Source organism: Ipomoea nil, unplaced genomic scaffold (assembly GCF_001879475.1).
Source record: "Ipomoea nil cultivar Tokyo-kokei standard unplaced genomic scaffold, Asagao_1.1 scaffold0298, whole genome shotgun sequence".
Classification (NCBI taxonomy): domain Eukaryota; kingdom Viridiplantae; phylum Streptophyta; class Magnoliopsida; order Solanales; family Convolvulaceae; genus Ipomoea; species Ipomoea nil.
Window position 1 is genome coordinate 283,522 of NW_017616726.1, and position 72,089 is coordinate 355,610.

The 72,089-nt window shown below is 40.2% G+C and overlaps 3 protein-coding genes across 3 annotated transcripts; 1 reads left to right on the plus strand and 2 right to left on the minus strand.

Moving 5' to 3' along the window:
- Positions 1–20,934: 20,934 nt before the first annotated feature.
- On the minus strand, positions 20,935–23,043 carry LOC109157220. The gene is made up of 3 exons (XM_019305126.1): positions 22,573–23,043; positions 21,831–22,442; positions 20,935–21,681 (listed from the first exon to the last, which is right to left on the minus strand). Exons 1-3 carry the CDS (start codon positions 23,041–23,043, stop codon positions 20,935–20,937), a joined length of 1,830 nt encoding a protein of 609 aa, XP_019160671.1.
- An 8,837-nt stretch (positions 23,044–31,880) lies between these two features.
- LOC109157615 (ALG-2 interacting protein X-like) lies at positions 31,881–39,701 on the plus strand. The gene is made up of 9 exons (XM_019305469.1): positions 31,881–32,345; positions 32,465–32,772; positions 32,967–33,920; positions 34,909–34,998; positions 35,305–35,373; positions 36,161–36,301; positions 36,381–36,429; positions 37,955–38,058; positions 38,895–39,701. The coding sequence occupies exons 1-9, from the start codon at positions 31,979–31,981 to the stop codon at positions 39,441–39,443; spliced, it is 2,631 nt and encodes an 876-aa protein (XP_019161014.1). The 5' UTR covers positions 31,881–31,978; the 3' UTR covers positions 39,444–39,701.
- Positions 39,702–52,855: 13,154 nt separating this feature from the next.
- Positions 52,856–61,005, minus strand: LOC109157621 (tetratricopeptide repeat protein 5-like). The gene is made up of 13 exons (XM_019305476.1): positions 60,769–61,005; positions 60,349–60,458; positions 60,129–60,239; positions 59,954–60,011; positions 57,848–57,937; positions 57,235–57,329; positions 56,977–57,030; positions 56,586–56,723; positions 54,905–54,962; positions 54,680–54,794; positions 54,390–54,459; positions 53,359–53,430; positions 52,856–53,250 (listed from the first exon to the last, which is right to left on the minus strand). The coding sequence occupies exons 1-13, from the start codon at positions 60,944–60,946 to the stop codon at positions 53,131–53,133; spliced, it is 1,269 nt and encodes a 422-aa protein (XP_019161021.1). The 5' UTR covers positions 60,947–61,005; the 3' UTR covers positions 52,856–53,130.
- Positions 61,006–72,089: the final 11,084 nt, after the last annotated feature.

Genomic DNA, 72,089 nt, shown 5'->3' on the forward strand with positions numbered 1-72,089 from the left:
CGAGATGGAGAACCCCGAGCCAGTGAACCCCGAGCCGGTCTTTTCATTATCACCCCTCGATCATGCCGACGAGCCTGTGGAGCTGATGTCCTCCTCAAGGGCTATTTCACCCACTTTGTTGAGCGTCCATGTCCCCGACTTGGAGGAGGAGGCCGAGGGAGTGACCATCGCCGTCGCGCCATCGGCTGAGCTGCTACCTGCTACCGCAGCGGGTTCGGAGGAGCAGTCTTGATCATGCTCGCTTTAGTTTATTTTCATGTTTTGTGTATCCGGGCATAGACTTTGGATGTGGATTCTTGCCCCCTTTTTCTACTTATGTTGCTTGACGACTCTTCATGTTTTATCTTGCTAAGTTTCGAATGTTAGACCTTATTTAGTATATGCTTGGAACTTGTGCTTGATTATGTACATCTGTTGTTGAGACCTCATCGAGGTGGCGAGGCGGGCTGCGACGTCCCGAGTTGGGGCCCCTGGTTGGCCCCGGCCAACCTCTCCGTTTTTTCTTTTTTGAGCCTAGGCACTCGGGGTGCGATAGCCGCTCCGTCCTGGCTCGTTTGAACCTAGGCACTCGGGCTCCTCCGTCGGGGTTTGTACGCGAGGTCCGGCCTCGTGCCCCCTTAGGGTGCGATAGCCGCTCCGTCCTGGCTCGTTCGAGCCTAGGCACTTGGGCTCCTCCGTCAGGGTTGGTACGCGAGGTCCGGCCTCGTGCCCCCTTAGGGTGCTATAGCCGCTCCGTCCTGGCTCGTTCGAGCCTAGGCACTCGGGCTCCTCCGTCGGGGTTGGTACGCAAGGCCCGGCCTCGTGCCCCCTTAGGGTATGACCGGGGGTATGGTTTGACACCCCCTCCCAAATATGTCGAAAACACCATGGAAGGGAAATTATTCATACTTTATTGCAAAAAGAAACACGGGTGTAGCACATCTCCTGAAAGGTAAAGAAACTGGAAACGGAATCACTGGTAATACCGTACTAAATGTTTCGCGTTCCACACCCTGGGGATCATCTTGCCTTTAAGGTTATTGAGCTTGTAGCTGCCCGGGCGGACCACTGCCGCGACGATGTATGGTCCTTCCCATTTGGGTGCGAATTTGCCCCCCGCCTGGGGTTGACTTGCCTCCCTATCCCTTAACACATAGTCCCCTGCCTGGAAATGACGGGGCCTAACGCGCTTGTGATAATACGTCTTGGTTTGTCGTTGGTAGTTTTCAGCTCGTGCGGCTGCCTCCTCCCTCCTCTCATCCACCAGGTTGAGCTCGGCGCGGTGGGGTGCGTCGTTGGTCTTGGGGTCGTACTCTTCTGCCCTGCGTGAAGGTATGACTGCCTCGGCCGGGGCTCAGGCCTCGAAGCCGTACGCCAAAGAGAAAGGGGTCTCGCCCGTAGCTCTTCGGGTGGTGGTGCGGTAGGCCCAGAGGATGGAGTCCAACTCCTCCACCCACGCCCCTCCTGCAGATTCAACTCTCTTCTTAAGGCCGTCCACGATGGTGCGGTTGGCGTTCTCCACTTGCCCGTTCGCCTGAGGGTAACACACGGCCACCCAACTGTGGGTTATGCGCCATTCGGCACAGAATCTCTCGAACTCCTGCCCCCAAACTGACGTCCGTTGTCGGTGATGAGCTGTATCGGGACCCCGAAGCGACACAAAATATTTTTGTACACGAAGAGTTTGCAGCGGGCGCTTGTGATGCTTGCTAGGGGTTCCGCCTACACCCATTTGGTGAAATAGTCCACCACCACTATTAGGTACTTTCGCTTTCCCGACCCCATAAGCAGGGCCCCCACAATGTCCACACCCTACCTGGAGAAAGGTATGACCGAGCTGATGGGGGTGTTGTTCGTGGCAGGTCGGCCGGGACGTTTTGGAAGTGTTGACACGCGTCGCAGCTCCTGACGTAGTCGGCGCACTCCTTGGCCATTTTTTGCCAGAAGTACCCCTGTAAGATGGCCCTGCTGGCCATGGCAAAGGCCCCTTGGTGGGCAGAGCAGGTCCCTTCGTGGATTTCCTCCATGACTGACCTGGCTTCGTTTGGGTATAGGCAGTGCAACAGGGCGCCGTTATATGAGCTCTTGTAAAGTGTATCTCCCAGGACTTGGTAGGTGGGGGCACGTAGCTTGACGAGCCTGTCATCGACCTCGTTTGTATTCCCGAAGGTGGTCCAGCCAGCAAGGTGGTAGGACCGGGTAGGTCTCCAAACTCGACCTCTTGAAATCTTTGACCCGGACTATTTTTGAGATATGCTCCGGGGCCCTTTGGCCGAGTTTGGATAGCATGTCGGCGTCTGCGTTCTGGTCTTGGGGTACCTGCAGGACCTCATAATTGATAAGCTGCCCCAACAGTTGGAGCGCCACGTCCCTATAGCGCCTCATTCTCTCGTCGCTTGCCTCAAACTCGCCTGTGACTTGGCCCACCACAAGCCTGGAGTCACACCTGATTTTGAGCTTTTCAGCCCTCATGTTCAGCGTGAGTCGTAGCTCCCCAGGGAGCGCCTCGTATTCGGCCTCATTGTTGGACAGCCTGAATGCGAAACGAAGGGCGTAGTAGGCCCGAAATCCTTCCGGGGTTATGAGGACGACCCCTCCCCCACAACCCTTGGTGCTGGAGGACCCGTCCATCGAGAGGATCCACCACTCCTCGTATTCATCTCAGACCCGCTCTGTGGCCTCCCAGGCAGTGCACTCGACTATAAAGTCTGCGAGCGCTTGCCCCTTGATGGCGGGTCGGGGCTTGAACTGGATGTCGAACTGGCTCAGCCGCATGGCCCACCTGACCAACCTGTTAGCCGACCCCGAGGCCCTCAAAACTGCGTCCAGGGGCTGGTTGGTGAAGACCTGCACGGGGTGGGCCTAGAAGTAGTGGCCGAACTTCTTGGCTGTGACATCCACCGCGAAGATGGCCTTCTCGATTGGGGTGTACCTGATCTCCACCCCCCGCAGGGCGCGGCTCGCGTAGTACACGGGGCGCTGCACACCCTCGTCGTCCCGGACCAACACGGAGCTGACCGCAGCGTGCGCAATGCCCAGGTACAGGTATAGGACCTCCCCCTTGATGGGTTTGGCTAAGGGGGGAGTGACATCAGGTACGTTTTGAGGTCCTCAAAGGCCTTCTGGCACTCGTTGGACCATTCGAAGCCCCTGGTATTCTTAAGCACTCCAAAAAATGACAGAGATTTCTCGGCCGACCTCGAAAGGAAGCGCCCAGGGCTGCCAATCGCCCGTTAAGGCGCTGGACCTCTCGGAGAGACCTCGGCGGCTCCATATCTAGGATGGCCTTGACCTTGTCGGGATTGGCTCTATGCCCCTCTTTGAGACCATGTAACCCAAAAACTTCCCCCCGTGCACCCCAAAGGTGCACTTCTTGGGGTTCAGCCGCAAATTGAAACGCTGCACCCCGAAGGTGACAGATTCTTGTCGCAGTGGCCGGCGGGAGCATGATTCCGCCGCGGGTGGCCCGTTGGCTAGCCTCGGATCCAGCCTGTCCCGGGCCGACACACGATCGCCCAACCTCTCCAGGGTGGGCCTGGTTTGGGTTGGTGCCCTTCCATCGCCGCCGTTCTGGCGGTCTCTGCGGGAGTCCCCTCCTCCCTGCCTCTCTGTTGGTCGAGGCGAGTTGACCTCCCCCTGTGTGGCGTGTGCCGGGGTTGGCAGGGCGCTCAGCCCGCTGCGCCCCTGGAGAGAGGTGGAGGTGGAGGTGGCGCCGACGCCCCTCGGGTGGCGCCTAGGTCGGCTTGTTCCTCCACCCGAAGGCCCGCCGCAACACGCGCCAGCGCCGTGGAGGCTTGTTCGAAGACCGCCACCCCATCCTGGATGAGTGCGCGAGCCAGAGTGGGGGCGGTGGGGGGTGGTGGTGCACCACTGCTACGGTGGTTAGTGAGTTGGGCCCTTAGATCTCCCCCCAACCTGGTGGAGGCGGCCGGTTGGATGCTGGGGGCGGGGGCCCCGTTGGGGCCGTTCCCGTTTGCGACGAGCTGGGTGCCGCGGGGACCGTTGGTGTAGCGAGAGTTGGATCTCGACCTTGCCATGATAGCTAATCGCGGTGGATCGAAAGATAAAGAACACGCTTGAGCTGGTACAACAGCTCTCAACAAGAGCACCAATGATGGATTTAATTAACCTGGGGTGGCCCGAATTATTAAACTCGGATAAGAACGTAATATGGGAAATATATAAACGGGACAAAATCATGTCGTAAGGCCGCAGGGACCGTAGGTCATGAGGACCGTATACTGTATTTAATGCCGTAAATTGGCTATTACAATGGTTTGCTATTACAAAGTATGTAAGTAAGATAGAATGTGTCTTGTTAGGACCAAATGAGGGGTTTTTATATAAGTTAAACCCCCCAACCACCTCCCCCTAAAACGGGGGGGTGGTTGGATCTTATGTTGACCGCACCCGGTCTCGCGACCGGTGCCGTGCTACGGGGGCTGGTCCGACCTCGTGTAGAGGCCGGTCCGACCCCGTGTAGAGGCCGGTCCGACCTCGTGTAGAGGCCGTTCCGACCTCGAGTAGAGGCCGGTCCGACCTCGAGCCGGCCTCCCACATAGGCCGTGGTTGAGGCTTCGCGTCAGGGCGGGTACGTGGCACCGCCCCGGGACCCGTTGTTCCGTGCTCGCGGGTCGGTTCGGGTCGATTCCTAATATCTCCATCACCCTTCTTTCTTTTTATATGATGGTTCAGAATTTCATCTATAAGAATAAGAGTAGAAGAAACTTTTGGATGAAATGGCTGCTATCAGTCAAGGGATTGGAGTCGTAGCTACTGTTTCTTCAACCAATTCTTTTGACTCAAAGAAACACCGCATCTCTACTCGCATATCTCCCTCAGGTTTGAGACTTTTCCGGTAAACTTCTTTTGCTGGGGTGATTCATGTAGCCAAGAAATATGATGATTATGATTTGGTTTTCTTAAATCTTGTATTTTAGGGCAGATGATGGATGGGCTAAGAAGTGGCAGGGTCTTCGTTCTTCCCTTCTAAACATATACAGTGTGTTGCTTGGCTTGAGCTCTCTTGTGGCAGGGAAATGGTCTTTCCGGCAATCTCACAATTGAAGGATGTTCTGGATTGGTTTAGGAAACGGGGGTATTTTCTGGTGAATGGGAATCATCCGGTGGGAGTTTCACCTTGTTTGTTGACCCTATATTGGGATTTTGCTGTACTAAAATGGCGACTTGGAGTCTTGTGTTCTCCGGTCATTTTGGTTGGGCACTCTCTATCCGTGTTTTATGGGAGAAAGCAAATTAGAAAATCTCTTGTTGGGTTCTTGTTTTGGTGGTGACCATACGCTCTTTGCTATTCAAGAGCTGGACATTGGCTGTTGGTCGGAAGTTTGACGGCGACCGGTGTGGTTGTTCTTTATCTCAGCTTCGCCGGCGGCTTCGGTCAATTAGGATGCCGACAAAAAAAAGATGGGAGAACATGTAATAGTCTTTGGGTACAGACAAACACAGAGCTCAAGGAATGAATTAGGCTTGGACTTTGTGACAATGTTGGAAGATGGATCCCCACGTCAGACATTGTGAGATGACAACACGACAATGAGGTTGTTGGTTTTAGGGTTTTGGGGCCCAGGGAGGTCCAACACAACCTTGGTCGGTGGATTCACCTTTCAATAAAAAGCTTCTAGAAATGGAAAGTAAGGAAGGTAGGAAAATGGTGTCTCTCTTTCTCTTTTCCCGACTTGAATCCCCTTTTTACATTCATGGAGGGGCCTTTATATAGTAGGCCCTCCATTATACAACCGTTTGTACAATTGTCCATCGATAATCTCGAACGACGGAGCCTTGCGGCGGACCCGGGCGGTGACTCCAGGGTCCTCTGGCAGTTCTCCTTACTCTTTATAACGTCGGATATCTTCTATCCAGAACATCTCAGGGTTCTTCACTCGGTCCCATTCTTTGGCTGTCACTTACCGGATCTCTAGGGTTGCTTCCTCTATGGTAGGTCGGACCAGCTCTTCCTTCTGACAAGATGATTTGGCACGACTTCTAGAGCAATTTTCGACAGTATGTCTGCTTCTGTGTTGTCGGCTCGCGAGATATGCTCTATCTCGTAGGTGCCGAATTCCTTCAATAGCTCTACTGTCTTCTCCTTATATTGAGTCATCCGGGCGTTCTTAGCTTCGCAGGTTCCGGACACTTGTCCCACCACCAGACGAGAGTCGCTCTTGATTCGTAGGCATCCTGCCCCTAATGTCTTGGCCTGTCGTAGACCTCCCAATACAGCTTCATATTCAGCCTCATTGTTGGATGTCTGGAATAGATAGCTCAGAGCGTAATAAAGCCTGAATCCTTCTGGGGTAATCAACATGATTCCGCCGCCACAATATTGGCGACTCGCCGCTCCATCCATGTGCATCTCCCACCATTCGCCGGGGCTATCCTCCAAGGTGGCGTCCTTGTCATCTTCTCCTGTAGTGCACTCGACCAAAAAATCAGCCAAGGCCTGTCCTTTGATTGACGGGCAAGGCTGGTACTCGATACCGTATTGGGTCAGCTTTATTGCCCACTTCACGAGCCGACCGGACGACGTGGGATTCCGTAACACGCCACACAGGGGTTGATCTGTCAAGACTCGAACGGTGTGGGCCTGGAAGTAGGGTGCCAGTTTACGCACGGTGATCACCAAAGCGTAGACGATTTTTTCTAAGGTTGTGTACCGTGTTTCGGCTGCTTTCAAAGAACGACTTACATAGTATACCGGGTGTTGAGTACGTTGCTCCTCTCGGACCAGCACTGAACTTACCGCCCTGAGGGATGTTGCTAAATACAAAAACAATGGCTCGCCGACTTGAGGGGTGGACAATACCGGATGTGTAGAAAGGTATTTTTTCAGCTCTTCGAATAACTGCTGGCATTCGACGGTCCACACGAAACCCTCTTTCCTTTTCATAGCCTCAAAAAAGGGCATGGTTTTGTCCGCCGACTTGCTTAGGAAGCGACTCAGGGCAGGCAGTCGACCAGTCAACCGCTGTAGGTTTTTAACGGTGCTGGGAGGCTGCATATCCATAATGGCCTGTACCTTCTCAGGGTTGGGCTCGATGCCCCTCTTGGTAACCATATACCCTAAGAACTTCCCACCTTGCACGGTGAAAGCGCATTTTTTTGTATTAAGCCGTAAATTGTACTTAAGCATTAGCTGAAAACAATCAGCCAAGTCCCCGGCATGATTGATTTCCTCCCGACTCTTTACTAACATGTCGTCTACGTAGGCCGCTATAGATTTCCCCAATAGGTCCTGGAACAACCGAGCGACCATTCGTGTATACGTGGCTCCCGCGTTTTTGAGTCCGAATGGCATGGCTTGGTAACAATATACTCCATCCGGGGCCAGGAACGCTGTCTTCTCCTCGTCGGCCTTGTGCATGAAGATCTGGTGATATCTTCTAAAGGCGTCCATGAAACTTAGCAATGCCGACCCTGCCGTCTCGTCGACTAGCTGATCGATCCAAGGTAACAAAAACGGGTCCTTCGGACAGGCTTTGTTGAGGTCGGTGTAGTCTACACACATTCGCCAAGCTGGGGGCTTCGGCACGAGTACCACGTTAGCCTGTCATTCTAGATTCTTAACCTCCCGGATGTGGCCTGCGGCCAACAGCGTGTTTACCTATTTTTTCACAAATTCCCTTCGATCGTTGGCTAGATATCGCTTCTTCTGGATCACCGGTCGATGATCGGGGTCGACGGCGAGCCGATGCGAAATGATAGACCTGTCCACTCCCGACATATCCTCTGGCCCCCACGCGAAGACCAAGCGGTTCTCTCGCAGTACCCTTATGACTTCCTCTTGCACCTCTTCTCGGAGGCCGATTCTAATTCTGACTCGTCTCTCTGGTCGCTCGGGGTCAATTTCGACCTCTTCTAACTCTACGGCCGGTTCTGGGCGGGGTATCATAGTATTCTTTAGGGGTCGCTCTGTGATCTCATGGACCTGCATTTCACGCTTGCCCATGCCTCTACAAGCTTGCAGGTAACAGTCGCGAGCGACTCTCCTGTCGCAACGGGCCGTACCCACCCCAATCGGCGTGCGGAACTTCAAGCAGAGATGCTCGATGGAGATCAGTGCTCCTAAATCTTCTAAACCCGGTCGGCCGAGTATCGCGTTGTGATAACACGCCAAGTTTACCACAATGAACTTCATGACCAGCTTCTGTACGTCGGGTTAGCTGCCGATCTCCACTGGCAGGGTGATGGATCCCTCAGCCTCTACGGAGTCACCCGTAAAGCCGGCGAGTGGCGTTTTGACCGGGATCAGTTGCTCACGTGACAGTCCCATCTTGACGAAGGTTTCGAGGTACAAGACGTTGACGCTGCTCCCGGTGTCTACCAGGATCCGCCGGACGACTACCCCATTCACGTCCATCGCAATGACTAGGGCATCGCGATGTGGTATCTCGCATGTGGGTAGATCCTTGTCTGTGAAAAGAATAGGCTCTCGGCAAGCTTTCTTCGAGCCACCCTCTCGCCCGTACACTGTTCCTACGTACAATTGTCGAACCCAGGCCTTTCTGGTGTTTGCGAAGTCTCCCCCTTCAGGTCCGCCGACTATCATATTGATGACAGGCTTCTGTCTCCACTGAGTCTTGCCTTCATCGGTCGCCGGCTGTTTCCGCGACTGTCTTCGACCGCCCCTGGGGGGTCGCTGTCTTCCCTGGTTGCCGGCCTTCTCCGCCACTAGTTGGGAGGCGGTGTTCTTTGCTGGATGATCCCCTCCATAATCTTTTTCAGGTAATAACATTCTTCCGTGTTGTGGGTGTACGACTTGTGGTAGCGACAGTACTTAGATTTCTTACCCGAGTCCTCGTTCACTGCGCGCTCCTCACTAGGAGGAGGCGCGATCGCTTGCACCTCATGCACCAGATGCTGGGGAATCGGCCGATAAGGCTGGATGCTAGGTCTGTCATACGGGCATCGCGCCTCGGGTCGCCTAGTTGGTTCCGGGCGCCTCTCCTTTGTTTCTCCGCGGGTTCGCTTTCCACTAACGGATCCTCCTACCTCTCGCTGTCGCTTGTGTTTCATGGCTTGCTCCGTGTTGGCCCGTTTGTTGGCCATATGTATGGCTTCTGCGTAGGTGGCTGGCCGGTTGTCCCATAGGTCTCGATATAGCTATCCAGATCGTAAAGATTCTATGAAGAAGGTGAGGGCGGTCTGGTCCTCGACCTCCTCGATGGATTGAATCTCCTTCTGCCATCGAGTCAGGTACGTTTTGAGAGATTCACCCTCCTCCTGACGGATATCTCCCAGATGCGTTAAATCTTTTTGAGGTTTGATGTTAATCGCGTAATGACTCATGAAGCGATCGGCCAACTCCTCAAAGCTGCGAATTGAGCCAGAGGGCAAGGCCACGAGCCATCTCTGCACCGAGCTTTTCAGTGTTGGCAGGAAGGCGCGACACATGACGGGATCTCGAACCCCCAGCACTTGCATTTTGGCTTGGTAGCTCAAGAGATACTCGCGCGGGTCGCCGGATCCATCGAAGGTGGCCTGTTCCGGGAACTTAAAGTCGCCGAGTATCTTGTATGTCATAATCTCGGCCGAGAAGGGCAAGGCGGTGAGCAACGTCCGACCTGGGGACTTGGTTCTACCTTCTACTTGCTCCTTCAGATTCTGCAGTTCTTGGGCCAAGTGGGCCACATCTCCAACATTGCGGGCGTGATTTCCCGTGGACTCTGTATTTTTGCCGACCTGTGACTCAGCCTACCGTTCCTTGTTGCGAATCAGCTGCTCAGCCTGCTGCGCTCGAGTTCGTGTTCTTCGAGTATGAGTTCCTTCTCGATTAACTTCCTGATTTTGTCGACCCGTTCTGGGGCGACTGGGTTCTTCTCCGCCAATTCGTTCTCTCGCCGAGCGCCGCGTCACATTCGGACCCAGCCTCGAATGCACTGATCGCACGGGTGGTTCTTCCATGCGTCTTTCCTCTCGCCTTCCTCTATCCGACCTCTGGGATACTTGTGGGTTATGCGGTTGTATATTTGGTGATCGCGAGATTGTCGATCCCTCCTGTCACGAGTCTCTACGGAGACAGCATGAGCAATGGCCTGAATTTGCTCAGGAGTGAGAGGTATGATCGTCTGAGGTCGGTTTCGAGGCGCTGAGTTGTCTCCTTGACTCTGTGAGTTCCGCTGATTCAGCTGGTCCCTTAAGTCGGCTTCCGGCTCACGGTTGCGATTGGAGGCGCGACTTCGTCCCTCAGACATTCTCTTGTTCACTCGTCTCTCTTTTCCTACGAATTTTGATGCTCAAGAATGAATCGTAGTTCTTTGTTTCGATCCCAACAAACGGCGCCAGTGTTGGTTTTAGGGTTTTTGGGCCTAGGGAGGTCCAACACAACCTTGGTCGGTGGATCCACCTTTCAATAAAAAGCTTCTAGAAATGGAAAGTAAGGAAGGTAGGAAAATGGTGTCTCTCTTTCTCTTTTCCCGACTTGAATCCCCCTTTTACATTCACGGATGGACCTTTATATAGTAGGCCCTCCATTAAACGGAGTTAAGAATACATTAAAGAGTCTTTAAGGGCTAATTATGCCTTTAAGGCCGTTGGGTGCCGTTACCGGGCCGGCCAACGGCTCTTTTGGGTCCCAAAACAGCTCTCTGGTCGAGTCATTTAAATTCTGCTATAATGCCACGCAACGGCTCTCGCCGAGTCCTCGCTCTGCCCTGGGCCTAGGCCGCCTCCTGGACTCGGCCTAGGCCTCTATTGGGCCCTGCTACTTGGTCCAAACTTTTCACTCACTGGGCCATGCCTTACTCGTTTTGGACTCTTCCACCCCTCTTGGGCTTCACTCTCTGGGCTTGTTTTCTTGGCTCGGGGTCCATACCCCATCAGAGGTAGTGGAGCCTTTGTCTCATTAGAATATTTAAAGTTGTTGTTGATTATTCATTGCATTTTATTTCTTGTAATTTCAGGGGATGTCCTATTGAGTTTGTACATATTTTGTTTGGTTCTAATTTATTTACACTTATCAAGAAAAAAAAAACATACCTGATGGTTGATGCAATGTAAAAGATTTAGATAAGATTACATACCTGATCTTTAGTTCTTGGGTTAGCATAAGATTATAAATTGGGTACTTGGGTTAAAGACCGACAACTGACAATAGGTATGAGGGAGTTAGAATGTTGTACTGAACGAATACACTGAAGATTTCGAGAGTTGAAGATTTCAAAATTTTGTATGATAGGATCATAGGAATTCAATTGTAATAGATAAGATTCTATTGTGTTTTTGGTATGATGGAAACTCAATTAAGATAATTATTTTAGACTACTCAGTCGCACCGAGATAATCAATATTTGTGTAGTACTTGAGTTTACTTATGGATACAAGATATATTCTCAGAAATATGCCTTCTTTACTTTAGAAATTAATTTAAAAAATATATATGTAATAAATCAACTCACAAGATATTCTCACAAATATGCATTCTTTAATTAATATATTTGACATTGCTATACTTTATTATCTTATTCATATGATTTTCAACACATTCATTCAAAAATAATTGATTGTTGTATAAGGGCAATGTATACAATATTTTTTTTATATTAATAATGTACTATTAATGTTTAATTTGTCATTATTATGTTTGGAATGATAATTGTATCATGTTGATTATTAAAATTTATATATATTATACCGAGTTAATACCATTAGAGGTCCTCTGAGTATAGTGGTTTTGCCACGTTTAGTCCTAAACTTTCAAATTGACCATCTGTGGTCCTTTGACTTTCAAACTTAACCATTCGTGGTCCAAGTTAACCACTCATGATCCTTGAAATTTCGAAATTTAACCAGTCGTGGTCCTTTTGAATGGACCATGGGTTGTTAAAATTTAACAGTTGAAGGACCATATGTGGTTCACTTGGACCATGAATGGTTAAATTTGAAAGTCGAAGGACCACAGATGGTCAATTTGAAAATTTAGGACTAAACGTGGAAAAACCACTATACTCAGATGACCTCTAATGGTATTAACCATTTAAAAGCCAAGCACCTTGTGCTCAGATGGCACTTGGGTTGGACTCTCATATGGGAGGTTGTGAGTTCGAGCTTCAGTGGAGGTGTTATTGGTTTTTTGTGTTTCAGTAGTTATGAACAGATACTACTTTGTAATAGAGTCGTATCATTTAAAAATTAGTTGTATAACAGAATACATATAAACTCTGTCGCGTCAACTCCCTACACAACTTAACAAAACGACGTCGTTTTGGGCAGGGCTTTGTAATAGAGTCGTATCATTTAAAAATTAGTTGTATAACAGAATACATATAAACTCTGTCGCGTCAACTCCCTACACAACTTAACAAAACGATGTCGTTTTGGGCAGGGCGGGGCGCACAATGCATTGTGCACCCTGGTGCATGATATAACGATATAATTGATAAACTCGACAATTTGACAACAAGGCTTGTTTGAAACCGAGCGGGCTAGCCTAATTTATATCCCTAGTTGTAAAGGGACTTCCCTGTGTTGCCGTACATTATGTTTGGCAATTGGTTGTTAGCTTATCGCTGAATTGTCGGCACCTTTATTGAGTAGGACATATGGCCTGGATATTTAAAGTTGCTCCATACCCAAAACTAAGGATCGAACCCTTGACGTTTAGTTAAGGATAGATGAATCCCTTCCACACAATCACACCCCCAACCCCCGGGTTCAATTGGTTGTTAGTTGATTGATTTAGCTGATAGCGAACAGCTGATTGTGCTAGCTGGTTTGACTAGTTGGTAGTATTAGCTAGGTATAGAAATGTGTTTGATAAATTATTTGTTTACAATTAACGGATAACATTTAAAATGACGTATAAGGGCATAAATATATTGTGCTATTTACTCAACTCTTAAAACATTTTTATAATTTATTGTTATCATTGTATTATTATTAATTATTTTTAAATATTATTTTTTACTTTTTTATTAATATTGTTATAATTATAAATAACTACTTCGTAGTTAATAATAATTCAATATTGAAAATATACTTTCTCTTTCTCATTTTATATGTCTTACTTATTTGTTCATGGGTCAAACTAACTCTTTCTTCTTTACTTATTTCTATTATCATTTTCTTATAATTTTTAAATTTGATTTTTTTTTTTGTTTTTAATAGTACTTTTAATGTAGTTTCTAAATATATAAATTTTACATACTAATTCTAAACTTAATATTATCAAAAATTAAATTATAAATATTTTTAGTCAAGCCTCATCAACGAAATCCGACAATATTAAAAATGTAAATTTGAATAAAAATTTAATAAATATAAACACCAGCAACCAACAACTATTAAGGATAAATTAGATTTTTAAAATAAAAATGTAATAAGCTGATATCAATAAACTATCAAAAATTTGCATCAATAAATTAAATCAAAAAATTATTTAATAAACGCTCATATTAACTATTTAACCAATCAAATAAACTAAGGGTGTGTTTGGTTCGCACATGAAAATTGGAATCGGAATGTGTATCAAATACTTGGTAATAGTAATGAGTTTTAATGAAAGTATTTTGCATATTTGGTAGTAGGGTGGGTAAATTATTGTGTGGACCATGGTCGACAGAGTGCTCTGTGTACCATAACAAAAAGTACATTTTTAATATACTAAATGTATATTATTTGTGTACTGAGTGTACATTATACAATATAAGGTACATTATATTGTATAATGTACACTTAGTACAGAAATAATGTACATCCATTGAATACAATGTACATTTTTAATATACTAAAAATACATTATTTTTGTACTGAATGTACATTATTTTACACTATACTAAATATGGTCCACACAGCTTGTGTAGACCATGGTCCACACAATAATGATTGAAAAGAACAAATTATTGTGTGGACCATAACATAAAAGTACATTTTTAATATACTAAATGTACATTATCTGTGTACTGAATGTACATTATACAATATAATGTACACTTAGTCAATGTTGAAAAAATCGTTAGGCGCCCTCTAGGTGCCTGGGGACCGCCTAGAGCACCTAGGCGCGATTTTTGCAACACCGCACTCAGTACACAAATAATGCACATCCCCTGAATACAATGTACATTTTTAATATACTAAAAGTATATTATTTTTGTAATGAATGTACATTATTTTACACTATACAAAATATGGTCCGCACAACTTGAATGATTGGAATGAAAGGGGATGATATCCTTATTTTATTTGGGAATAAGGATCAAATAGGCTATCGAACTACACATCAAAATGCAATTAGGCCATTAAACTAAAAAAAAAAAACATGCAATTGGGTCTCTGAACAACACAAAATGATGCAATTGAACCAAAATTAACCTATTTACCTGTTAGTTTGCTGACATAGAGGTTATCCTATTAAAATAATAATTTTTTATTTTATTTTAAAAATTTTAAATAACAATTTTTTTAAAAAAAAAGGAGGGGTGCGAGGGCTTCGTCTCTAGCAACTTGGAGACGAAGGGCCTCTTCGTCTCCTCGAGCATGGAGATGAAGAGGTCCCTTCGTCTCCAAGCTGCCGGTAGTCTTCGTCTCCGACAGCCTGGAGACGAAGCCCCCCCCCCCCCCCCCCCTCCCCCCCTCCTTTTTTTTAAAAAAAAAATTATTAAAATAAAATTAAAAAAATATTATTTTAATATGATAACCTCCATGTCAGCAAACTAACAGATAAACATGTCACTTTTAGTTCAATTGCATCATTTTACGTTGTTCAGGGACCTAATTGCATGTTTTTTAAGTTCAATGACGTAATAGCATTTTGGTGTGTAGTTTGATGGCCTATTTAACCCTTATTCCTTTTATTTGAGTATGAATTTTTCAATTAAGGAGTACTTGAAACCCATAATATGTTCTAAAAACCTATCAATCAAACAATACTAATAACTTTGATACTCATTTCTTAGGGTTAAACCTGTTAACCAAATACACCCTAAAATTAATTAAACAAACTAGACTTTAAAGGGGGCATTTGGTTGGGGTTATATTGGGTAACAAAGGCTATATTGGGTTGATTATTTAACATGCCAATGTTTGGTTGAAGTTATATACTGTAATATTCTCTTGGAATCAAACATTGCCTCCACATAAGATTTTTTCTTTTTTTTTTTTGAGGGAATGTGATTCCCTTACTAAACTTAGGTAATGTTAGATTACCTTGCCATATTACATAACCCAATTTTCTTTCTCCATCCCTTTAGTTTTTCATTTCTCCAATTTTCTAATTTTCATTCTCTATTCCTCCAATTTTTTCATTTCTCTAATTTTCTGATTTTATTGAATACAATCATCCCGTATAGCATTTGTACATTTCTACAACAAAGAAGATAATAATAATGATAATAATAATAATAATAATAATAATAATAATAGTAATAATGATGATAATAATGATAATAATAATAATAATGATAATAATAATGATAATGATAATTATAATGATAATGATAATGATAATGATAATGATAATAATAATGATAATAATAATAATAATAATAATAATAATAATAATAATAATAATAATAACAATAATAATAATAATAATAATAATAAAACCTGTAGTAATGAACGTCTAATTCTTGATATAAAGTGGAAAGGTTGAGTTTGTAAATTGATTTATGGGTTTTGAGTCTTAAAACCTGTAGTAATGAACGTCTAATTCTTTTATAGGTTTTAGAATTTGTTATCATTATTAATATATAGTTAATGAACGATTTGGTCCCTCAATTATTAGTGAATTGTCAATGTAGTCCCTCAATCGCTTATTCATCGATTTGATCCCCGAAAACAATTATTTTTAGTTGATTTAGTCCCTCAGGCTGTCTTCTGTCGACGGCCGGAGGGAGTAAATTGACTAAAAATAATTATTTTCGGGGACCAAATTGACGGTCGGAGGGACTAAATCGACTAAAAATAATTATTTTCGGAGACCAAATCGATGAATAAGTGATTGAGGAACTACATTGACAGTTCGCTAATAATTGAGGGACCAAATTGTTGATTAACTCTTATTAATAATTATTAGATAATTATATATATATATATATATATATATATATATATATATATATATATATATATATATATATATATATATATATATATATATATATATATATATATATATATATATATATATATATATATATATATATATATATATATGAAAGTAGATATATATATACACACACACGACCATATGACTTTATTATAATTAAGATATTACAAATTTTTAAGAATTTAGTAAACTACAATAGTAATTGAATTATAATTTTCAGAGTCACCACGGATCAAAATTTTTAGACCTTTGAGATTTCTAATTCTAGATGTAATAACATACAATTGACCTTTAAAGACCAAACAATTATTTATAAATATAAATTACTATTAATCATCATCACCATTTTCTAAATAATAATATAGAAGATCCAAAAACTTAAAGAATACAATAATAATAAGGATAGATATAATAATTGTAACAATAATTGCTCACTAAACCATATGGCTATATTATAGTTAAGATATATAATATTATGGCACAAAATAAATTATTATTACCTTAATATATAATTAATTTTTAGCCAAGCACCTTGTGCTCAGATGGCACTCGGGTTGGACTCCCATATGGGAGGTTGTGCTGCTTTAGTAGGTTGAGAAAGTAGCTATGATTAGATACTACAATGTAATAGAGCCAGTAGCATTCAAAAAAAATATAATTAATTTTTCATATACTTTCCTAATTTTTATCCTTCTTTCGTATAATTACTATGGTAATGTATTTAAATATTGAAAGAGAACAATTATTATAATTAATGAAATTATTATGGCAATTGTCACAATATTTGGTAATTATAATTAATATAATTAATATAATTAATGAAATTGAGAAATATAAGATTTCTTCCGTGAAAATATTTGTGCCAATTTCGTTAAATTATAATTAATAAAATATGAAATATAATTAAGGAAAGGAAATTATAAAATTAACAAAATATAAACATTTATAAAAAATTTTAAATACATGCATACATACACTTATGCACTATACCAATCATAGAAAATTTAAATGCTACTTTTTTTTTTTTAAATTTCTAAATGTAATTTTTAAAGTATAAATCTATCAATATAAATCTATACTATTATTAAAAACAAAATCATCATTTCTTACTTTTTCGCCCAACTAATAAAAAAGGATAAAAAATTACTAATTAATATTAATAATACTAATAATAATTAGTAAAAACGTTAGTAGTAAAATAGAAAGAAAAAAAAGATCCTTAATTCACGAAAAATAGAAAAGGAAACAGAATTCACTAATTAATTAATACTAACAATAATCAGTAAAAAAAAGTTTATAGTAGAATAGGAAAATAAAAAAAAAAGATCCTTAATTCACTAAAAATAGAAATATAAACGAAATTTACTGATTATTACTAATAATAATAATCAGTAAAATAGGAAAATAAGATAGGAAAATAAAAAACAAAAGATTGTGAAAAAAATAGGTCATAATAAGGATAATAGTAAAAAAATCCTACCAAAGATTAGAAAAAATAAAAAAGATTCTTAATTCACGAAAAATAGAAAAGAAAACGGAATTCACTTATCAATTGATACTAATAATAATCAATAAAAAAGTTAGCAGTAAAATAGAAAAAATAAAAAAGATCCTTAATTCATTAAAAATCTATACTATTATTAAAAAACAAAATCATTATTTCTTACTTTCCCGTCCAAACAATAAAAAAAGGAAAAAAATTATCAATTAATAATACTAATAATAATTAGTAAAAAATTTAGTAGTAAAATAGAAAAAAAAATCGTTAATTCACAAAAAATAGAAAAAGAAACGAAATTCACTAATTAATTAATACTAACAATAATCAGTAAAAAAAGTTTGTAGTAAAATAGGAAAATAAAAAAGGATCCTTAGTTCACTAAAAATGAAAATATAAACGGAATTTACTGATTATTACTAATAATAATAAGTAAAATAAGAAAATAAAAAAAGGAGTCTTAATTCAATGAAAATGGAAAAAAAGAAACGAAAAGTTGTGAAAAAAGGGGTCATAATAAGGATATCAGTAAACAAAAGAAAATCCTATCAAAAATTAGAAAAATAAAAAAAAAATCTTAATTCAGTATAAATAGAAAGGAAACAGAATTCACTTACTAATTAATACTAATAATAATCAGTAAAAAAGTTAGCAGTAAAATAGAAAAATAAAAAACGATCCTTAATTCAATAAAAAATGGAAAAAGAAACGAAATTCATTGATTAATACTAATAATAATCAGTAAAGTTGGAAAATAAAAAAAGATTCTTTTTTTTTTTTGGATAAAAGGAGGGATGAACCCGGAGCAAAACTATCTGATGTCACTGCGAGCGACTCTGGCTCCAACACTGTCTTCCCACATAACGTCTTCCACGATGGTGGGCATACCGACGATGACTCGGCCTCCTAGTTCATGAGATAAGGCGACCGCAGCAAGGCGGTCTGCCACTCTGTTTTGCTCGCGCCTCACGTGCCTAAACTCCAGATTTGGGAACCTGCCACACTCCCGATCACACAATCTCAGGACATTACTCGCCACCCTCATCTCGCGCGTTCTCAACTGGTTGATGACCCCCAAGGCATCGCTTTCGACAACTAAATTTGCAGCTCCCCAGGCAGCCGCCAAGCGGAGACCTTGAAGCACCGCCCAACCCTCTGCCTCCTCGGCCGAGCATGATCCTATATTGCACGTGAACCCGCAAACCCATCGCCCTCTGTGATCGCGAATGACCCCTTCGCACCCTGCTTTCATCGTCGCCCCTTTACTACAACCATCTACGTTAAGCTTGACCCAGCCCACGTCCGGTTTGAGCCACTTTCTCTCTTCAACGCCCGCCCCGACCCTCGCCGGTCTTTTCTTCCGGAACGCTTCCAGAATCGCATCCCTTTGGCCAATTATCACCGCCACTCGTTGCGCCAGGCTGGGCTTGGTGCTCTCGAAGATTCTGCTGTTCCTCCATCGCCAGCACCACCACAGGCCAACACTAAAAGTAATCCTCCAATCCTCATCAAAGCCCAAGGCCCGGTCTGCCCTTAAATTCATGGAAAACCAATCCAACCAGCTCTTCGTACGCAGCACCTGAATTGCCGACTGGGGCATGAGCGCTTCCCAGAGCCCTGTTACCTCCATGCAGTCCTTGAGAATATGGCCGATCGTCTCCGGCGTACCTGCACAGGACGTACACATCATATCAGTCGTGAAATGTCTCTTACATCTCTCAACGTTCGTCATCACCTTCCCTAGTTTCACCAACCACAGAAAGTGATTAATTTTGCTGGGGACACGGAGCTTCCAGATGATATCCCAATCCCCGTCCACCGGAGAAGTGCTTGGCGATTGTAAGGCCCTATACGCTGAGCTGACAGTGAACCTACCTGTCGTCTCGAGACCCCATCCCCACTCATCTCTAGCATCAGCATCTTCTAGCACCGAGAACGCATGGATCTTTGCCTTCCAGTTGTCGTCTAGAATATCGTCAAAACGCTCCCACTTCCATCCCCTTCCATATTCCCAGTAATCTGCAACTGTACTGTAAAGCTCTGGGAGGCTGATCGGTCTCTTCATGTGCTCGTAAAGTCAGCCTCCATGGATCCAGTTGTCCATCCAGAACTGAGTCTCTTGACCGTTGCGAACAACCCTTTTCAACCCCTGCTCCACGAAGCTCGACGTGGCACGAATCCCTTTCCACGCGTTCGATGATGGCCTCTTGAGATCCCTCAGCTCTCGACTATTCACTGCCGGGTACTTCGCCGTCAAGACTCTAACCCAGAGTCTGTCTTGCTCAGTCCTCATACGCCACCCCAACTTGGCCAAGAAGGCTGTGTTGACGTCCTGCATTCGCCGAATTCCCAGTCCACCCTCCTACTTGCATTTCGTGACAACGTCACAGCTTACCAAGCTGGGCTTTCTTGCGTCGCCGACTCCACCCCAAATGAAGAATCTGACCATGGCTTCAATCTTGAGGCAAACTTCCTTGGGCAGAAGCGCAGTCTGCATCGTGTATGCGGGGATCGCACAAAGCACAGCCTTGGCCAGTGTAATTCGCCCAGCAAGAGATAATGTTTTGCTTCTCCATCCGTCAAGCCTACCCCTCACACGGTCTAGCAAACCCGAGAAAGTAACACTCGTTACTCGGCCATGCAAAGAGGGTACACCCAAATACCGTCCAAGGTCCGTGGTGCTCGGTATCCTTAAATCCAGAGAAATGGCCTCTTTAAGCTCAGACGGGGTATTTTTAGAAAAGAACACCTGTGACTTTCCCAAGCTGAGTCGTTGCCCGGATGCCTCACAAAAGTGATCAAAACAGCGCCTGATGACCGCCACCTGCTCCATAGATGCTTCAGTGAAAAGCACCATGTCGTCCGCAAAGCAAAGGTGCGAGAGAGTCGGGCCCGAGGCAGACAGCTGGATGCCCTTCAACGTACCCCGGCTAACTTCTTGCGAAATGCTCTGACTAAGCCGCTCCATGCACAGAACGAACAACGCCGGTGACATGGCATCTCCTTGTCTGATTCCCCGTCCTGGCTTAAAACTTTCCATCCTCGTCCCATTCCATAAGATTTGCATGTTGGCAGATCGGACGCACTCCATGATAATCCGTGTCCAGTCATTATTGAACCCTGCATCACAAAGAGTATCGTTAATAAAATCCCAAGATAATCTATCATAAGCTTTCTCTAGGTCAATCTTAATGGCCATGATCCCAGATTTTCCTTTCTTGATACGCAAAGAGTGCATGACTTCTTGATACACCAAGATGTTATCCGTGATTTGCCGTCCCGGGACAAAGGAGCTCTGGAACGGCCCAATAATCTTCGGAAGGATAAATTTGAGCCTATTCGTTATCGTCTTAGTGATCACTTTATAAGACACATTGCACAAGCTGATAGGCCTGAACTATTTCACGGTTTCCGGTGTCGCGACCTTCGGAATCAGGACTAGCAGAATATCATTTACCCCCTCCGGAATTCTCCCTGTCGTGAACGCATCCCTGACTAGTTCAAATGTAGAGTCCCCCACAACGTCCCACGCATGCTGATAGAATGCTGCCTGTAGGCCATCGGGGCCCGGCGCCTTCCAGGGGCTCATGTCGAAGACAGCTTTACGAACTTCTTCCTTGGTCACACTTCTATTGAAAATCCGCCAGTCCCTCTGCTCTAGCCTAGGAAACCGGCCACGGATCGCCGCCATCATGTCCCCCTCGCCCTCCACTCGAAAGAGATGTGCGTAAAAATCTTGGACGTGCCGCCCCAAAAGTATATCCTCAGTGATCCAGTTGCCGTTGTCGTCCTTTAAACTAAGCACTTTGTTTCTCGCCTTTCGAACCATTGTTGCTGTGTGGTAGTATCTTGTGTTCCTGTCTCCCGACACAATCCACTCCTCTCTAGACCGTTGGAACCACATAAGCTCCTCTTGGTAGAGCACCTCGTCTAGTTCCTGTCTTAGCTTCTTTTCCAACTGCCGGAGCCCGTTGTGATAGGAGAAATCTTGTTGTCTCTGAATGCCCCCTATCCTAGCCAAAAGAATCTTTTTTCGGCCCTCAACACTGCCAAAAGCCTCCCTGCTCCACGACGTTAACCCATCTTGGGCCCTTTGGATGTTGGATTGCCAATCGGTGCCGGAGTTCCACGACCGCCGAATGGCCTCATCAACCGACTCATTGGTTAGCCACGCTGCATGGAAGCGAAACTGCCCCCCCCCCCCCCCCCCCCCCCCGCGCCTCCTACTATCCTCCCCTCTGTCTAAATTAAAATTGGTGCGTGATCCGACGAGACTCGTGGCAAGTGACGGACTGAAGCTTCCGGGAAGCGCTGCCTCCAGTCCACACTACATAAGGCCCTGTCGAGCCTCGCCCCTTTAGCTAGCCCATTCTCCGACCCCCGCATCCATGTCAGTCGGGCTCCGCTATAGCCCATGTCAATAAGACCTTCACTGTGAATCCACTCCACGAAATCGGAACTTCGCTGAGAGGAGTACGCAGAGTAGTTGCAAGTTTCTCCCTCGCTTGTGACAGCATTGAAGTCCCCTACCGCAAGCCAAGGTCCACTGATGCCCCGCTTGTGAGCCCGTAACGCACTCCAGAGCCGTCGCCGTAGGTGGTGAGTCGGGCTGCCATACACAACTGCTAAAAACCACGGTGCCTCTCCGGTCTCCGTAACCTGCAACAAAATAAATTGGGGGTGAGTAAATTCAACCTTAACCTCGAGCGGTTTATTCCAGAACACCCAAATTCCCCCACTAAAGCCCATAGCTTCAACCCGAACCCAATCTTCATATCCAAGCTTAGAGCAAAAGGAATTCGCTTGATCCCCAGAGACTCTCGGTTCAACCAGTCCTAGCAGACTAGGCCGGTGAGACTTGAGCAGAAGTTTGAGGACGCGGTGGAAATCCCTCCTGCCGGTGCCCTGGCAATTCCAAATGAGACTAATCATTAAAACAAAGTAGAAGAGCAAAAACCAAGAAAAACCAGGAAATAACAAAAACTAAAAACAAAAACTGGGAGCACAGTCGGACTCAAGATGCTGCCCCCTTGGCCTTAGGTCCTCCCGGATCGCCTTCATCCGCCATCATTTCATCCCCGTCGTCATCTAGGTGGTAAGGCTTGTCATTGTGGTGCTCCCCCACATCTTCCAGCGCTTGCATGGGGCTTGCGCTAATCATCTGCTCGGAATAGATACGTTCGGTCTGGATAATCGCGCCACCCTGTTCCCCTCTCACCACTACATGCTCATCCTCCTCGGCTGCTCGCCTCGCCCCAACTCGTAACGCACCACGTGATTCCTGCCTTGATTCCACTGCCGCCGTCGTTGGCTGCTTTGCCCCTGGCTGGTTCGTGACCTGCTTCTCATTAGCAATAACATTCGGTCTTCTCTGGTTTCGCACTTTAGCTCCAGACTGCCCTTCCCCATTCTTGCGAAGCTCCGCCGGCATGCGTTTCTCCTTAGCCTGCTGTGGGGCGGCATTTACTCGGAGGTCCTCCGCTTGACGCGCGCTATCCCCGGTCATGTCTGTCTGTTTTTCAGCGTCCCCCTGGATCTCCGCTTCCGGGGCGGCAAGGGGAAGGAAGCGCGATCACGATTGGGCTGTGTGGTCCGCCACCTGAGAGTTGCTGCCGGTAGGCCCTGATCTTCGACCTGGGCGTCTGTCCGTCTTCTTCACTATCATCCACGACCCAAACGGCGCCTTCTCCTCCGCCACTGATGTTCTTTGATTAGCTGTTTCCGCTGTCGTCCCAGGTGGCTTCTCCCCAGGAGCCTTATCGGTTTGTTCTGGATCACCACCGACAACGACCACCTTATTTCCGTCCGGGCATGTTTCAAGACTATGGCCGTACATTCCGCAGTTGAAGCAAACTAGATGAATTCCTTCGTAGGAAATGTAGCGTGTTCTTCTCCTCAGCCTGAACTTGGAAATCAATGGCTTGGAGAGGTCGATCTCGACACACATGCGTGCGAATCTTCCCCTAGACACCTGGCTCGTGGCCTGATCAACGCGGATTGGTCGTCCGATCTTCCTCCCAATTTTCTGCAAAAAAGAAGTCCTGTAGTATTCAATTGGGAGACAAGGGAATCGTATCCATACCAGGACCTTCTCCGTTTTATCTGTAACCGGATCAAAGTCCGGAGTCCACTCCTTCACGATCAAATAGTGATCAAGGATCATCCAGGGGCCTCCGAATTTCGCATATTCCAGATCATCGTTTGAACCAAACCTCACCAGAAAATAGTCGTTATCAATTGCCACGAGGTCCATGCTGCCCTTAGGCCTCCACAGTGTGTTCAACCGCCGGTACAAATATGAATATCCAACCCGTTTGCCCCAAACTTTGAGAATCAACGCATTCCGCCACGGACGCCGGAGCTCCTCTTTCTCTCTGTTGGTAAGCCGGATAATCGGGCACAGAGGGTCCTCGTCCTCCTCCGCATCTTCTCCATCAGAGAACAGGTCATCATCATCCTCATCGGAGGTCAGATGCGACGCCCCTGCCACAAGATCTCTAAACGAGATCGGCGGTGGCTGTCTCCTTGGAGCCTCGACCAGCGCTGTGTACCCTTCGATCATCTCCATCGGTGTCTCCAGTACCATGTCCGGCGTTGCACCGGCCAGGCCTGATCCCGCATCGCGCTTGGTCTTCTTGGTGCTTCGAACCAGGAGGTCGTGATCCTCCTCTGATCGCTGCGCTGAGAGCATCGTCGCCATCGTCGCTATTTCTGAATCATAAAAAAAGATTCTTAATTCAATGAAAATGGAAAAATGAAACGAAAGGTTGTTAAAAAAGGTCATAATAACGATAATAGTATAAAAAATCCTTACCAAAAAAATTGAAAAATAAAAAAAGATCCTTAATTTACGAAAAATAGAAAAAGAAACGGAATTCACTGATTAATTAATACTAATAATAATCAGTAAAATTAAAAGTTAACAGTAAAATAGAAAAATAAAAAAGAATCCTTAATTCACTAAAAATGGAAAAAGAAACGAAATTCACTGATTAATACTAATAATAATAAATTAAATAGGAAAATATAAAAGAATTATCAATCTATACTTCTATACTATTATTAAAAACAAAATCCTCCTTCCTTACTTTCCCGCCCAAACAATAGAAAAAGAAAAAAAATCTATACTATAATTTTTAAAAAAATTCTATTTACTAGATTTCCAGCCCAAACAATAGTAAATAATATAGGTAAATTAAAAAAAGATGGAAATAAAAAAAAAAAAAAAAAAAACAAACAAACAAAAAAGGATCACTAATGACTAATATTCTACCATTATATATTTTCACCCGAGTCACCCATCCTGATCGACTGAAGGTGTTAGCTCCAGACGATGATGGACAAGATTGTGTTGCTACTACTAATGTCGTCTACAAAGAGTTTTCAATAATGTGTAAATAAAATCGTTGATATTATTTTTTTTTAAATGACAAAATTGCTATATATATGTATATATATATATATATATATATATATATATATATATATATATATATATATATATATATATATATATATATATATATATATATATATATATATATATATAGGCTTCGAATCCGGTGCAACCCCTATAGTAGATAAGACCATGAGGCCTCCTGATATCCATTGATTCATTTTCCATGAATGGTTGGGATTGGAAGAGATTGTGGTAGTAATTAAGGACATTTCTCAATGAAAAGGAGATAATAGTAATTATAGTTTATGTTTATTTATGGATATAATATAATTGGAATCTGAAGCATTATATTAGGGAGTTTATGAATGGTAATTAATACTTTCAATTATTTACAAAGGCTGATGAACTGAATGTCGCGTGAACAGGGCTTAAGGAGAAAACGAACGGGTGGCTAGTAGCAGTACATGTATGTGCATTTACGTGCCTTTGTGTGTGCATATGCTGAAGATTGGGATTTTTTTTACAGGAGGGGTGGGGGGAGGGGGTGGGGGTTGTTGGACGAACTGGAAGTTATGTGATGTGCATAGCGTGTGTGTGTTCATGTGGGTGCATACAGGTCTGATTGTGAAACAGATAGGTTGGCGAGAGGATGCATAGACAACAATGAGTATGTGCAGAGCGTGCAACAAGGGTGAAATTATGGTTTGCACATTAATTTTTTAAAAAATATTCGGGAGTTTGGTTGGCCGACATGAAAAGAGATGTGTGTGTGTGTGTGTGAGATAGTGATTGTTGACAGTGTGGAATGGAAAGCATGTTGATTACAACTTAGTATGATGATCGTTACGTTGCATGGTGCGTAGGCCAGAAAAGGCCTGTGCATATCGCCTGCATCTCTATGAGGATATTGATGTTGTTTTTTTTTGGACGGCCTAAATGTATTGAGATGGGTGTGTGTGAACTTCGGAATTTATAAAGTGTGGAACGACAAGAGTATGTCGATCAGTGCATACTATGTGAGTTGTGATGGCGGGTGCGTATACGAAGATTAGTGCGTGCATACCGTGTGATTATATTGAGAAATTTTTATTTATTTATTTTTTATTATTTTTTTTTTTTGTATTTGGTTGTTAAAAACGTAAAACGTCGATAAGTAGATTTTGTGTGGCAGGTGCACCACACATGGAAGATGATGTGGACGCCGAACAGTGTGTTATGGATATATCGCCGAGTGAGACAAAGATTTGGTTGCGGTAGACGAGTTGACTTATTGGTTGGGTTGAAAATTGTTATTAATTTGTAATTATGATGAGAGTGTTGTTGTATGCAGGTAAATGCATTATTCAGTAAAGTATAGTTGTAAGTAAATGTTAATATGGTGCATATGCATCTTCGTGAACTGCTAGTGCGTAGCAGGCCACCGGCCGGTGCATAACGCTGTGGCTAAAAACATGCATGTGTCGCGGTATGCATTAGTGAATAGAAGAAAGTTCATAGCACTTGTTCTGTGTGAGTCTTATGTTTTGGTTTTGGGTTAGTCCTCTGCTGGCACCCAAGTTTGCACGCACTTGACAATTGATTTGTATTTCAAACAAGGATGTGTGCGAAGTTATATAAAGGTGAATGTGTTACACTGTAAACAAGAGTTATTACTTATTACTAATACGGTGTGTGCGTAGTAAGCCGTTAGTCTGTGCATGTCGCTGAGTAGGCCAGCAGTCTGTGCGTAGTAGTAAAAAAGGTGAATGCGTTACTCCTAAAAACAAGAGCAAGTAGTTATTAATAATATGGTGCGTATGCATCGACGTGCACCGCCAGGTGCGTAGTAGGCCATCAAACTGTGCATAACGCTGGCGATGAATGCTTGCATGTTTCCGTGTGTGCATTATACGATTGAGGTTAGTGCGTACTGCTGGAATAAATGACTCATCTATAATACGCAATGTTCATTTGAGTGCACGTACGTAAAGCTTGTGAGAATTCAAATGCATTTAAAAAAAATCCATAAAACGTAAGACGAATATAGGACACAACTGTAATACGAAATGTTCAAGTGAAAACCCAAAACAATGAGAAATAAAATCCCAACAAAACTGACCACAATATTTAAAGTGAGGAAAGAATTGTAAAAGCTGTGTATAAACGAAAGGGTTGACAAGATGCTTTGGAGAGGCGCGAATCTTCAATGGGGGAAAAATTGCCTCATCAACCTCGTCAGGCTCAGCATCCGATCCATCCGTATCCGAATCTTCAAGGGGGGAAAAATTGCTTCCGACTAACAAATACAGACTTCTAACTCCAATTAAATCCAGACACCCCCCTAATTCTCACGAGATTCTTCCATACTACTTACTAGCTCTGTATACCAATAATACATTTTTAGTTGTGGAAGATGGTATAACATGCTTGCCCATATGGTCTTCAACCATGGAGCCACTTTCACTACAGGAAAGACAAGACAATAGTAGAAAAAGGGGATAAAGTAATAGAAACACACATTGAATTAGTATGCACCATCCCACGGTGCAACACGCACATGACTAAACCACCTTCCAAATCCCCACACAGAAATAAAATCAAAATGGGTAGCCAAAAAAAAAACAAAAAAAAAAAAAAAAAAAAAACCACGCAAAGACCTGAATGAGAAGTAGCCTGGTTTACACTATAATGCATCAGATACAACAATATGCACAAACTAATCTCACACTAAGCAAACACAAGAGCATTACTACGCATAAACTTCTGATCCTCTGTCCACAGACCATAACATGCATACCACCACATACAGAATTACGCACAAGCTAACATTCCTCTATGCACATACAAGAAATGACACCAAAATGGGTAGCCGAAAAAATAACAGATAAAAAAAAAACAACACAAACACAACATAATTAAAAATGCAAATAAATAGAGAACATTGTGCAAGCCTCATACTCACTGTAAGTAACAAAAAAAAAAGGCTAAATGAATCCTAATCAAGCTACCATACCGCCCATCACCGGCACGACCACCGCTCCCTACCCCCAGAAAACACCAGCCACACAAACACCACCTTGCCAAAACCCAACAAACGAAGAAAAAAAAAACCAAAAAAACACACATGCACATACTCAGTCGCCCAGAAAAATGCAAAAAAAAAAAAAAAAAAAAAAAAAAAAATCAATGAACAATCCATCTACCATACAGCCCATCCCTGCCACACCCATCGCCCTGCCCCCGAAAAAACATCGACTAAACCCAACCATAGCCAGAACCCCCAACAGTGAAAAAAATCCCAAACAAACACACATGCACAAACTTCGACGCCTGGAAAAATATAAGTAATTCGATGAAAAACCAACACCTTCGAATTAGTAGAAAAATTCTCAAATCAGGAAACCCAAAATACAAAATACACCGTGTGGAAAATACAAAATCATAAACAACCACCCAAACACCCACTGAACACTATCAAACCCACAACCCCTCAGAAAAAATAGAGCCCCGGAAAAAAAAAAAAAAAAAAAAGATACAAATAATCGGTGAAAAATATTACCTGAACTGGAAGCGGAAGAAATGCCCCTAAACCGCTTAGACTGCCTCCTACTGGAACCAGCCATGAAGAATGCTCGGAAAACCTGTATACCAAAGGGGGGGGGGGGGGGAGACGAACTGGAGGAGAGCAGGCGGGAGAACCGAGGAGGCTTCAAAGATGGATTACGAAACGAGATCAAGGGGAGAGAAACAAAAAGAAGTCCCTATAATATCTCTATACACACGCATAATAACCAGCTACAATTAAGAGTTGCCATATTAAAGACAGAGATAAAGGACAAAATCACCCCTGCATACTTATAAAACCCACGCACATACACATACTTAACACAACATCTGAATTGTTAATAAATCCAAATCAACGATCAGGAAGTGTGCTCACGGGCTCGGCTAACTAAGGGGGTGCACCGGATTCAATATATATATATATATATATATATATATATATATATATATATATATATATATATATATATATATCTTCCATACAAATGAATTAAGATAGAAATTCATTCATATAATTGAGTTGCTAGAGAACAAGCGCAATTGTTTAATTTATAAAAAAAAAATCTAAACAATGATAAATAAAATTTTCAAAGTTACAGCATCGCATGCGTACATCTACACATTAGCTATTAATTTGAACAATTATTTGCTTAAATTCAAACAATGATACCATCAAAACACATAAATGATCCAAACCGTATCTTCAATTGCACTATATAATATTTTAATGTTCTAATTTAAATAATTATATATCAATCTAAATATTCTTAATATATTACAACGAATCTATAATAATAATAATAATAATAATAACAACAACAACAACAACAACAACAACAACAACAACAACAACAACAACAACTAAGTTTTCAAAAAAAATGGGAAAATGGTCAAATAGGCCCTCGAACTTTGGCTTAAAAGTCAATTAGACCCCTAAACTTTTTAAAGGTGCAATTACACCCATCAACAATTCATTTAGATGAAGCCCAAAAACAAGTTAATGACCTGCTATCACAGGTCATTAGGGTTCAGGCCACCTTACGGTGAATTTGCTGACAAAAAAAATATTTGACCGGAGAAATTTCCGGCAAAAAAAAGTGATCAGAAATTTTGTCGGTCGCCGGACACTTTTTTGTTGGAAATTTCACCAGTCACATTTTTTTTTTTACCGAAAAATTCGTCAGAAGGTGGCCTGAACCTTAATGACCTGTGATAGCAGGTCATTAACTTGTTTTTGGGCTTCATTGTACCTAAATGAATTGTTGATGTGCGTAATTGCATCTTTAAAAAGTTTAGAGGCCTAATTGACTTTTAAGTCAAAATTTGAGGGCCTATTTGACCATTTTTTCAAAATAATAATAATAATAATACTACGTAATAACTAAAAGGAATAAGGTTCAAATTGACCACTGAACGTAATCTGAAAATGCAATTAGGCCACTGAACGAAAAAAAAAAGTGCAATTAGGCCATTGAACACTCAAAAAATGTGCAATTAGGCCACTGAACTCTCCAAACGTATGCAATTTTACCGGATAGCAGGTTACCATCAATTTTAGCAGGTTACCTGCTTACGTGGCAGCTTAGTTGGCATTTTTAATAATTTTTAAATAATTTTTAATAATTAATTTTAATAATAAATTTTATAAAAAAATTGGAAAAAATTAAATAAAAAATAAAATAAAGTCGTTTTTATTTTTTAAAAATTTTTTTAATAAAAAGTTATTATTAAAATTTATTAAAAATTAATTAAAATTTATTAAAAATGCCAATTCAACTGCCACGTAAGCAGATAACCTGCTAAAATTGAGGGTAACCTGCTATCAGGTGAAATTGCACATTTTTGGAGTGTTCAGTGGCCTAATTGCATTTTTTTTTTCGTTCAGTGGCCTAATTGCATTTTTAGGTTACGTTCAGTGGCCAATTTGAACCTTATTCCTAACTAAAAGAAGGATCCTATCCAAAAAAGAAAAAAACTAAAAGAAGGAGAAAATTTTAATTTTGGTCCACTGACTATTGGGGTTGTGTTAATTGCAACACTTGACTTTCAAAAATGTTTATTTAGTACCTTGACTATGCAATTTCTATCAATTTTGGTCACGGCGGCCAAATTGCCGGCCAAATCTCACCGGAAATTTTTAATAAATCAAATAAGGAGGGCTTTTTTGGTCATTTTACTTTTTACCTTTCTTCCCCGGCGAGACCCCGGTGAGAAACTCCATTTCCGGCGAGTTTCATACATAAAAGACCAAACATTTCCTGGTTGAGCTTCAAATGTTTGTTTGAGCTTGTTTGAACAATTTTTTAATAGGTCAAATCAGACCAAATGTTTGTTTTAGTATTTTTGATCAATCTTCACCTCTATTCTGCAGCATTATATTCATCATCTGAATCTGAGACTTCATTCAAATCGAATCCAAGCCTATTATTAATTCTATTGTCGCCACCACCATTTCTGTCCTCATCTGCGGCCGCGGTTTCCCGGCCATGACCTCCGGCGAGTCCTGCAGCGGCGGCGGCCCTATTTCTGCAATGTTGCTTGTGCCCACCCAGCACATTCCCACTCTGGAAAACCCTTTCGCAATTGTATGGGCACTTGAACGTCATGTTCTTCTCCGCTTCCGATTCTGCCTCTTCTTCGTTAACGTCATAATCTTCATCGTCGTGAACATCATCAGACGAAGAAGAAGAAGGTTCATCGACTTTACTGGGGAGCATTTTCCGAGCTGCTTTAGTGTGATGGCCGCTATGGGAGCCCAGTGAACTATGGCTCTGGAAATAAACGCCGCAAATGCTACAAAAATACCGCTTCGCCGCCGGAAATGGAGTTTTTAAATCAAGGTTGTCGTCGCCGGAGAGGAGTTCATCGAAGAAGAAAGGGATGGTGAGTAAAATTACTAAAATACCCTCATAAATTGACCTATTAAATATTTTCAGTGAGATTTGGCCGGCAATTTGGCCGGCGTGACCAAAATTGATAGAAATTGTATAATCAAGGTACTAAATAAACATTTTTGAAAGTCAAGTGTTGCAATTAACACAACCCCAATAGTCAGTAGACCAAAATTGAAATTTTCTCTAAAAGAATGATGAAGTAAAAAGCGCAACTAATTATTGAAAGAAGGAACGAAGGATGAACTGAGTTCACCCGCATGCGCAGAGTTACTTTTTCACGCGTGTCCCCTTCCATTTCTCCATTTGGAGAAGGTAACAACCAAACGCCCCTGATAAACCATCTTCCAAACACCCCAAATATTGTTTTTTCTCATTAATCTTCCGCGTCTTACTTCCTTTGCAATTAAGGAAAAGCGTCCCATATTATTATTATTATTATTATTATTATTATTATTATTATTATTATTATTATAAAAAATAAAAATAAAAACAGTAAATATAAGGAAAAAAATAACAACAATTTTCCTCAAATTACACGCAGGATTTCTTCGTATCGCCTTCCTTTGCTTGTCACTGATAACTCTCCTGTTCATCACCACCTGATCATGGCGGCACCGTCCTCGTCGGCGTCGGTGAACATCATGCTAGCAGTTTACGAGAAGAAGACGGTGACGGTTGACCTTTACCGCCCCCTTCGCAACTACATCGTGATCAACTACTCCGAGCGCGAGGCTCAGAACCTCGAGGACGACCTCCAAACCCTTAAGCAGCTACGTTCTGAAATCGAGCGTGGCGCCTCCGACTCTCTAACCGCCCGCCGCGATCTGCTTCAGAATTACTTTAAAGCCCTCTGCGCTGTTGAGTCCCGCTTCCCCATCTCCCCCGATAAGGATCATATCAATTCTGTTACCTTTACCTGGTATGATGCCTTCAAGACCAGGCAGAAAGCTGCTCAGCAGAACATCCATTTAGGTAAATTTTCAATTTCATTTTGGTAGTTTATGGTTTTCGAATTTTGTTAAATTAGGCCAATTTGGTTTTTCGTATTACTATAATTTTGTTTTATTGACAAAATCTATCATTTTCAATAGAAAAAGCGGCAGTTCTATTTAATTTGGGGGCCTCTCACAGTCAAATAGCACTGAGTTTTGATCGGTCATCGGTTGATGGGCGGAGGCAGGCCTCACACTCATTCATTGCAGCAGCTGGGGCATTTGCTTTCTTGAGAGATAATGTGGCAATGAAGGCATCTATGGGGAGCTCTACCACGGTGGATGTGTCGGTGGAGTGTGCCGGGATGCTAGAAAGACTGATGCTTGCTCAGGCTCAGGAATGTGTATTTGAGAATACTATTGCCAAAGGAAGCAGTCCTGGCGTTTGTTCGAAAATTTCAAGACAGGTTTGTATTCAGGAGTGCATTTTTCCTTTTGTGGCTGACAGGTCTTGCCAGTAATTCTGAACCATTTTGAATGACATTTTTATAGCGTTCTCTGATTTATACTTTTGATGTGCTTGATTTGCATGACCTCCTGTGCCTTTTGTTTGGATATCTAGAGCTGCAACGGTTTAACCATAACATATACATGATTACAGGTTGGGATCTTTTATGAGGAAGCTTTGGCAGCTTTAAATGTTGCACCTCTTAACCAGCACTTTGAGAGAGCATGGCTGGCTCATGTTCAGCTTAAGGCAGCTTTGTTTTATGCTGAGGCTTGCTATAGGTGTGGTTTAGAGCTCCACGAGAAAGAAGAGATAGCTGAGGAGATTGCCAGGTTGAAGAGTGGGATCAGTGCCTTGTCTGAGGCAAAAAGGACAGCACCAAGAGGGGCAGCACAGCAGTTATTAGATGCAATCAATAAATTAGAAGTCAGCCTAAATCAAAACTTGGAAATAGCTATGAAGGAGAACGATAGAGTCTATCTTATGAGGGTTCCTCCCGCCAGTTCATTATCTCCTCTTTCTGCATTTTCGATGGTCAAGCCTTTGTCCATGAATGAGGTGCTGGATGCAAGCAAGGGGAAGATGTTTGCAAGTCTTGTTCCTGATAACAGTGCAAAATCTCTTTCAAGATATACAGAAATGGTTGATGATGTAATCAGGACTCAAGCTGAGAAACTTCAGCAGGGTAGTGAACTAGCTCGTGTGAGGCTCAAGGAAATGGACTTGCCTGATTCAATTCTTGCCTTGGAGGGAAATATCACTCTGCCTACCGCACTGAAAGAAGAAGTAGAGGCAGTACAAATTTGTGGTGGCCCAGCTGGTTTGGAAGCTGAGCTACAGCAACTCAAAGATCTAAGTAGGGTAAACCAGGAGCTGTTGGTGCAAACTGAGGAGCTTTTGCAAAAAGAGGCAACAGAAGATGCGCAATTTAGGAGCCAATTTGGAACACGATGGACTAGGCCTCAATCTAGTACTCTAACAAAGAACCTGCAGGATAGGTTAAACAGGTATGCGGCAAATTTGAAGCAAGCTGCAGAAAGTGATGCCAGAATTGAGCGATCTGTAAGGGATCATGCAGCACTCATGTCAATCCTTGACCGCCGTCCAGTATGTATATGCACAGCCATTCTATTCTATTTTTCATCTCATTGAATTTGAGATTAAGTTCCTAAATAGCAATACATATTGGTGCTCATTTGTGTTCCTAGATTCAGTTGCTAAGAAGACACATTGAATTAGAAAAAACAGATTAAATTTTGAAACTACATTAAATAGAAGTTTCTGAGAAATCTATGAAAAATCTTTAACATGATATATAGTATTATTGAATTGAGAACAATGTTAATAAACCTTGTGAACACCTTTTACTTGATTTGCACTTATTTATTTACATCTAGTTTGCCTGTCATTTGTATGTGCGTTATAAGTTATTCACTTCTAAATTTTTTATCAATGCATCTGTATTATGTTGCAATTGTCATGAGTATTGTGTTCTGTAGCTAGCTATGGTTTTAACTTGGACCAAATAGTGACCTGCTTGGGGTTGAGTATAGTCTGACCCATCAAACCAGCATGATATATTGATATCATCATGAGGATTATGGCTTGTCCAACCACCATTGACCTCTTCATTTTTAAAAGCAAAACCTGATCCACTTGCTGAGTGGCTTACTTGTGCATTCAGGCTTTGCACACACAAGTTCAACTCAAAAAGGAAGGCAGCAAACACTTTTATATTTTATCACAAACCAAAATAATGACTATTATTTAAAAAAAAAAAAAAAACTACCTTGGTCCAAAAATGTATCCAGATTATGCTCACCAGCTTTGGCTGGATATGACTGGTTTTTTCCAGTTCAAAAAAATTGTGTAGTTTATTAAAACAAAATTTTCAACCCTGGTCCAAAACCATATCTGAATCATGCATTCACCATCTTTGGCTTGGTTTGACTGGTTTTTTCAATTCAAAAACTTCGTAGTTTATTACTAATTCAGAGAAGATCTGGGCCTGTTTCTGGTGAGATCTGCAAGTGTGGTCTCTTTCTCATGGAGCTAGCAAACACAATTCTTACCTGTGCATTTTGCTCTTTGGTAGATTGAATCTGCACTTCCATCCCTGGCAAGACCAATAATGTCTCTGGATGCCAATGAAGATGCTATTGTGGGAGTGCTGAAGCAGAGCTTGGTAATTTACTTTACTACCTCCAGAACTTGCTTTACTGATTGATCTAAATTAGTTGGGTTATAGAATTCTGTTTCTTGTTATAAAGTTTTCTGAGTTTGTCTTGCTATAATGGGCAATGCAAAATTGTACTGTAACTCTGTAAGTTACTTGTCAAAAAAGATATGCTTTCTATACTTTCTAGATGTCATGCTAACTATTACTGTTACTGATAAAATTACTTTTTAAAAATATTTTTTGTTGGGAGGAGTAATTTTGTGTGATGAAGACACTCTAAACTTGCTTTAAAGATTTTGCTTGCATTTGCAGAGGCAATTAGAGAATCTTGGTGCTCAAAGAGCAGGTCTTGAAGACATGCTGAAAGAGATGAAGAGGAAGGTAAGATCAAAATACCGAGTTTTTATCATGGCTAGCTTAGTTATTGCACGGCTTTGGTTAAGAAAATTAAGCAATAACATTAACTTATCTGGCAAGAGGAATGTTTTTTGATTTTTTTTTTCCTGAGGTGATGATTTGTTACTGAATCCAAAACCTCAACTTCGATTTGATTGGTGCAGGCATGGTCTTTTATGCTGTCTACTATAGAATCCCGTAAATAATTCCTAGATTGGAAGCAACTGTTAACCAGTTAATATCACACACATCTTGTTAACTTCACTTATTTCATATATTCTTATGTTGTGCACTCTGATACATAATTTATTAATTTTAGCAGTCAGAAAATATTTATCAATTAAATTAATTATGTTAATTTGGGTGATCTTCATGATCACAAAGAGACATGGAAAACAGTGCTCTATGGGACAAGGGATCTATATCTGGATCCAAAAGAAATTATGTGTAAATGTGGGACTGCTTTTCCTCTACTGGCAACATTGTAGAAATTCTGCTAACATGCTTTTAAACCATTAAAAACTAGAAATTCTGCTAACATGCTTTTTATAGTGTTTTTTTTTTTTTTTGGGTGCAAACATGCTTTTTATAGTGTTTCTAGTTCAAGCATTTATTAAATTAAAGGCTTGTTGGATGTGGGCAATCCTCATTTTCTTAAGCATTTATATGGAGTAATTGATGACTTGTTTGCATGTCTGTTCATTCTCAGGTTCTTGCTTTTTGCTAAGATAGATATTTTTCTAGTCTTGATTCTTTTTAATTTATTTTTCAGGATGATATCTTGCCTAAGTTGATGACATCTACTGGCTCTCATGAGGATCTTTTCAGAAAGGAGATTGGGAAGTATGATAATATTTGTGAAGAAATTGCAAAAAATCTTCAGGCTCAAGAACAACTATTGATGCAAATTCAGGTCTTCTTTTAAACCGTTAAGGTGGCTATTATTTTTTAAAGTTTAATACAGTACATGACTCCTTTCTTTTCCCATTCAGGCTCAAAATGATGATTTTGCTGCAATTTTCAATCTTGAAGATTATAAAGGTATTGAGTTAAGTTGTGCACTTCAACCATGGAAGCTACTTAACTAAATTACAACTTCCATGTTTGTTCTAGTTTAATGCCTTATTGACTAATTAACTTATGCCTTCTAAGGATTCTGACAACACCAGAAGCCTACTTAGAGCATCCACACTAGGGGAGCAAGTGGGGAGAATGCATTACTTTTAATATATTTAATGTTGACATGGATGAGAGAGGGAGTGGAGAGAGAAATTTGGGAAGCATAAATAAGAGTTGGGAGAATGGGAGCATTGTGGGACCCAGTAGGATAAGCAACCAATCATGGCTGACTTTAATTATTATATATATATTTTATTTTAAAATCAGTTTTTACTTTTTTTTTTCCTCTCCCTCCCACATTCTCTTTCCTAATCACTCTTACATTCTCCCCTCTAATATTCCCACGGATAAGGATGCTCTTAGAGTATAAAGAGCTTTCAAACCCTTACTACCAAATGGATTGAGTACTTGGCTACAGTATAAGTGCCTGCCTAATATGAATGCCACGATGTCCTTTTGAGAAAATAAAATATGAGGATGAATTGACAGTTCATTTGTATTAATTATTTACATGTTTTTGAAAATTTTCTTGTGCATTATCATCTGTAATAGTAAAGAGAAGCTAAATCTGATGTTTTCAGAACCTGAGGTGTCGAAGAGTTTTTGTGACTAACTGATCTGTCCATGAAAATTTATGGATTTACCTAGTTGGTGAACAAGTTCATACAGCTGTTTGATTTTTCTTTTAACAGCTATGTACCATAAAATTAGTAAGCAGCTGTGTCACATTTTATTGTTTCATTTTTCATGATTCTGTTACTCATCGGATTAGAGATGTTTGATATCCCATTAATAATTTCATCTATGCCCACATTTTGAACTTAGTGATAACCTAATCAATAAAATTAGGCAGATGAGTCCACATTGCTGAGAGCTTTTTCTATTAGTAGCAATGTACTTTGAGCCATAATGTGCTTGCTACTCTAATGATGAATCTAGTAAGCAGTTCTGTAACATATCCATTGTTTCAGTTTTTAAGTTTCTGTTACTCGTAATGATTGAAGATACCTTTTACCCCATTGTTAATAATTTTGGTTGTGCCCATATTCCATAACCTGGTTAAAGGTGACCTGATTGATAATAGAACTTATTTGCTGGGCGTCGGCCGGGTTGGCCGAGTTCAGCCCCGTCTCGATTCGAGACGTAGCGCTGTGGCTTACCATGGAGGGATGTGGTTAAATGGTTAAAGTCCACCTACTTATCACCAATTGGTTTTAAGTAGATATGACAACCAGATAGCCTACTGCATAATGCAGCGCTGAGATCCATCATTATTTTTCTATCTATCGTTTACATGCCAATTCCTTTCGTTGTTGTTAGCTATAATTAATCTTTGTATCATCATATGCCAATTCCTTTCTTTTTATTCTCCCTTTCCTAATGCAAACCTGTTGTTTCCAACCTCTATAATTCATGAAAATTGCCCCTTTTCCTCTAAATTCTACAGCATCCCGGGAGAAAATGTACAAGCAGATTGAAGCTGCCATAGCTAAATATCGAGAAATCAAGGATAATATCAATGAAGGATTGAAGTTCTACATTACTCTTCAGGTATCAGTTTCTTTTTTTACTGTTCACTTAGACTTGTCTGGCCAAGTGTTGTTTAGGGGATCTTTATTTTTTTGCTCAGAAGTCATCTGCATCCTGTAACACCTGTAAGTCCTATACTACTATGCCTCTAAATGGACAGTATTCATACCCAGTGAAATGGTACACGAGTGGGTTTAAAAGATACGTCAAAGCCAAGCTATTAGATTTGGGATATTGAGATTCAGATATATTCTTAGATATGTGTGATCTAAATGACCTTCAGAATAGAGTGGAATTTAGGGGGTTGGAATGTAGACAAATAATAGGGGCAAGAATGTTCTTGGGCACCAGCTGGATTCAAACCATCTGGTTGCAAATTTTCGAGTCAGTCACTACAGTTCTGTCTTCCGTAGATATGTGAAATTGAAATTGCATTGTTAACTTGAAGTCTTAAACCAACACGATAAAGTTGGTTTGTCCTTTTTCTCTTGGATTTATTATTAACCTTTGAAGTTATTCCCCTTTTATTAAGCTGTCTGCCGAGCTGGTGCTATTGGAACAGCAGTTCAATGAAAATTTTGAAGTACTTTACATGGTTCTTTCCTGACAATCTTAAAAAAACTCTCCAATTACAAACTCCATGGACTTCTCTGTTTCATTTAATTCATGTTATGCTCTCACAACTGTCTTGGACGAACATGTTTCATTATTTATTTATATTCCCAATTGTGTGTGCTTGAGTTTATCTGCCACTCAACTCATTACCCGAAAAAGGGGAAAATCTACATTTATATTTCACGGTTTGTCTTCCTCTTGCAAGGACATACTATATTCTTTTATTCTGCTTTGTTGAACAGGATGCTATCACGAATATAAAGCAGCAGTGCAGTGATTTTGTGATGACCAGAAATATTCAATGCCGGGAAATGGTTGATGATGTTCAAAGGCAAATTTCGGGCCTGAGTTTTAAGGATAATAAAAACTCAGGGAGCTATAATTACCCTCCTGGTGGGCAACATAATACTCCAAGATCAACTTCTCAACCAACCGACCCTGCAAACGCCACCAATGCTGTTCGACTCCAATCTCCTGCTTACCAGCCTCCTCAGCAGCCAACTGTCCCCGGATACGTTCAAAACCCTCCCCCTTACGGTGCTCCTCAACAGCCACCTCCTTATCATCTGCAAGCTTCTGGTCCCCCGTACCCACCTCCCCAACAACACCAACAGCAGCCTCAACCTAGCCACAATTATGGTCAGCCTGCTTATCCCGGGTGGCGGGGCCCATATTATAATGCCCCTCAGCAGCAGCAGCAGCAGCAGCCAGGGTCTATGCCTCCACCTCCATACACCATTCCTTCTCAATACCCACCGCCTAGCCAGAGTGGCTACTATAGACAACAGTGACACTTCCCTTTTCTAGTTTTGCCATAGTGGCTACTATATTTATAGTTCTCGGAATATTGGTTGGGTGAAGATAAGACTTATTTGATATTTGAGAATAGTAGCTGTCCATTGATTTGCATAATGTTGTGTGTAAATGAGTATTACATAGATGATGCTTGAAGTACACCTGTGTACAGGGTTTTATGCATTATTGATTCTTTACGTTCTTTAAAAACCAATATGCATTTCTCAATACAGTTCTAAGTTCCTAACTTGTTACACCTAGAGCGGATTTTGTGGCTTTGTTTGGCAAACCTAGCTGAAAAGCTATAAGTTCGGAGCTGAAAGTTGAAAAGGAACTGAAAGTTGAAAAGTTATAGGCTCTGTTTGGCAGAGCTTATAGCTTATTTTAAGCTATTAATAAGCTATAAGCTCTAAGAGCTTATTTTGGAACGGTACTTTGGCTCTGTTTGGCAAACCTAGTTGAAAAGTTATAACCTAGGAGCTGAAAGCTTAAAAGCTATAAGCTCGGAGCTGAAAACTGAAGAGCTGTTAAGCTAGCTGTTATGATTGAAAGTATTTGGTAAAATTAGCTTTTTGATAAGCTGATAAATGTAAAAATACTAAAAATGACATCTTCATAAAATTTAAATTAGTTTGTTTACATATTAAAATTTAACATTTTGTCTTTAAAAAAAATCAACATTTTGAAATAAAACTATTAGCATAATCATGATCTAGCATGTCATAATGAAGTAGCAATATTGTTGCAAATCTAATAATAATAATAATAATAATAATAATAATATTTGCGGTAAAAGTTGCGGATAAAGAAGAAGAGAAAAGGGTTTTAATTGGGAAGGGTAAATTAAGTCATTTCTTTAAAATAATGAGGATAAAGACGAAAAAAAAAAATTAGGAAGTTAAGAGCTTATTTTGAAACGCTACCTAAAGTAGCGTTCCAAAATAAGCTCATATTTTAAGCTAGGAGCTTATTTTGAGAATATTACCAAACAGAGCTGACAGGATAATAGGGCTGGCACCCGACCCGGATCACAAATGAGCATCTGACTCAGCATCACATGGGAACCCAACGTGCAGAACTCCAACGGTTAGAATTCCAACAGGTGTCACCTTTATTGTCATTGAAGCCACCATTGATGAGAGAGAGTTAAAGCTTCAACGCCACATTCATGACTCTTGATATTCTTGCCGTTAGCTCAGCTCCCCAAGGATGTCTCTTCATGTTGTTACCGTTAGGACCTAGCATAAATAGAACTTCCCTCAGCTGAGCATGGGACACTGTACTTTCTATACTGAGACAAAGGCAATACAACTATTGTTACTCTCCCTTTCACGTAACGTCATTCTAATATTATATTTCCGGTAACATTATTACCGTCATTGGTGCTTTCATTGAGAGCCTGAGTCCAATACTCAAGCAGGCTACGACACACACAACTCATTCCTCTTTCAACAAGAAAGCTTGAAAGAATGGTGTCCCGCAGCTCCCACGGTTCCCGCAACGTGAACAATGGCAATGCCTCAGGTGACCTCCGGGACCAACTCACCAATAATCGCGGAGGGGACCTCCAAGAACTGCTCAACAACGGGAGGCCCGGGGACCTTCGAGACCAACTCAACAATGGAGGAAACCTTCGAAACCAACTCAACAATGGAGGGGACCTCCGAGACCAGCTCCACAATGGAGGGGCGAACCAAGTCGTGAACCTCCAGGCGACCATCCAGCAAGCGGTGGCGGCAGCACTAAACCAAGTGGCGGTGGGACTACAAGGCCAAGTGCCCCCGCCGCGGCCCCAGGAAATAAGGGTGGAGACCCAAAGAAGTGGACCGGCCAGACGACAACCAGGCCCTTCCCAATCTGCACCAGAACGATTGGGACAAAGGGAGCCCGTGCGGCAAAGATTAGGATCACGGGCCGAGGGATCCTCTACCAGAGGTCCTTGCCAACATGAAAACAGAGAAGCCGAGAGATCACCCACAGAGGAGGTGGGCGAGTCTCAGGAGCCGACCCCACGCCAACACGTTGATGAGTCGGCCTTACGTCGACACTTGGAGGAGCGACACGTCGAAGAGCCGGCTCCGCGACAGCACTCGGCGGGGAAGCGACGCGTTGATGAGCGGGTCCCACACCGACACTTGGAGGAGCGGCAGCCGGCCCCGCGCCGACACCCTGATGAGTCAGCCCTGGTCGAGAGGCTGCAGAGAAGAATCGAGGAGTTAGCAAGAAGGATGGAGGCACGGGAGCAGTCGCCGGAACCCGAGTTACGGATGGCAGCACCATTCTCCCCAAGCATCATGGACATACCTTTGCCGAGGGACTTTAGGTTGCCCGCCATCAAGGAGTACACGGGGGTCACTGACCCACGCGTCCACATGACGAGGTACAAGGCTGCTACGGTAATGATCGGGGCAGGGGACACCATCATGTGCTGAGCGTTCTTGTCCACCCTGGATGGAGCGGTCCAAGACTGGTTCAACACCATCCCTGATTGGTCGATCCAAAACTTTGGGGAGTTGTCCAAGCGCTTCCTGACATACTTCTCCGGTAGCATACAGCGTAAGAAATCCTTCTCTCACCTCTGTGTAGTGAAGCAAGATAGAGGCGAGAGCCTCAAAGACTTCCTGATAAAATGGAAAAAGGAAGTCAATAATGTCTACGACTTCGACTCCAAGGCGGCGATCCCGATATTTATTCATGCCTTAAGATCAGGGTATTTCCACAAGCAGTTGAACGCCCACCACCCCCGCTCTTACGAAGATCTGATAAGGACGGCTAGCCGCTATGCCGAAGCAGAGGACGTCGATAGGAAGAAGAAGGACGAAGAGGATGGAAGGAAAGGTGGGAAGCCTGGGAAAGAGGGTCGGCCTAGCCAGGCACCACTCTCGAACCACCTGACCGTAGGGAAAGGCCGAGACCACGAACGACCTCGCCTGGTTCCCTTGCGTAATCTAACTCCTCTTACCCATCCCGTCAGTGTCATTCTAAAGCAAGCTGAGGAGATGAGAATGGTAGAATTCCCCGAGGAGTACATGAAGGTCTCCCCGAAGGCGGACCAAACAAAGTACTGCAGGTTCCATAGGCAAACCGGCCATGATACGGGTGAGTGTCACGTTTTGAAGAGACAAATAGAAGAACTCATCCAGCAGGGCTACTTCCGACATTTCGTCAAGCGATCCAAGCAGCAGCAACAGCCGCAACACAATCCACCAAAAAATGTTTGGAGGAATGAGGATGGCACAGAGCCGTCCACCTCGAACACCTTGAAAAAAAGAGAACACGACCAAATATCTGAGCAGAGTGATAGCGAGAAAGAAACTGAGGTGGCGCCTAAACAACAAAAGAAGCACACCATACACTTTATCTATGGTGGACCTGCAGGGGGCGACACGCCCGCAGAAAGAAAGAAGTGGAGTCGGCGGCTATACGTGGGAGAAGTGGCGAGTCTTCCCAGAGAAAAGAAACAGAGACAGGAGGCCATCACCTTCTCTGGTGATGACCTCCCAGAGGGCCCGTTACCCCATCGTGACGCCCTGGTAATTGAGATGGACGTCAACGATGTCATTGTCCGCCGCATCTTAGTCGACACGGGAAGCTCAGTCAATGTGATGTATTACGATGCCTTCACCAAGTTAGGGATACTTAGGAACCAGCTCAAAGAAGTACGTACCCCACTCTCTGGATTTACGGGTGATTCAGTGGAGATGGAGGGGTCAGTGGTCTTACCAGTGGAGATAGGCACGAGCCCTAACATTCGCAAACTTGACTTGGAATTCATCGTGGTAAGACTCACTTGTGCGCACAACATCATATTAGGGAGACCGGCACTGGAGAACCTCAAGGCCATAGTGTCGGTGGAACACTTGTGTATGAAGTTCCCCACTCCGAGTGGGATAGGGGTCGTCAGAGGAGACCAGCGAGCGGCCCGCAGTTTTTACGTTAAAGCATGCAAAAAGATTGGCAGAAATGATCTATAAGTCCACACCATCTGTAAGGATAATCGATCGGGTATGGAGCTAGGAACATTTGATTAAGTATTTTCCTTAATATTCTAGTAGTCGTTTGGGACTAGTGTTTGGTAATCGCGGTCCGCCCGCTTTGCATTCTGAAATCTTTTGGAATAATATCTCGTACTTGTGGTCCGCCCATGTTGTTTCAAAAAAAATATATATATATTTTCCTTAATATTCTAGTAGTCGTTTGGGACTAGTGTTTGGTAATCGCGGTCCGCCCGCTTTGCATTCTGAAATCTTTTGGAATAATATCTCGTACTTGTGGTCTGCCCATGTTGTTTCAAAAAAAAAAAAAAAAAAAAGGAACGAGTCGCACGCCCAGGCCACAGGTTGGCCGAGACGTGACTCGACTCGGATGGCCGAGGCACACGCCTCGGCCAAGGGTTGGCCGAGGCGCCCGCCTCGGCCAACGCCGAAGTCCGTCTCGGCAAAATAAATAAATAAATAAATAAATAAAAATAAAAAATAAAAAATATAATAGACCGGAGCCTGCCCCAGCCACGATCGGTCGAGGCTACGCCTCGACCGCGATCAGCCGAAGCGCACGCCTCGGCCACGATTGGTCGAGGCGACGCCTCGGCCACGATCGGTCGAGGCGACGCCTCGGCCACGATCAGTCGAGGCGACGCCTCGGCCACGATCGGTCGAGGCGCCGCCTCGGCCACGTTCAGTCGAGGCGCCGGCCTCGGCCACGGTTGGCCAAGGCGCCGGCCTCGGCCACGGTCGGTCGAGGCGCACGCCTAGGCCACGGTCGGTCGAGGCGACGCCTCGGCCACAGTCGGTCGAGACGACGCCTCGGCCACAGTCAGTCGAGGCGACACCTCGGCCGCGATCGGTCGAGGCGACGCCTCGGCCACGGTCAACCGAGGCGCACGCCTCGGCCACGATCAGTCGAGGCGACGCCTCGGCCACGATCAGTCGAGGCGACGCCTCGGCCGGAGGCACACATCTCTGCCAACCTAGGCCAAAGCCTATCTCGGCTAGCATAAGAAATAAAATAAAATCATATGTGATTTAAAAAATATATATATATATATATATAAAATCACATACACAGGATCAAATAAAATCACATATCCTAAATCAAGCAGGATTCTACACACAGGATCAAGATAGATTCAGCCTTACTCCCAAGTCAACTCAAACACATCCGTTGACTCAGGAGTAGGGGGGACTGGTGACAGGATAATAGGGCTGGCACCCGACCCGGATCACAAATGAGCATCTGACTCAGCATCACATGGGAACCCAACGTGCAGAACTCCAACGGTTAGAATTCCAACAGGTGTCACCTTTATTGTCATTGAAGCCACCTTTGATGCCACCATTGATGAGAGAGAGTTAAAGCCTCAACGCCTCATTCATGACTCTTGATATTCTTGCCGTTAGCTCAGCTCCCCAAGGATGTCTCTTCATGTTGTTACCGTTAGGACCTAGCATAAATAGAACTTCCCTCAGCTGAGCAGGGGACACTGTACTTTCTATACTGAGACAAAGGCAATACAACTATTGTTACTCTCTCTTTCACGTAACGTCATTCTAATATTATATTTCCGGTAACATTATTACCGTCAAGAGCTTATAGCTTATTAGTAACTTAAAATAAGCTATAAGCTCCTAAATAAGCTCTGCCAAACAGAGCCAAGGTAGCGTTTCAAAATAAGCCCCTAGCTTCCTAACTTTTTTTCCATTTTTATCCTTATTATTTTAAAAAATGACATAATTTACCCTATTTAATTAAAACTCTTTTCTCTCCTCCTTTATCCCCAACTTTCATCGCAAATATTATTATTATTATTATTATTATTATTATTATTATTATTATTATTATTATTATTATTATTATTATTATTATTATGAGATTTGCAACAATATTGCTACTTCATTATGAGATGCTAGATCATAATTATGCTAATAGTTTTATTTCAAAATGTTGATTTTTTTTTTATAGACAAAATGTTAAATTTTAATATGTAAATAAACTAATTTAAATTTTATGAAAATGTCCTTTTTAGTCTTTTTACATTTACCAACTTATCAAAAAGCTAATTTTACCAAACACTTTCAATCATAACAACTAGCTTAACAGCTCTTCAGTTTTCAGTTCCGAGCTTATAGCTTTTCAGCTTTCAGCTCCTAGCTTATAGCTTTAAGTATTTATATGAATATTATGAAACATATACTAAAATTTGACGATGAAAAATTTGCTTTGTTCATGTATTTAGGGTGAATTAGAGATAGTTAGGGAAAAAATTCATAGAAAAAAATAAAAATCAATGTAAACAAGCAATAATGAAGTAAAAATATTATTTCGAATTTTTAGATGAAGATTCTCAAGTTTAGGAGAGAGAGAAAAATTGGTAGAGTTTAGGTATGACGAAAATATAGGATAATGAAGAAAAAATAATTTTATTGAATTTATATAGGTTTATAGAGTTTAAATAGGGAGAAAAAATAGAGTTTAAATAGAGAGAGAAAACATTCAAAGTTGTTAGAAAGAAAATTTGAAATCTTGAGGTTGATGTTTAGATTTCAACTATTTATATTTGAGAAGGAAAAGTCTACAAAAGTCTTAAAATTAAAAAGTCTATAAAAGTTCATAACTTTTTGAATACCACATGACTTTTAAAGACTCTTTAAAAGTCTTAATCGAATACCACACGACTTTTAAAGACTCTTTAAAAATTTTGATTGAATACCGCCTAACTTTTAAAGACTCTCTAAAAGTTTGAATTGAATACCTCCAAACTTTTAAAGTTCATAAAAGTCTTTAAAACTCTATGAAAGTCATGATTGAATACACCCCCCTAAATAACTTGGTATTTTTGGTAAATAGTCTACTTTTGTCTATTTGGAAAATTATATTGTGAATCATAAATATTCATTTTTAGTATACTAAATATTTATTTTTATGTATTATAAGTCAATTTAGGGTCCGTTTGGAAAGCAGGAAAATGACTTCTGGAAAATGTTTTCTGGAAAATGAGTCATTTTCCAGAAAACATTTTCCTTTCCGGTGTTTGGTTGCACTCTGGAAAACTGTTTTTGTGTGTTTGGTTCATTTTCTGGAAAATGAGTAGAATTGTATAATTAAACATTTTAATTATTTTATTTAGAATATTACAACATGTATAATAATATATAATAAATTTAAATATAATAAAAAATAACTAATAATATATCAAAAATATTATGGTGGTGGTGGTGATGTAGTGGTAGTGGTGTTATTTGTTATATAATAATAATAATAATAATAATAATAATAATAATAATAATAATAATAATAATAATAACAACTGGTGGTGGTATGGTAGTGGTGGTGATGGTGGTGGTGTGGTGGCGGTGATGGTGGTTGCAGTGGTATGGTGGTGGTGGTGGTGGTGACGGTGACAGTGGTTGCGGTGGTATGGTAGTGGTGGCAGTGGCGGTGGCGGTGGTTGCGGTGGTATGGTGGTGGTAGTGGCGGCGGTGGTATGGTCGTGGTGGTGGCGGCGGCGGTGGTGTGATGGTCGTGGTGGTGGTGCGGTGGTGGCGGCGGTGGTATGGTGGTGGTAGCGGCGACGGTGGTATGGTGGTGGTGGTGGCGGTGACGGTGGTGGTGGCGGTGGTGGTAGTGGTAGTGGTGGTAGCGGCGACGGTGATTGCGGTGGTATGGTCGTGGTGGTGGTGGCGGCGGTGGTGTGATGGTGGTGGTGGTGGTGTGGTGGTGGCGACGGTGGTAGCGGTGGTATGGTGGTGGTAGCGGCGGCGGTGGTATAGTGGTGGTGGTGGCGGTGACGGTGGTGGTGGCAGCGGCGGCGGCGGTGGTGGTAGTGGTGGTGGTGGCGGCGGCAACGGTGATTGCGGTGGTATGGTGGTGGTGGTGTCGGCGACGGTGGTGGTAGTGGTGGTGGTGTAGTGGCGGTGGTGGTGGTATAGTGTTGGTGGTGGTGGTGTGGTGGCGGTGGTTGCGGTGGTATAGTGGTGGTGGCAGCAGCAGTAGTGGTGGTGATGGTGGTAGTGAGGTGGTGGTTGTATGGTGTTGGTGGTGGTGTGATGTTGGTGTAAAAGTTGGAAAATGACTTCCCCCAAAAAAAGGGGAAGTCATTTTCCTCCAAAACAAACCTATTTTCCAAAGTCAACGGAAAATGATTTCCGTTGACTTGATTTTCCAGGCACATCCAAACAATGAAAACTTGGAAAATGATTTCCAGAACTCATTTTTTAGGTTTCCAAACACACCCTTAAAGTATATTAAAAATGAACCTTTAAAAATATAAATTTGTAATACATTAAAAATAAAACTTCAGTAAACGTTGCTACAATGTGGAGCATATAATGATAGTGTCTGCTCATGCCAAATTGCCTTCTCTTGAGTCTCCATATTTGTTTATTGTTTTCAGAAATTTGAGGGTCACAAGCCTCAGTTCATCTTCTTCAGCTTCAATTGCTTGCATTTGTTCAATTAATAACCATGTATCTTAACCCAAGAGGGTAGCTCAAGTGGCAAATGAGTTTTTTTTGTGGGGGAGAATTTTGGGATAATCTGGGTTCGATTCCCACAAGTGATGATTCACACCCGATGTGTGGTTTACACCAAAAAAACCATGGATCTTGAATCTTTGGTAATTTCATGATAATACATCTCTTTTGCAAATTTGGTTATTTCATAATAAATTGTACAAGATGTATAATCATAATTGATGATGCCTCTCTTTCTTCTTCTTCTTTATTTTTTTTTATTATTATTTTTTGGGGTTAAATACAAGATGAATAATTATGTTTTGTTCTGATACTGCATTGTAATAGAGTCAATAATACTAAAAAAAAAATATTGTTCAAAGATAAACCTCTACATTTCGTGATAACATCCTTCTCTATCAAGAACTCTTCATGGTTACTAAGAACCTTCATTAATCGATTGCTATAACCTTTATGAAATCCATAGTTCCATGCTTTGACTGGTATATGGAAACAACGTTAAGACTATTGAGCATATAATAATATATAAATATAAATATATAATCCAACTATCAGTTTAAACTTTTAATTGAGATGGAGTTGCTTGGAGCCCACAAAAGTAATCGGGTTCCAATTAAGACGTACAGAAACACGGGAAACAGTGACGAAGCCACAATAGAGGCACTTGTCCTCACTCCCCCACCCCATCCCATTTATATATATTGTATGTATAGGTCCTTAGTGCGTACATAGTTAACTTATAAATACTAAATTTATATAAATCTAATCAAAGGTTTAGATAGCTTAGATGGTAAAATATTTGATTTTTTTTCTTAAATGTTAGGGGTTCATATCCTACCTCATGAATTTATAGTGAGATTAATTCTAATTGACTTTTTTATTTGTAACATTGTGTTTTAATCTCATTTTTTAATATTAATAGTGCTATTAGTTATTTATAATATGTTTTCTATTTGAACTATTTTATGTAATTAATTATATTTCATATTTTGTGGAATTTTTATTTGTAACTTTGTGTTTTTTCTAGTTTTTTAATATTAATATTGATATGAGTGTTTTATAATATGTTTTCTATTCAAATTATTTTATTTAATTAATTATATTTTATATTTTTTTTAAATATTTTTTTTATCTCATTTTGATATATTTTAATTTTTCATCCTAATTAAAAATATTTATGACTCGGTCTCTAAAATTTTTTTTAACATATCTCATTGGTTTTAAATCTTTCGCCTCCACTGGTAAAGATTTATAGATCCGCCCAGACGGGAATATACCTAAACAAGCACAAAATGAATGGAAGTTACATGAATTAACTTAATTACAAAAACACGAAATGCTATTAAAAAAAAAAAACAGTTATCTAGGTACTTTCATATGCCAATTCTATCACAACCTTATTCATTCACATATTCATCTAAACCCAAAAAAGAATTATAGTGTTGATGATTGGGTCTTTGTTTTCTCTGTGTTCTTGAGCAGCTAATAACCTGGAAGATCCATGGTGCCATTTATTGCAAAAAAAAAAAATAATAATAAATAAATAAATAAAATTCAACTATGAGTGATTGGGTTTGAAAGTGATAAATCTACCTATGTCTTCTTGCACCATTGAGTCGATCAAAAGTTATATATATAATTTGCCTGTGTTCTTACACTGAATTTGATTTCATCAGATAATATAATACCCTTGAGAACATGTACATATTCAATCTATCTTTGCGTTTATTTAAGAGTAAATACCCAAAATGGTCCCTCGACTATAGCTAAATTCACAAATTGGTCCTCGACTTTTAATTTCAACCAATTAAGTCCTTAACTTTGCAATTTTAACACAATTTGGTCCTTTGTCTGTTTGACCGTTTGTTGACTGCACCTTTTTAGGATATATATGTAATTTCATGGTCCACCGTCGGTTTTTTAAGGTTCCGGTTGCATTTTTAGACCGCACTATTACATTTGAATTCACTGCCGGCGCTGCACCCCATGCCGGAGAGATTATAGCTTTTGATAGATAGATCGCCGAAGTCCCTGGAGTGGCTCTTCGAGAAAGCCGTGACTCCAAGCGATGTAGGCAAGCTGAACCGGCTCGGGATCCCCAAGCAGCAAGCGGAGAAGCACTTCCCCCCTCCGAAACGGCGTTGTCACCTCCAAGAACGTTCTCTAAGCTGAACCGGCTCGTGATCCCCAAACAGCAAGCGGAGAAGCACTTCCCCCCTCCGAAACAACGATGTCACCTCCAAGAGCGTTCTCTTGAGCTTTGCACATGAAACTACATATATATCCTCAAAGATCGCGGTCAACAAACGGTCAAATAGATGGAGGACCAAATCGTGTCAAAATTGCAAAGTTAAGGACTTAATTAGTTGAAATTGAAAGACAAAGACCAATTTGTGAATTTAGCTATAGTCGATGGACCATTTTAGATATTTACTCTTTATTTAAGTTGATAGATGACGTCAACAACCGAAAATTAAAAACTACCTAACAAATGGAGATGCGAGGTATCAATCCCCATACATCTCACATGCTAAGCAAGCATTCTACCATCTAAGCTACATCACCTTCATGTTAAAAGGTTATTGTATTAATATATTTACTTAACCTCAACAATATAATACTTCTTCCACTCAAGTTTTAATCACTTAACTATTGTAATATTTGTAATTTTAATTCTTTATTTCTGAAGATATATTGGGTTGGAGATTACAAGCTTAGCAGAGTCCCCTTATACTGGATAGATGGAAAATTATAAGAATAATGCTACAAAAGTAATCATGTTAAAGAATAAAATTTTAAAGGGATAAAATTAATCTTTTTTTATGAAAAATAAAATCTTCATTTTTGTAAGGTTATCTTTTTCTTATAGCGTTGATTTTTTTCTTTTGGAAGCGTTTTTCTTTACGATTGATTGGGTCTCATCCTTCTTAGCTTTTTCTATAATTTTCTCATTCACCATTTTATTTGAAATCACGGATTAAATCTGCATCTAATGTTGTGTCAAACTCTATTGAGTAATCTAAATAATTATGGTATCCTTGGTAAATGTCTTGTTGGACTTATATAGTAAATGGTTGAATATATGTATTTAGACATGTCTACTAGAAGCATAAGTAATATTTTGATTTGTGGAGTTGAAAATATTATTTATGTTTGGTAGGAAGCTTATGTTTTAATTGATCAAGAATGTTTTAGAGTAGTTGTTTTAAGAGAGGTTGTTTAGAGAATTTAGAGAAGTTGGAGTTACTTCTTTTGAGTTTACTTCTATTTTTTTTTTTTTTTTGAAAATATTATCTGTTCATACATACTTTCTCAATCTGTTGAAGCACAAAGAGTCAACTATGCCTCAATGTCACTACATGTCATTTGAGCACAAGGTGCTTGGGTGAGTTTACTACTTTTGGGTTTTACTTTTCTTAGTTTTACTTCTCTTGGATTTCACTCTTCGAAAGTTGACTTCTTAGGAAGTTACTATTCGGACTACTTCTCGGGAGGTTTTCTTCGGATGACTTCTCGGGAAGTTATACTTCGGATGATTTATTGGATGACTTCTCGAATTCCCAGAAGTTATAATTATTATAATACCCAAAATCGTCCTCGACTATAGTGGTTTTTCTCAATTTCGTCCTAAACGACTTTGGTGACCTAATATCGTCCCAGACTTTTGTGTTTTGCTCAATTTAGTCCTCCATTTGTTATTCCGTCAAATTGGTGTTAAATAAAAGGACAATTCAGTAATGTCAATATTGATCTCTCTTTACTTTCAACTTGTGAAGTGCGAAATTCCTCTTTCTTGTACGAATTACACCCAGAATTACTCCTGGACCTGCAAATCAAATTTTATATTCGCAGTTTTAGGAGTAATTCGTAAAAAAAAAAAAGGGATTTCGCAGTTCACATGTCTATGAGTAAAGAGATGCCAATATTAAAATTACTGAATTGTCTATTTATTTAACACCAAATGGACAGAATAACAAATGAAGGACTAAATTGAGCAAAAACACAAAAGTCTGGGACTAAATTGAGCGAAACACAAAAGTCCGGGACGATATCAGGTCACCAAAGTCGTTTAGGACGAAATTGAAAAAAACCACTATAGTCGAGGACGATTTTGGGTATTAACTCTTTAATAATATAATGAATTCTTGATCGATTATACAATAATTTAAATATTAAATTTGAATTATTGTTATCATTATGAATATAATAATAGTGGGAGTTACAAAAAGCTTCAATTTAATTTCTTCATGAATTTGACATTTAAGAGAATTGAAGAAATAATGTCTAATGATGGATATTGATAGTACTAATTTCCAGATGTCGGCTGTATGTACTAGATGTATATAATATGTATGAACAATGATATAGATAAAGGGATCTTTTATTCATAGTGTTCTTGTAGATCTTTGTAGAGAGAAGGGGGAGAGGTGAATGTATGTAGAGAGAAGGTGGTAAGGGCCAAAAAAAGACCCTTAACTTAAAGGGCTATATGCCCTTTTATAGGCACAAGAAGGTGACCGGGACCGGATCGTTTGACTCCGACCTGACTATAAGCGGGAATACGAATCCAGGGTATATAACCTATCAGGTATAAATATTTTTTTTTATCGAGTTGTCAAGATATGATTTTGTGTGTATTCTTTGCTCTTGAGTCTTGACTAAGTAATTGGAGTATTTATGAGAGAGTGATTTCTAAAACAAGATAAACCTCTACATCTCGAGATAACATCCTTCTCTATCAAGAATTGATTCTCCATATTTACTAAAAACCTTCATCAATGGATTGCTATAACCTTTATGAAATCCAAAGCTCCATGCTTTGACTGGTATATGTAAATAGGATTAAAACGATTGAACATATAATAATATGTAAATATAAATGTACAATCCAACTTTTAGTTTAAACTTTTAATTAAAATAGAGTTGCTTAGAACCCGTCAAAAGTAACCATCTTCCAATTAAGGTGTACAAAAACACGGGGGGAATAATATGCTTAAACAAGCAAGAAATGAAGGGAAATTACATGAATTAACTTAATTACAAAAACACGAAATGATATTCAAAAAAAAAAAAAAACCAAGCCAGTTATCTAGGTATTTTCATATGCCAATTGTATCACAACCCTATTCATTCACATATTCATCTAAACCCCAAAAAAAAGAATCACAAGTATGTTTAATATATGTACAAAGCAAAGGTGTGCATCTCCTCTTTAGTAGGGCTTGTATTGCAAATAGAAAGATGATCGAACAGCGTGTTGATGAGACAAAGCTTTTCCATTCACAAGCACTTGCTCTGAGAAATCCGCACGGACTGACTTGAATCCGTAATGCTGCACATAGAATACAAGTATGAAAAGGAAGCGAGGGTGAAGAATTCAAATGGTCTTTTCGTAATCTCCATCATACTCCTCTTCAGATAAAATGCATTGATACCTTACCTTTCCTTTCCACGAAAAGTCAACAAGATGGTAGTAGGGTTGCAACAGTGTGACCACATCTCCTTCTTTGATCTGCTTGCCACACAAGTAATAGTTAGCGACTAACATTATAATAACACATTCCGAGAAAAGCACACTAAACATGAAATAGGAGCACCACAAATGTAAAATGCAAAACACTTATCATAGCCTTTCAAATGCTCGGCCTCAAGACAATGCTTGAATTGATATTCTATCCAGACTACATAGATTTTCATGTTCAAATCAGAGTGTAGCAAAGTTCACTCAGAGAGCAACAAAACTATATAAGACAGTGTAATAAGGTCATTAAAAAAGGCAAGCTATGGTCAGCTTACGATTTTGCAAACCAAAGAGATGATGTTTTAGAATATCTGGATTTAAAAAACAAAACAAAAACATAAAAGCCATGATGATCTACAGACCATCAGAGAGCTTTGCTTTCTTGCATTAGGTGCCATCCCCTCTCCTCTCTTTTTCACTCTTGGTGAAAGAGAGCAGTCATGAAAAATTTGGTCCACAGAAATCAGAAGCCCTAGAGAGGAGATATTTGCTGAAAGCAGCGGCACTTAACCAATACCTCTTTTCAGTTGATAAATGGGCATGCTTGAACTATGCAAATATGTTTTCAAGGAAAGTACAAATTCAAAATTACGTTTGAAGAGAACTTGGGCGCTAATTTGAAAATATTAGTCTTTCTTCTGGAAGGCTTGCCATGCAGGAATTTTAACTTTCCCTTGTAGTCTTATACCAAAGACACGCCGCTAGCTCCAGTGCTCCACAATGTTCGATGCTTTTTTTTTTTTCTTAAATTCCATATTAATTTACTTTAGGTGATCTCAAAGTACAAGTTCAAAGAAGATGGTTCTCAAGAAAGAATTAACCATTTATATATTCTTTTCATTCAGTAACCCCCCTCTACAATAGAAATAGATGAAAAAAGGAGGAAGTAGAAGCATGAGGATAAGAGAAATATCACGTGGCATAGTGCCAAATTTAAGAGGGAAACTTACAGCCTCATTTTGTACTCCATAGACAGATAGAACATAGCATGCTTGAGCAGAATCACATAGAACATAATAGCTGCAAAATATTGGTAAATTAGGCATGAATAAATATATACATTTTCATGTCCATGCATTGACTCTTGTAAGGAAGGTATTAAAAAGAAAAAAGAAAAAAGGAAAAAAGAGGCCATATAAGATTAACATGAGAGAATTGCAGCACATTTATTGATAACCATAAACAATGCAGAAAAGCAAATTTACAATTGGTGCAATAGCTTGTCTTGAGCAGAACTTACAGTGGAGTTGGAGTCCCATGTTTAACGAAGAACATGACTTTCCCGATCAATACAACCCCTTTATTAAGACCTTCTGAGAGAAAATCTATGGTTGCCCTTCTGTAAGAAGGATTCACTAGAAGGGAAAATAGTAGCCTTTCTTTAGATTAGGGATAACAGGTTTCCTTCAGTGATCAATCCAAATTTTGCTATCAATAAATGATTTGAAATAACAAGAAGGCTTACCATTAATGCTATTGAGTGATGATGTCAGGGAAGCAAGCCGCTTGGACTTGTTCTGTCCCTGGTAAAACCAAATAATATTAGAAGACTGTACCCCTGAGAAGTTTCTGTGCAACAAACGCTTTAGAGGAGATCAGAACTGATCCACTATGTATAAGCTCATCTATCATTTTAAATGCCCATTTATATCTTTCTTGTTTACCATGGAAATTCAAGAAAGAAAATTCAAAATGGCAGTAAATATACTCCAGTTATTATGCAAAGGCAGCACAGCACAGCTAGTGGATAATTTAGTTTTTAACAGAGGCAGCAATTTTAACATTTCATAATTCTGTAGACTTTAATCACTTTATAATAATGGTTTTGATTTTACACTGGTATGTTCCTAGCTATTTTTTAGATTATCATAAAAGAACCAGCTTCAGAGTTTCCTCATGTTCAGAACTATCAATTTTCATTTTTCAGTGAAATCACAGATCAGCATGAATGATTCAAGGCAGATGTATCATGTATGTTTGCCACAATTAAGTATATCATTTCAATGCTTAAGAAAATCAATAATATTATCAAATATTGAAATATATCTTGAAAGTTGAGGATTTCTCATTTCACTTCTTACAACAAGCTTTCATCAAAGGTTCTTCAAAAATATATCAAAGGAAGATCTATAGCACCAATAATCTTTTCAATAAAATGAATAGTAAACTACTTCTTTGTGTACCATATTTGGACCCAAACAATTCATACTCTATTTTAAAACTTGACTGCATAGGATAACTCCGACTATAATTTTACTATTTTTTCAAATTGAACTAGTGGTTCTTGATGATTAACTAGAGAATTACATCATAGATTTGCAGTTCAGTGAACATTTTCCATATCTGAATGGAATTTCTAGTCTTCCAAAAGAATTGTTAGATAAAAAAGAATGTTGTGTCGTCTTGTATACATATTTGTAAACTTGGCATTCAAATTGTCTGTTGCGACGGCTGAAATGGCATTTTCTTCTATGCATTTTATCAAGAATAGATTGCATATTAAATTAGAGACCACAGAGGAATGATTTCCTCCTTGTAACTTATATTGTGAAAGATGTTTTTGACAAACATTAGCAACAAAGCTATAATGCAGTGTCAAATTATGAAAAAATGTTTCCTATATTTTTAAGACTTGTGTCTTATAGAAACAAATCCCGTTTCATTCTTTTTCAAATTTATTTAATATTGTGTATAAATTGTGTGAGTATGCACAATACCAATGCATGTACTGTGCAATGTCCAAGTGGTGATTTTTAAGATTTTGACTCCACTAAATCAAAACCTTGAAGTTGCTACAGTAAAGCATTAAATTAGTGTACAGATGACCATTCCAACTCCCGCTAAATTTTCACATGTGATAGAAGACCTAACACCACTTCACATATCAGGATGAACTCCTACAAATAACCAGTTGGTAGCTAGACATAATAAAGCTATTTCCTTACCATCTTAAGACACTAAACTATTGTCCAATTACTATTTTTATAAAAAAATGAGCAAGGAATTATCTCTGTAAAACTCATGATCCTTATGATTACTAAAACTAATTCTGAAATATTACTTTCTATCATCCTCAAAATACGTATAGATAATTGCAATGTAATATGGACAAATATGTAATGTGTTCATGGCTATGATAAACTTACCCTTAGCAAACTATCCAATTTTTCAAGAAGGTAAACAACCTTTTGGACCTCCTCTGTTGCATTAAGACCAGGATCCTTCAGTGCAGCAGCTTCAAATCCAGTAAGGGCCCGCTCATAATTCTCAAGATATTTGTTTACCTGATTTAGTTCTTAGTAAACATCAATCTTTTAGGTAAATGTTATGCAAAAATAAAAATAAAAAATAGAGAAAATGGAAAGACTAAGCACCATAAAAGGTATATCTGGATGATCAATTATCACCAAATACGCAATGAACACAGGCAGATAAGAATTCTGAGTGTTTTCCTCATTATACTACAGTAAGGCGTAACAATATACCAAGCTTTGAAGTTTTCATGAGAAAACAAGATGAGTGAAGACTGAGGCTTACAGTAGCACAGTTGAAATATAGGTCTGGACTGCACTTCATTCTTTCATCTCTCTCCTGTACAATATAATTTTTTTTTTTTTAAAAAAAAATTATGGATATACATCTAGGCAAGAACTGGAAATAAAATTAAAAAAATTAAAAACTTAAAAGACCAGTTTTAAGATTTAGGGCCAATAACTTGAGAGAACATATAGGGATTTTGTCATTAATAATATATTAGGTAACTGACAACTGAAACTTTATTGAATGCATACATACAGCATTTTGGTATGCTTTCAATGATTGTAGAAGTTTTCCATGATCCCAAGCTCCAGTAACAAAAAATGATGTGTGATAGGCATTACCTAGGTTATCTGTAATGAAGATACAAAATTCACTAAGGATCTATAATTTGAATATACCAGGACAATAACAATAGTGAAAATAATTGGAGATTGAAGTCAAGTATTGTAATTAAAAGAACAAGAGATAATAATATAAACTTCAACTCCTCAACTAAGAAGAAAACCAAAGAAGCAGCATATATAAATCAAGTGTTTATCTTTTAAGCATAGAGACAAAATGTTAAGTCCCTGTTTTTCTTACTTTTCAATCAGTTGGCATCATCTCTTACTCTATTCTCACAGCATCTATGTACATATATAGAAATGCAGTTAAGCATGCCCAACAATAAGATGTCAAGTCAAATATCAACTGCTACCGACAAAAATGAATTTACTAGAGCTTAGCAAGTATTTAGGACAGATATCAAGTGCAGCCTATTAAGGCACAGCCGCACAGGAGCTAAGTTCCACTCATGCATTTGTTAAGTTTACTTATCACCCAAAAAGAAAACCTTGTCCCTTAAGTTAGCTTTGAGTTAGAGACCTACACCAGGAATATCCATCCTTGACATCTACAGTGATAGCTTCCTTTGCATGCTTTATGCTCTCTTCAACAATTTCTGCTTGATCTTCAGCACCTGCAAAGAGGTGAAAAGATCGTTTAAACAGAGTAAGTTAATAAGCTAAACCCAGAATGGAACCCAAAATACTGGGGAGAACAAAACAACAAGAAGAATATGAGTTAAATGAAGCTTTACATATTACTATGCCCCATAATCTGTTTCAGAAGAAGAAGCAAGTAACAAACAAACAGCCTTCTTGCTAGCATTACTAGAACCAGTGGTTTCAACTAAATAACATGTGGTTCAGGAATAACATTAAGTTTCTATTTTTTTTAAAGAAAAATTAAAGGGTAGGCTGCATAGATAAACAGGATGACAAGTGCAAATGCTCTATAAGCAAAATCAAGCATACTACTCTCAACCATTTTTAATAATCAAAATGGTCCCTCGACTATGCCGTAATTACCAATTTAGTCCTCGACTACCATTCTTACCCAATTAAGTCCTCAACTCTGTAATCTTTGGCTCTTTGCCCAATTTAGTCCTCTGTTAACTTTTCTGTTTATTGATGGTTAAAATTAGGGACAAAAATATAATTTCATAAGCTTTCTCCTTGTGGGTCGAAATTTATATTTGTTGTTATATTATTAGTTCAATATTATGATTCATTTAAAGAATTAATTTGATTATTTAGACGGAAAAAAAGTGCATCTAATTCAAAAATAAATAATATAAATATTTTAAATACCCAATTAAAAAAAAAAAAAGAGAAAAAAGTAAAGCTCACCGTTGAAGGGGAGCTCAAAGAAGGGATGCTAAAATACACCCAAGTAGCGGCGGCGCTTACAAGATGAAACGAAATAATGGGAACGCCCACCTCTTCCGCAACATCAACCGCGAAATTCGAGAGTCCATCGGCGATGATGCACCTCGGTGGCACACTGTCCTCGCCGCCGGAGGTGACGATCTCCTTCAGGAACGGTTTCGCCGTGGTCGAGAGAGAATGAAGGAGTTGTACTATGCCAACGCCTGAACTCCGGTGGTCATTGGTGAGGCCGTCGGTATTTGACTCAAAACGGAAGCCGGAGTAGCGGCGGAACGGGGAGATGACATCGGAGGAGCACAGAAGGTTGTTTTGGGTGTGGACGGTTGTGATGAACGTGACTTTGAGGTGGGAGAGGCAAAGGAGTTGGGCTAAGTTGAGCATGGAGCGGATGTGGGATGGAAATGGGAATGCTATGATGATGATATGAGGATGAAGAGGAAGATAAGGTTTAGGGGAAGTAGCTTAGTGATCCATCAGTATACTTCTGGAGGTGGTACAAATCCTCACTGATCTTAACCTTATTACCAAAGTTTATATTTGCTCTGATGGAGGATGATTCATGGATATGGTAGGGACATTTCATTTTCCTTCTGATTTTTTGTTGAAATGTTTCTTTCACGGTAGAACAAAGGAGTTGAGACATAAGTGAGAGTGAGGCAGTGAGCTTGATGAGGTGGTTGGAAAATTATGCATAGCTTCATATTAAAGCCATGAATGTTTGCTGCAAGGTTTGGCAGAATGAGAGATGAAGGAGAAAGCTTATAAAATTACATTTTTGCCCCTAATTTTAACCATCAACAAACAAAAAAATTAACAGAAGACTAAATTGGGCAAAGATTACATAGTTGAGGACTTAATTGGGTAAAAATAATAGTCGAGGACTAAATTGGTAATTACGGCATAGTCGAGGGACCATTTTGGTTATTAACTCTTAGAACTTTTTATGTTTTCCATAGTCACTACAGAGTGCAATATAATTGGAAATCATTTGGAATAAGGACTATTTTCTTTTTTAAATCTCAAACTTTTAATACTGATTGACTCATTTACTAGCACAGCACTAATCCCAGAAAAAGTAGTACTCACAGAGTCACAGGAAATCTCATTGATAATAAAAGACTTGGAGGATAGATGGTTAAAAATTTTATTACATACTTTACAGGGTAATAACTAATAAAAGTATAAAGATGTCCAAAAATTATCTTAAGAAAAGGTTATGATCTAGATGATCATGATACAGTAGCAAGCATATAAAGAAAAATCACCTTGAGCCATTTTTCTTTCAAGCATTGACAGTTGACAAAGTATTCGTTTGTTGGGACCCTGAGCATGAAATTCATAAGATATCTATCAGCATTAGGAAATATTACTCAACTGCAGAATTAGGTCAGCCACTACACCACTTCTGAACTAAACAAATCACAGCACCAATAAAAAGACCTTGCTCAAACCAAACATGAAACAATTCTTGGCTGAAGCTAAATCCCCTTTCTTCCATATGCAGTTACCCAAGCACAGCCAAGCATCTGCAAGAGAAGGGTTCAACTTTACCTGGAAAACAAAGAAGATACCCAACAAATAAAACAGAGTGAAAAAAAAAAAAAAAACACCCAAATTTGAACCCAGTATAGAAAATTAACAAGAAATCAATCTCACTTACAGCTTTGGAGAGATGATCCTCTGCTTCCTTCTTATAATCAGGAAACACATCCAATATTTTTCCCCTCAAGTACTCGTATGTAGCTCGCTGCATCGATAATTTCCTTCTCTCTGCAAAATTCAATAACAGTACAAAATTAGCCATCCACATCCCTTTCCATTCTACTTTTATCTAGGAGAGCAGTAGTGATGCTCCTACACTGGCCTGAGAATTTGGGCTAAACTTGGTTCGTATCAACTAGGGTTCTCACCAATTGAGCAAACATAGTAACCCTTTAACCCGATACACAAAAAATACATCCTTCCTAACTTTGGGACTGTTCCATTTACAGTTCTGACTCTGGCATTTTCAAGAGTTTATGCAGCAATGCAACATGTGTTACAAAAACAAAATCAAGAAAGATACAAATAGAGGGTTTACCAGGAGGAATTGCATCGAGCAGTTGGAGGGCAAGATCGGATTTGCTCTGCAAAAGAGAGGTTTTTTCATCTGGGTTAACCGGGAAAAATCTCTCGCGAATCATATAGAGCTCATCTGCAGCTAGTGCTACTTTCGCGAATAAATCTTCTTCGCCATTTTCTCTGATTACACTGCTCATCTTTGCGGGTTATGCAGAGTTGAACTGAGCAGCCAAAATGAGTTCTTGAACTTTAGCGAGCTTAATTGCCTGTCTGACAACTTGACAAGGAAGTTGTTTTGAGAACTTACAAATTAGCCCCTCTATTTCTATGGAAGTATATCATATACCCTTACAAGTTACAACCCCAAAAAGAAATTCAATTTTTTGGTTGGTATTAAAGAGAATATTGAATATTGAATATTGATTCTATTATTTATTTAGATGATGAATAAGGAATAATGAGTAGAAAGATAAATGTGTCTTAACCATGATAAATTGATAATGATAATAAAATTATCATTATAACCATTTGGAAGAATGATAATAAAATTAAGGAATAAGGGTTAAATAGTCCATTCAATTGCACACGATAATACAATTAGGTCACTGAACTTAAAAAATTAACAATCGGGTTCCTAAATTATCCAATTTCAAACAATTCTTCCAATTTGAAGATTTCCAACAAGCCAACAGGTCATCATCCTAAATTAATTGTTTTTTAAAAAATAAATTTTAAAAATTAATTATTAAAATTTTTTTAAAAAAAACAGGACTCCGGCCAGAGATGAAGAAACCTTTTTATAATAATATTATAATTTATAATTAAATTATTATAAATATTTATTTTATTATAATAATATAATAAAAATTAGAATTAATTCAATCAGAGGTCCCTTATCTTTGTTGGCAATTCCAAATTTAGTTCAGACTATCGTTTTTGTCATTTAACATCCCAGACTATTATTTTTTGGACTCTTTTAATCCTTCTCATGAATTTTCCTATTTTTAGTAAGGGCATTTTTGTCTCTTCATATTTTTTATTTGTTATTTTTTTTGTTTCAACCGGTTTAATTGGTTTAGGACTTTATTAAAATCGGTTGGAAAATGTGATTATTAAAAATCAGAGGTTACCTGAAGTTCTAAACCAATTAAACCTTTTGAATCAGAAAAATAACAAAAGAAAAATATGAAAAGACAAAAATGTCCTTACTAAAAATAGAAAAAGTCATGAGAAGGACTAAGGGGGCGTTTGGTTCACGGTATGTTAGATTACCTTAGGGAATATTAGATTCATATGCTTGGTTTAAAACTAAGGAATGTAAATAAGACAACGGTAATAAAACAAATTGATTAAAATGTCAAACGCCCAAAATTAGTAATTAGACAATGGAATGTGATATTACCTAAGAAATTGGAGGGTATGTCACATTTCCTTCCAATAACTAAAAACTTAATGTGGAGGTTATGTGACATTCCTGAAAAAATTACATAACATGAACCAAACATGAGAATCTTATATTTCCAAACAAATATAACCTTAGTTGTCTCAGATGGCATATAGTGACCTTTTCCATGTGGGAGGTCATGAGTGGAGGCGTTGTTGACTTTTTGTGCTTCATTAGGGTGAGAAAGTATGTTTGAACATATACTACAAGCACTCCCTAAAAATGTCTAAAAAAAATAATAGTATGAGATGTTAAATGACAAAAATAATAATTTGTGACTAAATTTAAAATTATCCCAAAAAATAATGGACCTCAGGTGAAATTAACTCTAAAAATTATTATACATATTTGGTCTACGGCAATATACCCTTACAACCCTATTCCCTTGTTTCTTTCTGTTTAAATAGTGATGTTCTCATATGCCACTATTATATTATCAATAATATAACGACCAGACATAAATTTGCTATGCGTTTGTGAGATGATACCCATCAACATCTCCAATCGGTTTGCTAGTACCTTTGCAATGACTTTATAAAGAACATTGCATAATGAAATGGGACACAAATCCTTCATGGTTTCTAACTTGTATTATCACAATATTTGTGCAATTTAATCTACTCAGCAATCTTCCTTATGCAAAAAAGAAATAAAATAAAATGAAGAATAAAAGAAAATCTCTACAACAGTATCACAACATCCACCCCTACTATATCCCAATAATTCCTTCGGAGCCGAGAAACTTATTCGAGTACATGTCATCAATTGTTTTTTTCACCTCCTCTTTATTTATAGGCCTTAACAACTTTTCACTATGATCCACCGCAATACCCACATCTAGACAACCAAGTACTACATCCATATTCCCTTGTTTTGAGGTAAACTATTCATTAAAATAAGTCAAACATGAACGTATTTAAATCATTCTGATTAGAAACCCAATCACCTTGGACATTCCATAGTGCTCTAATTTGGTTCCTACACCGTCAATGTTGAAAAAATAGCATTAAAATGATATTTTAAGTGATTATTTTGTGGTACAAATATATGTGGGATCCACTTCCGGTTTGGGTCGGGTCAATGTGGATTCAGGTTCTTCGTAATGAGACGAAGAATTTGATATAATGTACGCTCAAAATGGATAATAGGTGAATGAGAAATTGATTCTCAAAGTGAATCTATTTGAGAGAAGTCAAATTAAGCTTAGAAAGCTTAAAGCTTAAGATTAAGCTTAATTAGTGTGACAACACGAGTTGTCAAACTTGAGAATAAGCTTTTGGAAAGCTTTATTAATGTGTTAATTTGTTAGCACGAATTTGGAATTGGGACGAAAGATGCATGCAGAAGCTTTGGTTTTGGTGCCTTTGGTTTTGGAGCACGAAGTAATAATCTTTGGCTTATGCTCCTTTCGTGCTCCTTTCGCAGGAGCAGCACGAGTCAATGATATATGCATTGATTCGTGCCGCACCGTTTCGGTGCTTGCGGACCACTCAGGTGTGGTTTTCAGTCTCAATTCGTTAAACTTTCGGGTTTGTACGAACTTTTTGGTCATTCAGTATTCAGATATTTTGAAACGGGTCGTTATGGTCGGTACAAATTAATCGGATATTAAGTTCGTGACCGTTGATATTATTTCGATAATAAGTACGACTGTTTTAAACGTTATAATTCAATTATTAAATTGAATTTATGTTGGATAATGTGGCATGCTATTAAGTACCAATCTCCTATATAAACATGTTGTGGGAGCAACTTTTTTGATATACAGTGATAGAGAGAAAGTGAGAAACCACACAAGAACACACACAAAGAAATTCTAGTTTTCCTCTCACCGTTGAGGGGATTGAATCCACCGTTGAGGGGATTGAATTCATCTGTTGAGGGCAGTAGAGTTTTACACACATAAACATAGAACACGAAAGTTCGTTTTTTTTTTCAGCTTCAAAACCTCTCTGCTTCTACTCTTTCTTGGCCTACTGTGTTCATAGCCATTGTCTTGCTCGCCGGATTCCTTGTTTGAGTGCTCAAACATTGAATCATTAGCAAGTTTTATCTTGGGAAGCCTAGGCCACAACGCTCCGAGCATCTTTGGGAGGTGGCAAATAAGGTTTTAAGGAAAGAGTGCTCACTTGACTCTTGCAAAAACCCAACACCAAACACTAGCCAAATTTCTTCATCTTTTCTTCCCTTCTTTCTAGAAAATAATAGTCAATTTTAATTTGATTATTATTTGTGTTTTCTACCAATGGTACCAACAGTCTTAAAACCTTACTCTTCGTTTTCCCGTTGGTTGTTTTCTCCGAATTTCCTTGAAGAAAATGGAGCATCCCGTACTGCCAATCGATGGGGAGGATAATGTTGTTGCGGACAACAATGGAAGAAACGACAACAATAATGTGGTTGCGGATAACAGTGGAGGGAATGGCAACAATGTTGCTAATTCCCAAGCTACACCAGTGAACGTTGGTTCACAAGATGGTGGGAGCACTGAGGGATATATTCCCATGTCTCGGGTACCTACGGTACCGAGTGGTTCGGCTGAAAAGCCGGAGAAGTTCACCGGTGTTGGTTCGAAATTCAAGAGGTGGCAACAGAAGATGTTGTTCTACCTAGCAACTCACGGACTGGCAAGGTTCTTGTCCGAGAATGTTCCCGAGTTGAAGGAACAAGATGCACAATCCGTGATGGCGATTGGCTATTGGAAGGATTCGGACTTCCTTTGCCGAAACTACATCCTGAATGGATTGTGTGACACGCTATATGATGTATATCGAAAGATAAGCACATCAAAAGTGTTGTGGGAAGCTTTGGATCACAAATACCGAAGTGAGGATGCCGGCTCAAAGAAATTTGTAGTTGGCCGATTCCTCGACTTCAAAATGGTTGATTCAAAGACCGTGCTAAGTCAGGTAGAAGATTTGCAATTAATCTTTGATGAGATCTGTGACGAGGGCATGGTGCTAAGTGAAGCCTTCCAAGTGGGATCTGTGATCCATTTGTTGCCTCCAGGTTGGAAGGACTTCAAGAACTACCTTAAGCATAAGCGAAAGGAGATGAATCTGGAGGACCTGATCCAGCGACTCAGGATTGAGGAAGGGAACCCGACGAATGATAGGAAGGCTCCTGTCGTTGTTGGCGCTAAGGCCAATGTTGTGGAGCACGGTAAGAGCTCCAAGAGGAACAAGAAGGACAAGCGAAAGCTAGGTCCGAAAGGTGGCGTTACCAAGAACAAGTTTCCTGGTGAATGCTACAATTGTGGCAAGCATGGCCACAGAGCATCTGAATGCAATGCTCCAAGGAAAAAGAACAAGAGTTCTGAAGTCAATGTTGTTGGAGATAGCAGTCAGAAGGAGGTCGAGATTAGCCTTTCGGCTATGGTGACCGAAGTGAACCTCGTGGGCTCAAACCCTCGTGAATGGTTCATTGATACCGGTGCAACCAGGCACTTGTGTTGCAACCGAGAGATGTTCAATACCTTTGAGACCGTTGAGGGTGAAAATGTGTGGATGGGAAACTCTGCTTAGTCTGCTGTGGAAGGCATGGGCAAGGTGGTTCTGAAGATGACTTCCGGGAAGGAACTAACGTTGAACAACGTGCTGTATGTTCCTGAGCTGAGGAAGAATCTTGTGTCTGGCTCTCTGTTGAACAAGCATGGCTTTCGCATGGTGTTTGAGTCAGACAAAGTAGTTTTGTCCAAGTTAGGGATGTTTGTTGGTAAAGGATATGTAACTGATGGGCTCTTTAAGCTCAGTGTAATTCCTGTTATCAATAAAAGCAAAGTTAATTTTGTTTACTTGCTTGAGTCTTCCAATTTATGGCATGGTAGACTAGGTCATGTTAACTTTAATTCTATGCGTAGATTAATTAGCATGGACCATATTCCTAACTTTAATATTGACACAAATAACAAGTGTGAAATTTGTGTTGAGGCAAAACTAACTAAAGTACCTTTCAAATCGGTTGAAAGGGAAACTGAACCACTAGAATTAATCCATAGTGATTTGTGCGATTTTAGATCGATACAAACGAGAGGTGGTAATAAGTATTTTATCACATTTATCAACGATAGCACACGATACTGCTATGTGTATTTGCTTAAGAGCAAAGATGAAGCCGTTGATAAATTCGTTCTTTATAAGAATGAAGTGGAAAACCAACTTAATCGGAGAATTAAGAAGGTTAGAAGCGATCGGGGTGGTGAGTACGAAGCACCTATTGGTGACTTCTGTGCCAGTGTAGGTATAATACACGAGTGTACTGCACCTTACTCACCTCAATCGAACGGTGTTGCCGAACGAAAAAATCGTACATTGAAAGATATGATGAATGCGATGCTTATAAGTTCGGGCCTACCTCAAGATGCTTGGGGTGAGGCGATTTTGACAAGTAATTACCTTTTGAATAAGGTACCCCGAAAGAAGCTCGATAAGACTCCTTATGAGCTGTGGAACGGTAGGAAACCTTCCTACCAGTACCTGAAAGTGTGGGGGTGTCTTGCCAAAGTGTTGGTGCCAACACCTAAGAAAGTAAATATAGGTCCTAAGACGGTGGACTGTATCTTTATTGGCTATGCACATAACAGTAGTGCGTATCGGTTCTTAGTACACGAGTCCCATAATCCGGACGTACACGAGAACACGATAATAGAATCAAGGAATGCATATTTTTTCGAAAATATATTTCCTTGTAGGTCCAACGAGGGACCAAGTACGTCAAAACGAACGTTTGACGAAACTATGGATAATGATAGTGGGGAACCCGAGAGAGAACCCGAGCTCGAGCCGAGACGCAGTAAGCGGGCGAGAGTTGGAAAAACATTCGGTCCTGATTTTCTAACTTACTTGTTAGAGTACGATTCTGGTACTCTAACTTGTTTATTAGAAAATGAACCCGATTTTCTATCTTGTTTGATAGAGAACGAGCCTCGAACGTATGTAGAAGCCGTGACTTCTATGGAAGGACCAATGTGGAAAGAGGCTATAAAAAGTGAAGTGGATTCTATTCTACAGAATCACACTTGGGAACTGGTTGATCTTCCTCCGGGTAGTAAACCCTTAGGATCCAAGTGGGTCTTCAAAAGGAAGATGAAACCGGACGGTTCCATCGAGAAGTATAAGGCTAGGCTTGTGATCAAGGGTTACAGGCAACGCGAGGGCCTCGATTACTTCGACACGTATTCTCCCGTGACGAGAATAAACTCCATTAGGATGATACTTGACATAGCCGCGTTGCGAAACTTGGAAGTTCATCAAATGGATGTGAAAACCGCTTTCCTAAACGGCGAATTAGATGAGGAAATCTATATGGAACAACCCGAAGGGTTCGTGGTTCCGGGCTAGGGCTGTAAACGAACCGAACATAAACGAACGAAGGTTGTTCATGTTCGTTTGTTAAGAATTTTGGGGTGTTCGTGTTCGTGTTCGTTTGCTAAGGTTTTTGAAAATCCTGTTCGTGTTCGTTTGTTAAGCGTTCATTAGTGTTTGTTAACGTTCGCGAACACGTTCACAAACGTGTTCATTTACATTAACGAACACGTTCACGAACGTGTTTGTCAACGTTCGCGAACACGTTCACGAACGTGTTCGTTAATGTTAACAAACACGTTCACGAATATGTTGGTTTCCATTCATGAACACGTTCGTGAACCTTTAATAACCAAACACATGCACATGTTCATGATCACAATTCGTTCGTGAACAAGAAATAATCTACGTTCATGTTCGTGAACATTATTAAATAAACACTAAACGAGCTTGTTCACGAACACAAACATTATTAAACGAACACAAACGAGCTTGTTCACGATCTCTTAGCAAACGATCATACAACTGTTCAAGCTCTGTTCATTTATTAACCGAGCTCTAATTTTTGTTTGTTAATGGTTCGTTTACCTTAACAAACGAACATAAACGAACGCTTACCGAACACGAACACGAGTAGTTTGCCGAAAGCTCTGTTCGCTAACACCCCTATTCCGGGCCAAGAGAGGAAAGTGTGTAAGTTGGTTAAATCGCTCTATGGTTTAAAACAAGCGCCTAAGCAGTGGCATGAGAAGTTTGACCATGCGATGTTAACTAACGGGTTTAAAATAAACGAAAGTGACAAATGTGTCTACGTTAAGGAAACGATAGACGGCTACGTCATTCTTTGTTTATATGTCGATGATATTCTCATCGTTGGTAGTAATGATCATATGATCAAGTTTACCAAAAACATGTTAAATGCGAGATTTGACATGAAGGATATGGGTTTGGCTGATTTAATCCTCGGGATTAGAATTATTAGAAGACATGATGGTCTCGTGTTGAGCCAATCACATTATATTGACAAAATCCTTGAGAAATTTAACAAGGATGATAGTCAAGTGGCTAGGACACCATTTGATACAAATAATCATCTAACCAAGAACCACGGAGAAGGTATTTCACAAGTGGAATATGCTCGGGTTATTGGTAGTTTGATGTATCTTATGAGCTGTACTAGGCCGGATATTGCCTATGCGGTTAGTAAACTCAGTAGATATACGAGTAACCCCGGTGCTATGCACTGGAAGGCAATAGTAAAGGTTATGAGATACTTGAGGTATACTCGTGATCTTGGACTGTACTACGGGAGATATCCCGCTGTACTTGAAGGGTATAGCGACGCGAATTGGATATCTGATATTAAGGACTCTAAGTCCACGAGTGGCTACGTGTTTACACTAGCCGGTGCAGCCGTTGCATGGAAATCCTCTAAGCAAACTGTGATAGCTAGATCCACGATGGAATCTGAGCTAATAGCCTTGGACAAAGGTTGTGAAGAGGCTGAATGGCTACGCCATTTTATAGAGGATATTCCTAATTGGGAAAGACCGGTACCTCCAATATGTGTGCATTGCGATAGTCAAGCCACAATCGGGAGAGTACAGAGTCATATGTATAATGGTAAGTCTAGACACGTGCGTCGTAGACATAATACCATTAGACAACTACTCACAACTGGTGTTGTCTCGATTGACTACGTAAAGTCAAAAGACAATATAGCGGATCCGCTGACCAAAGGGTTAGGAAGAGAAGTTGTGGAGAAGTTGACACGAGGAATGGGTCTACTGCCCTTGGACTAAAAAGTTCTATAGTGGATACCCAACCTAGCTGGCACCTAGGTTCAATGGGACAACTAAATTATGGAACGGAGCGCGTCACTGTGGGGGTCTCGGACTCCCTACCACTCCTCGTTAAAACAGTGACTCCCGCAAGAGGCTAGCATGTTAATGCTTTAATGATTCTTGAGTATGCGGGATACTCGAGAAAGAATCACCTATGTTAGAGAGAAGTGAGGGTCGCTTCAAAGGAGAATTGTTGGGCACAATTCTTTAGAAACTCTCGCAGAACCAGGAACGGTGTCCCACGACCAAAACGGGCACACTCATGAGAGCAAGAGCATGGTTGGGAGATTCCTGTGTGAGATATGTCATCGTCTACACAAACGGCAGTCGGTTCAAAGACATCGCGTTCTACCGAACAGCCAGTAGAGTAAACATGTCATCACGAGGGAAGGTTCAAAGGGTATAGTGACTCCCTACCTATCCTATGCAGGGATCGACCGTTTGAACACAGTTGTTTCCGATTTCATAATACCCCGAAAATCAATTTTTCATTCATGTGGGGGATTGTTGGAAAAAATAGCTTAAAATGGCATAAAATGGCATGTTAAGTGGCTATTTTGTGGTACAATTATTAGTGGGGTACACTTCTGATTTGGGTTGGGTTAAAGTGGATTCGGATTCTTCGTAGTGAGACGAAGAGATCGATATATTGTACGCTCAAAACGGATAATGGGTGAATGAGATATTGATTCTCAAAGTAGACCCATTTGAGTTGGGAAATGAAGGGAAAAAGTGAGCTTTTGTCCCACATTGCTTTGGAATCAAGATTTTCCCCCCTTATATACAAGAGCTCTTTTGAAGCTTGTAGAATTGTATAGCATAGAGGCTCTCTCGCGCGGGGGGGGGGGGGGGGGTGCAATTCAAATTCCAACTAGCAGAGCTTGAAAAAGGCTTGATTCAAGCCCGAGCTCTTGTGCGCCGGCACCTGGGGGCACGAATGTCGTCCGGAAATTGGCTGGCCTTGCGGGCTAAGTTATGCCAAACTTCGGTATCATTTTCCAACTGGTATAGCCACTTGGTTCGGCCAGAACCGAACCGAGAGCACCTACTCTCGTGCTACAAGAGAGCACGAGAGGTTGTGGTGCACCGAGAGCACAACTCTCGTGCAACAGCCACCTATTCTCGTGTAGTGGTGCACCGAGAGGACAACTCTCGTGCAACAGAGTCCACGAGAGGTGCAAGGGCCGAAACTGGATGAGGTCGAAAGTCGAGACCGAACCCTGTACGCTAACGGTCAGGAACCCGAAAGTTCTGACTGTTGAGGGGATTGAATTCATCTGTTACGGAATTAATTGTCTATTAATTCCAATTTTGAATTCTGAATTCAATTCCCAGGTAGTGGCCTGCTGTTATAGCTGTTGGAAGACAGCTTTAATGTCATTTTTAATTGCCATAATAAAGGCTATTGGCACCTTCAACCCTATATAAGAGAGGGTAGAGGCAGTAGAGTTTTACACACGGAAACATAGAACACGAAAGTTCATTTTTTTTTCAGCTTCAAAACCTCTCTGCTTCTACTCTTTCTTGACCTACTGTGTTCATAGCCATTGTCTTGCTCGCCGGATTCCTTGTTTGAGTGCTCAAACATTAAATCATTAGCAAGTTTTATCCTGGGAAGCCTAGGCCACAACGCTCCGAGCATCTTTGGGAGGTGGCAAATAAGGTTTTAAGGAAAGAGTGCTCACTTGACTCTTGCAAAAACCCAACACCAAACACTAGCCAAATTTCTTCATCTTTTCTTCCCTTCTTTCTAGAAAATAATAGTCAATTTTAATTTGATTATTATTTGTGTTTTCTACCAACGGTACCAACAACCTCAAAAGATTTCATGCATCCCAACGACATTCCATCTCCAGATGGCCATAAAATCCAATAAACCTCAACCAAAAGCCCTATACATCTAAGCGCAACTTCACTTCAATATAATTCCTCGAGAAACCCTTAACCTTAACCTCAACCAAAAGCCCTCGATGTAAGTGTTTAGTTACTCAGCTTTTTGTAACTTCAAAATGTTAAAATTCATAAAGCTGCTCAAGGTAACTTTTTCAATTAGCATTTTGAGAAGAGAAATTATATCAAACAGCTATCAGCTAACAGCTAATTTACCAAACACCCTTATACAATCAGCTAATGTTATCAACTAGTTACATCATCTAACCCAATCAGTTAATAGCGATTAGCTAACAACCATTTACCAAACATGGCCAATATGTTAATTGTAATAAGTACAAAATTTTTGAACTGAAAGTACATAATATGTTATTAACTGTAGGTACATAATTTGGACATCGATCACCATGTGCACGGTGTATCCTAGTTCATAATATAACAATTTTGCCAAGACATAACGATGCTCTAGTACCTGGGCAAATTATATCGTAAACCATAGATAAATCTAACATTCATTTTTAGTATCTTGAAGGTTCAATTGTAATGTATTGAAAGTTCAGTTTTATGTAATATACAAAATAATGAATATTTAGTATACAAAAAAGAACAATCAATGTATTAAAAATAAACTTTAAATATACTAAAAATAAATATTATGTGTAGTTTACCTTACAAGGTGTATTATGGTTAAAGGTATAATGATTAATAGTACCTGTCGGCAAATTATGCTGTGGAACAGTGTTCACCTTGCAAGGTGGATACAGTTTCAAAACTGTTCATAATTATGAATATATAGTTCAAAAATTATGAACATATAGTTCTATAGTTATAAACATAGAATTGTGAACATAATTATGAA

Excerpts from the sequence above, each read along its gene's own strand:
- LOC109157220 (XM_019305126.1), bottom strand. The coding sequence starts at position 23,043 with ATGACCGGGGATAGCGCGCGTCAAGCGGAGGACCTCCGAGTAAATGCC. Across the intron at positions 22,443-22,572 it reads GCGATCCGGGAGGACCTAAG|GGCACCGGCAGGAGGGATTT; the intron begins GCCAAGGGGGCA and ends TGGAATTGCCAG. Across the intron at positions 21,682-21,830 it reads AGCGCTTCCCGGAAGCTTCA|GCCATTCGGCGGTCGTGGAA; the intron begins GTCCGTCACTTG and ends TCGGTTGATGAG.
- LOC109157615 (XM_019305469.1), top strand. The coding sequence starts at position 31,979 with ATGGCGGCACCGTCCTCGTCGGCGTCGGTGAACATCATGCTAGCAGTT. Across the intron at positions 32,773-32,966 it reads GTTCGAAAATTTCAAGACAG|GTTGGGATCTTTTATGAGGA; the intron begins GTTTGTATTCAG and ends ACATGATTACAG. Across the intron at positions 35,374-36,160 it reads TGAAAGAGATGAAGAGGAAG|GATGATATCTTGCCTAAGTT; the intron begins GTAAGATCAAAA and ends TTTATTTTTCAG.
- LOC109157621 (XM_019305476.1), bottom strand. The coding sequence starts at position 60,946 with ATGAGCAGTGTAATCAGAGAAAATGGCGAAGAAGATTTATTCGCGAAA. Across the intron at positions 60,459-60,768 it reads GCTCGATGCAATTCCTCCTG|AGAGAAGGAAATTATCGATG; the intron begins GTAAACCCTCTA and ends TGAATTTTGCAG. Across the intron at positions 54,460-54,679 it reads CATGGGACTCCAACTCCACT|CTATTATGTTCTATGTGATT; the intron begins GTAAGTTCTGCT and ends AATATTTTGCAG.